Below are 72089 nucleotides of genomic sequence, written 5' to 3'. Positions count from 1 at the left end.
GCTGAGGTCACATGGTTTGTTCAGCCTGGAGAAGAGGAGACTGAGGGGACACCTCACTGTGGTCTTCAACATCCTCAGGAGGGCCAGGGGAGGTGCTGATCTCTTCACTCTCATGACCAGGATGAGACCCTGAGATCAGCTCAGCTGTCGAGAGCACAGTGCTAACAAAGCCAAGGTCATGCCTTCCATCCCCATACAGGCCATTCACCTGAGAGCTGGGCTTGATGAACCTCATGGGTTCCTTCCAGCTCAGAATACTCTGTGATTCTGGCTCAAGGAAACAGCATGAAGCTGATTCAGAGGAGGTTTAGGTTGGGTATCAGGAAAAGGTTTTTCACCCAGAGGGTGGTCGGGCACTGGAACTGGCTCCCCAGGGCAGTGGTCACAGCACCGAACCTGGCAGTGCTTAACAAGTGTTTGGACAAGGCTCTCAGGCACGTGGTGGGCTTATTGGGCTGTCCTGAGCAGGGCCAGGAGTTGGACTCAATGATCCTCATCAGTCTCTTCCAACTCAGCATACTCTGTGATTCTATTTTTGTTTACAATTTCGTACATGAAAAGCTTTGCCCCTGAATCATCTACTCCTGTGTTGAGCTGCATGAAGTGCTGCAAAACATTGGTTTAATAAAGAGCAAGTTGTGCAGGTTCAGAGCAGTAGGTTATCTTGAGATGTTTACCTTGTATCATATAACAATATTACCTTTCTAAACAAGGGGAAAAAAATCCTACTGAATTCTAGATTGACACTAAAGTTTGGCAGATTGCTTCTGCAGGGAGGTGCCTGCTCCAGGTCAGCCCTGATCTGACAAGCATGTGTTGCTATGGCAATGAACACTATTGCATGTGAACATGCTCCTTCAGCTGTGTGACAAACATGAAGCCTAAGATCTCTAATTCATATTTTTATTTTTGAAGCATGGGGCTGCTATACTTTTCCCATAAAAAATTGATAGCAATGAACCTTTTTCTTCTAATATTTTCAGTTACTGCAAGTTCACTTTGGCACTTCAAACTTGCCTACTGTGTATTTATAAATAAAACTACTGGATAAAAAAGGACAGTGTTTTACAGGTTGCAGATTTTTTGATGTCCCTGTTAAACACTGGAAGCTTATATACTATCTCATGAACAGTTTCAATACAATTCTTTGTAAAACTGATGTTAGAAGACAGAAAATTGGCTTTACAGTAATGATGTTTGGTGTTAAAGCAGAAAAAAATAATTCAAACATGTAGGCTGTGTTAACTGTCTATATGCAAGTCTATGTGCAATGGACTATTTCCACTTAGCTTTTTTATCTTTCATCTTTTGCATATCCTCAATAATTCTCTGTTAAAAGACAAAATATGACTTGAGTGTTTGTAGACAAAACATTAAAATTACCATAATGTAAACGAGATACATACTTTAGGTTTTTACACCCTGCCAGTATTACTGAACATGTCTGTAAAGGCAGGAAGTTTTGGACAATAATCCAAAACAGTATCTTTTCCCTTAAAATCGATGTGAACACTCTTTGAGCATTTGAGTGTGTCCTTTCTTAACCACTGCCCTTGAAGGTCTAAGGGACAAAAATGGATGGATTTTGGTGTCTGTATATCACTATCCCTTTTACATCCAACAGTCCACTGCAAATAAATTGGATTTCAGTGGACAGTTTTGCTTTGTAGCATTTCTGCAAGACCCATTTGCTTGATCCTGTGTGAAGCAGCTTTGCTCTTTGCAGTCCAAGAACTACATGCTGCATTGTTTGCTCTGATAATGAAATTAAATGATTGCTATTTTTTTCTTTTTCCTTGATATATCTTTCTTGTGATTTTGTGACTACCCATTTCCCACATGGTACAGAATTCTTCCCTTGCATGCACAGAAATCCCACCACACCCTCCCTTCCCAGGGGGGATCACTTTGCAAGGAAATTAAAATGGCCCATGTGTTCCCCAGGGGGAGGATGTGCCTCAAAGGGCCCAAGAGGGTCTGGGCAGATTTTCAGTTCTCACCAGAGCTGTATTTTATTAACCTCACTTTGTGGCATAAATCCTGACTGGCAGGTTAAAGATCAATTTTCCACAGGTGTTTTCAGGGAGTGCTTTGTAAACCATCAAGTGCAAAGGCCATAATTACATTGGTTCCCACGAGCTCCTTGTCAAAGCTGATATTGAACAACTGAGGTTGGAAACACCTTTTGTTGAACATCAGTGAAGTGGGGATCTGAGTGGCAGTTTCCACAGGTTTTACATTGCTGTAGTGTGAAGCAAATGGTGTACAACAACATCATTATCTAGGAAGAGAATTTTGATCTGGATTTACATCTAATATACACAGTGACTACACATCACCTTGCACACACACACACACCCTCCCACAAGCTGTTACACAATTACTATAGAAAATAATGATGTTCTAAATTTCCTTTAGAGCATATTTTTCACAGTTTTTTCTGCAAAAATAATGTATTCCTAAATGTTGAAGGGCTTTCCCACAGTACATGATTAAAAACGTTGTGATGTCTCTCAGTGACAATTATAAACTCACTTTTATACTAAGAGAACAGGATTTAAGTGCATAATTTTACAAAACTTACAATTTTCTCCTTTCAGTCTGTAAACTACTATTGATTTGGAAACTTTTCCTCCTTCTTATTTAAAATTTTCATAGAATTTTCTCAGATTTTTGCAGTGTTTTAGGCCAGTATTCCAAGAAGTTTTTGCTTAACAGACAGTTAAGATGCCCGGTGTGGAGAACTCACATCTTGCAGATCCAAAACTCTGCAGGAACCTACTTGAATTAACAACAAGTTAATTCCCTCACTTATGCTGTACTTGTATAGGAATGATATTATTTAGAAATACAAGTTTTCAGAGGGTGAGCCAAGTCCTAATCTGACTGAAATCTGTTTTATGTGATATTTTGCATTTGGGTCTGAGATCAGAGAGATCCAGGTGGGTTTGGTCAGATAAGTCTCAGATGCTTTACTAGTAATTTTTCTCTTTGGGGGCTTTGTTGGAGGGGGGAGCAGTTTTTAATCTTTTTTTCATAATTTTTCAAAGAATTTAAAGCTTATTTTTTATTCTAAAATGAAGGGGGAAATTTTATTAGCAGTCAGCCTTAGGAGTCTTATCTTAAATTCTAGACTAAAATAGAATGTTATTAAGAATTTTATAACTTTGCTTTCTATTCTGCAGTGAGAGCAGTAAACTTGTGTGCTTGATAAGCATGTTCAGTCCAACAGAAAAAATAGAACATTATAGCTTTCCTGTTCTAATTTCCAGCTGCAGAAGATAATAGCACTTAACTATGGAAAACAATTTTTAAAGCAAAGTAGCAACCATCAATCTGTGTAAATACATTATTGCCTGTATATTCAGCCTGGCCCCATCAATGCATTAGCTATACCAGATCATCCTTCAGCTGGCAGTTAAGTGAGGAAAATCAGTCAACTTGAAAAGGAATACCTTGGTTTCCATGGAGCTACTCGAGTCTTCATGGGCACCTTTGTAGGTTGGAATTGTACTGCAGGTGGAAAAAGCAGCACTGAAGTAAATGGGGAGCAGAAGGGCAATGTAAAAAGATTTTGAAGAAAAAAGTAAATTAAACATTAAAGAATATTTAATGTTAGGCACTTCACAGGTAAATGCTTCTACAAGAATCAAGTTATCAGTTCACCTTGACAGGTAGATAAATATTTCTCTCTTCTTAGCATTTCTCGATTTTAAAGAGTCAAAGGCATCGCATATTATTAGCAAGATAGAAATAAAATCTTAGGAATTCCTGTCATTCTTTTTGGGTCTGTAGTTTTTTGTTTAGTTGGTGCTATGCAGTGCCCCACTATTTCTGGGCTATGAGCTCATGGACTTATATACCTGGTTCTAACAATTATGAATTAAAAGAGTAAAAGAAAATTACCTAGTCCAGTTCTTGGGCTAAACACCTCAGTGAATGGTTTTCCTTGTAAAGACACCACCTTCCCCCTCACCAGAACCCCAACAAACGAGTACTGTAGAGCTCAGCAGGAACACAACTGAGAGAGAGCTTGATTAAAAAGTAAAAAAATCTCTAGTGAAGAATCACCATTTTTGTGGTGGAATAGACAAAGCCGGAGTGTTCTCCTTAGGACTGCAGACTGAAAGATGCCAGTCCTTGGTGCTCAGTGATCCTTGTCTGACTGGACGTTCCTCCCCCTGCTGCCTTGCCCAGCACATGCACCAGCCTGTACTTCAACTGATTGAGTCTCCCCTCTAAATCTAATTATAAATACAAACAAAATCATCAAGGTCTCATTAAAAGGGTAATTACTAGTTTTGGAAATGTCTATAATGAAACCCTGACATTCTAGAACTGCACTTTAAAGTCACAAGCTAATTTTAAAACTTCATTAATAAGTCTCTGGACTAAATGTAGTTCTTTCAAGCAGAAATTTTGTAGATTACCAGAAATAGAGAACTCAGTAAGAAATTATAAGACATTCTTTCTTCTATACTTGACCTAATATTTCAGAGCAATCCAACTCACTGAGCAGATTGATGGTAAAAGTAATGAGACCTTTAAAGGTAGTAAGCTCAGGTTTGAGTTTTGGGGAAAAGGAGAAAAACATAAACACGTATTTTTAAAATTAATTGCAGCTGCTTAAAAATGCAGTCTTTGGTCAAGAGTTTAACTACAGTCTGTCCAAGCAGTTGATCCTGGTGCTTTTGCTGCTCTGGGATAATGCAGACATGCAGATATTGTCCGTTTTCCAGCTGAGCAGCATTGGAATTCAAATACTGCTGTTCTTCTAAGAGAGCTTTTTAACCAGTATACATTTTGCTTGCCAACTCTTGGGCAGTTCTAAGACCTGTATGAACTAAAAAGAAGAGCTGCATTCCTTGATGCATCCAATGAAAGCTTATATTACATTATCTACCATATATGCAATGTATGTCATAGAATAATTTGGGATGAAAGATATCTTAAAAATCATCCTGTTCTAAACCCTCTGCCTTGAACAGGGACCCTTCCCATTAGACCAAGTTACTCAGAGCCCCATCCAGCCTGGCCTTAAACAGTTCCAGGAATAGAGGATTCACAACATCCCTGGGCAACCTGTTCCAGTGCCTCACCACCCTCACAGTAAACAATTTCTTCCTAGTATCTAAACTTACTATGTCTTGCTTTGAAGCCATTCTCCCCTATCTAGTCACTACACATCCTTGTAAAAAGTCCATCTCCATTTTCCTTGTAGGCCCCTTTAGGTACTGGAAGGCCACAATTGGGTCACCCCAAGCCTTCTCTGTGTATTACATCATAAATTAATATAAATAGCAACTAGTTGGAACACGTAGGCAAAAGTGGCTGTAATAAAGCTGCTCGTGTGATGCAATCTACTTCAGACAAAAGCGAAGTTGACAATTTGTTTCTGCTTTTCTGTGAGAAATGTATGGTTTTTGAAGCTCTGCACTGCACTCTTCCCACTATACTACAGATAAAAAGCCCTGATAAAAATCTAAGTCCTTGTCAAGACTCACTCTTACTGTAGTGCTTAACTCTTTTCATCAGAACTAGAGATTTTCCAACTCCAGTTGGTGCAGCTGGTTTTAACACAGAACAAGCCATGCCTGTTTTTTCCACCTTTAATTACATTTTCTGCATTTCCTTGCCACCTTCTTTTTGCTTGTCTTTCAAATATATAAGCCCTTCATGCTCCTGATTATCTTTCCTGTTTTATATGATCCACAGCACAACAGTACTGTTTGTCTACAAAATATGAATGTCCTTAAATTCAGCTGTGGCAGAATTGTGGTACATTTCTGATAATCCTGAATAATAATTGGAACTGCAAGCTTGGTTTGGAACTTGCATTCAGAGTTGGTTCATCATCTTTCAGTCAAATTTTACTTGAAATTTAAAATTTAAAGAGGAGGTGGGAGTAAAGACAGGTTTCCATCAAGAATGTAGCACTTCTTTCTGCCTTGAAATAACCCTGTGAAGTAACAGTGCTTAGGAGGTAAAAACTGGAACAAGTAACTGAATACATAAATAAAGAGTAAGGAGAATTTTTTCAAGTGATTCAGTACCTTCCTCTGTTCTGAAGTTTGCCCACCCACTCCTACGAACCACCTCCTGTGGTGCAGGACATTTTAATGTACTGTGGGAGGTTAGCACACAAATTCCTGCTGACTGCACTTGTGCACAGCTTCCCACACACCTTTTGAAATAGGGTCCCTTATTTAGAAAAGTTAATGAGCATTGTAGCTGTGTCCCAATTGACAAGTGCAGTGGGTTGAAAATTACCCATTACCTCCATTTTTAGTTAAATGGCATTTCATAATTTTTGACTTTGCTTCTGAGACAAGTTTGTGAACCAACTCTGAGCAGCCAGTAACAACACAGAACAGTGGTCTTGTTCTCTGGTCTTGTGCTGCGGGCTGGAGAGCTTGTGCTGCATCCTGAAACAAGGGTTAAACCACGATATCAGTGCAGTTGAGTTTGCTCTGGTGTTGACTCACTGCTTGCATTGATGACACACACAGAGCTCAGGAGAAAACTATGATTTCCCTGCAATTCATAACAGTAATATAGTAACAGCAAAGAAGTAATTAACGGCTTATCAGTAAAGGTTTGTGACAAGTCTCATCAGCTTCCAATGCCATTCATGCTTTAGGCTGCTTCCCTCAGTGCCTGTCTCACAGGAAGCCCCCACAATCTCCCCATTCACTGGAAGCAGCCAGAGCTCTCCAGTCTGTTTGGGTGCAACAAGTTCCTGGTTTGCAACTGGAACTCAGAGCTGTTAACAGCAAAACAGATGGAACTTAAGGTCAGGTCTAAACCTTACAGCTCTTATTATTTATCACAACTTGACTAATTTGAGCAGATAAAAATATGGCTTTCCTCTTTTCAACCTGCTGCTTCTCTGAAAAAAAAAAGTATTTTTATGGATCATGTCTTTGTACATTTCTGAAAAGTCCATCTGAGCCTGCCCAGACCTTCTACTCACTAATTAAACCAGAAAAATCAGTTTAATTACTCAATTTACTTGTTGGAGTAACCATCAGCAAACAGCAACAAATGAAATTGTTTACTCTATTGATCTGAAACATTCAAATAAAAAATACTGACTGAACACACACTTAGCATTTACTCTATTCCATTAATGCATCTCACTTCCTAAGGGCCCGTACTTATTCCCAAGAACAGCCTCACATTAAGTCTAAGAAAACTTTTTCAAGTAGATTTGATCCCAATTTCTGTTTCATTGTACAGAACCAGGGCTACACTAAACCTTAAAAAGTATTGCAAAAACTATATTTAGCTGAAAAAAAAATTTTTTTAACATGTTAATACTTAACAGGGGGTGGGAGTAAATTCTAGTAGTGGTATTTCTTCTTGTGCACCTCGAGTTTTGTGCTTCTGAAAAAACATTTGCTAATACTTAATCACACTTGGACATGAATGTGACAGGTCATAATTACCTTGAAAAAGTAGAATTATTTTATGGATTAACAAAATTTGGTCTTTTTTTTTAGAAATAGATTAGGTAAAACTATCTCTAACTTTTCCTATGGAAAAAAAACGTTTCCTCACCTAAATTCTATGAGACTCAATTACAAAAGGTATAAATCTTCCTTTACAAATTGAATCCTTCTAGACTGATAACAGAAATATGAAATAGAGGTAACAGAACTTGTCTCCTGTTCTGCTGTTAAGCACAGTAGAGACAATTTCTTCTTTAAATTATGTGATACTCCTGTTTTGGGGATATATATTACTGTTATGTGTGTTTATGTCCTTGTCTCAGTGGCAATAAATCAGTGATCCTTCTCAGGAAGTGAATAACAATAACGCTGAAAAACAAAAACATGATGACCTTGAATTTATTGCACAGATTGGTCTGAACTGGGAGATGAAGTGAACTGTGCTCCATGTTCTTAAAATGGAAGACATGAAAAAGTGGCAAGATACACTGAGGAGAGTCCCAACCCCTCAGCCAGGAACCTGAGACATCTTCAGTGCTGGAGTGTGGAGACTCAAGTAAGTTCATCACCGTGAATACTACAGGTCTAAACCAAGGAGTGCTAAATTATCCAGATTCTTTGCTGCTTCTCATGGGAAACATGTTCTTAAATACATGTATTCTGTACAAATATTTGATAGCTTCAGGATTCCCAGAGAGCTGCAGTCTTTTCTGTTCAGCCATCCAACATCAGTCTCTGCTGGCCAGTTGAGAACCCAGGGAGCTTTCAATTAGCACTTGCCAAGCAGATTTTGCTGTAGGAGATTTAAATGCCAGTAATTGCAGTCCAGCTGTGGTTTTTCTGCATCCCTCACAGAGTCAGAATTTTCCTTCTGCTTTAATGAAGTAGATTTTAAAAGCAAACAGAAATACATGATAACCTGAAATTACTAACAAGGAACATGTTATGCAGAAAATGCACTGACTCACACACTGCATTTTTCTCCAGTATTCTCTCTATCAAAGAGTAGCCTGATTTGCCCTTACTCTCTAGAAAATGATCTGTTCTGTATACTAAGGATGATTTAATGACAAGAGCACTAACTTTGGAGTTAAAGGTACATGATTAGACTCTGCCTAAAGGAATTTGAACAAACTAGGTCTGAGTCAAATAGGGACAACAGTACTTGCCTTTTTCTAGAAATATCACCAGAACTTAGGACTGAAGCAGTCACAACACAAGTGAGGATTTCTCACACAGAGATTATATCATTCTTTGCTTTATGATTTTAGTCCCACTAAAACCTCTTTAACAATTCAGTACACAATTTCACATTCCAAAGGTCCTTCCAGACACCTGAACTGTGTAAAACAGGGTTGGCCAATCCATGTTTTTGGACCTGCAGTTACATGTTTTGCTTTGGTCATTCAAAGTATGCCCCAGCCATGTGGATAGGCAGGGCCTTATCACTGCCCCTTGCCAGCCTAGTCTCCCAGAGCTGTTTACAGATTCCACTCTCATCTTCAGTATGCTCTGGTCATGACAGTATTTAGTCATGACAAGTATTTAGTGAGATTCCCATGCTCTATTTTGCCTTTTTTGTACAGGTACAAAGACTCTGCTAGCACAGTTGAAACAACAGCACTGTCCTGACTCATCTTAACCTGCTTAGACCTGTACCAGGATCTTTCTTAGATTACCTCAGACACAGCCAATTACAAAAGCCCTAACAGTGATGAAAATACAGAGTCTCCAATCACAGTATTTTCATGCAATCAAATTTACCATCTGTCTTGATGACTTTCCTCACATAAGGTGACATTTTAACTTATACATGGAATGCAGCTTGGTCAATAATTCTGCCTTTCTAAAAATGTTACTAGGCATGAGTCAGTGGCTACAAGCAAAGTGAAAACTTTGGGGTACAAAATTTGTCCATTGTTCAGCAGTGCAATAAGAAAACATCTGACAGCATTTGCAGCACTTTCTTTAAAATATGGTCTCTTATGTACATCATAGGACTGTACACCAATCCACTCCATGTAATTGTAGCATCCAATTCATGTTTAATCTGAGCATGTAGAGGGGATTGGATATATAATTCATGCCTCAGATTGTTTTACTCAAGAGTTTGAATCAAGCTGAAGTTTCTTGTTTTTTATATCAGAGAGAAAAAAGTTTCTCCAAAAGCAGAGTATGTACCTGTACAGTTGCTTCAGGACCAGGAATGTTTTGTGAATATCAAACTCAGGCCTTCCTTTCCCTGTAATTCTGTATTTCTCAGGTGAAATTCAGACAGATACCATTCAACATTGCAACAAACCCCCTCTGTAAGTTATATACTACTGCCCTCTACTGCATTGTTAATTTAGATCACAAAACTGTACAAGTCACAGTTCCTGCCGGGTTTATGGGGCTCATACATGTCATCAGTCAATCAGCCCACCTGTACAGCAAAGATATCAATAAAAAATATTCAGAGTTTGGGGAAGAAAATCACAGTGTGTCTGAACCAGGAGGACCAAAACAGTAAGTACTTGTACAGTTGTACTTGTTAAGTCACTCACCTTTCATCTCCCAACTTCATAAGACAAATACAGCATCAGTCATCCTAAAACTGCAAACACCCTCCAGTCAGTTCTATCTGTTCAAACACAAGTGAAAAAAACCTGTAACAGAAACCTACAGGATATGTGAAACACAGAACTAATATTAATAGTTCTGGATTATTGGAGGTTCACAATTCTCTAACACTGCTGACTGTGAAAGATGGTGCCAGTACAAAAGGCACAAATTGACACAAACATATTCCTTTCCCCAGGAACTTATTATTGAATGTGGCTCACATCCAAGATATGCCTTGGAATAAATAGCATCAGAACAAATTGTGTTGATCCTCTTAATTCACTTCCCCAGGAACTAATGTGTTGTTTCAGTATAGAAAAGAGATTTCTGCAGGACATGAGGCATATAATTTTTAACTTAGTTTCTCCACTATTGACAAAGTGTTCTGTGCACTCCTGCATCGCTTCTTTCCAATGGAGAAAGGGCAGACTGAAGAAGAAAGACTGTGCTGCATATTTTTCATTAAAATGCATTGAATTAAGCTCAGGTTAATAACTTATCCTGATGACATCATGCTCAGGAATGTTTTCCATTCCCCTTCCCTTTCACTGCCCTGACCAAGCTGTGCAGGACACACACCTGAGCATCTGCTGAGATCTCCACTAGTGGGTCCTTTAGTGGTTGTGCTGCGAAGCCAAAGCCAAATGTTGCATAAGTAGTTTCCATTCATCTTTTCAAAAACATGTTTACAAGCCCATGGCTGTTTCCCAAGAGGGAAGTAAGTACTGATTTGGATGGCAGAGAGAGCCTCTTGCACACAGCATTATATCCCAAGCAGCAGAATATCGCAGGAGGGAGCTATTATTTTAGCTATTGTGGCCAATGTTTGAATTCCAAACTTCCCAAATATTTCCACACCAATTAAATGCTGTCTTTTTTCCATGAGATACTGCTGAAGCAGTTACAGCCTCAAGATTGTGATGTTACTGAATCTTCTGTAATTCCTCTCCAGTAAAAATCTATTACCTTTCTAAGACCTCATGTTTAGACCAGAAGATTTTCAATGAACACACTCAAAAAACTCAAAAGCCATTGACAACAGAGAACATCCCCTTTTCTTCTGTTACAATTTCAGAATTTGTAAGCAAGCTTTACAATTAAATGAAGCTGGAGGAACAAAAGCAGAATAGTTTGATTTTCAATGTTTCAGTATATCAGCATTTTCCAAAGCCTTGTACAAACACTGACTAAATTGACTATAGCCCTGGAATTAACAGGAAGCAGCAAAAAGGAACATTGATGGCCAAGATCTGCTCAGAACAAAGCAGCAAATTACCAGTAAGACTGGATTACAAGTTCTATGTAAAGTGCTAGAAGCAACATCTTGAACTCTTTCCTCCTAAGCCTTGATTACAGACAAAAGTCAAGGAATACTTTGATTTGGCTTTAGTGTTCAAAATGGTTCTTTTTTATTTTGTCTTGGATAGCTGTCAGATCCGTACCCTTAGAAGGGACACTGACCTTTCATAGCTACCCCTTGAGAGGTGGATAAAACCTGTTTGATGTGAAAGTTTGTGTCTTTGGACAGCCACTGCTTTACTTACCTCCATGTTTCCATTAGACAGAGTAGCCTTTGTCAAGGCATTAGTCAAGGTAGGACAAGGAATGGAATTAGCTGAGCATAAAGAAAAGATCTCTTGGGCACAATCACAGAGGCTCCACCACCTCAGCTGCAATTGCAGGAAGGGACAGTTCAGTGGTGGTTGTAAAGCCTGGACCAGAAACGAGGATCGAGGGGGCACATTTTAGTTTTTTGTTTGGTTTTTTAATTCAGTTGTCAAAGACTAGCAAAATCATCAAGTGTTTTTCACCAGTAAGGCTCAGTGCTGTAAACACAGATGCAAGCTCACTCTGGCAGATGGCCCTGTTTTCCAAAAGTCTAGATTTCCAAGTTGTTCAAGTCACAGTAGTCAAACATATGACTTCCTCAGATTCATCAAGTCCATCAAAAGCAACAGTCATTGCACAAATGGGGCTGTTGAAAAATCATCAATCAGTAAGACTGAGTTGGTGGCTTTGTCAAAGCATCAAAATGTATTTTCTATTGACATTTTTAACCTACTAGAGTGATGCCATTTTCAATTTTCATTAGGGTGTTTGTTACTGCTGTTCACCTTATTTGAGCTTACTGTACTTTTCCACTTTTTCTCTATTTCATGCTAAACATTCTCTATGCAAAAGGAGATAGCTTACTTTTTTTGAATCACAAAATTTGCTTTCCTTGATAAAAGAAACAATTTTGTAACTAGGCCAAGTATTTATGTATCCAGGTAGCACAAGTATAAAGTTCATTAGTTCATAGCCACTCTGTAACAACTTACAAGGCTACAGAAATATTTACTTTGTAATTCAGATTTGCAGGACCCTAACAATTAAAATTACAGTTCCCCTTTCCAGATTTTCAACAGTAGCTCCTTAACAACACTGCTAACACACTGTGCAGTCTTTGGCTGAAGCCTGAATTTAGGGATTTGCTCCAATGCACAGAGATCATTCAAGAAATAACAACTCATTTTCTGTGATTGTTTGCCAAGGGTGACAATGACCCACATCAAGCACCTGTAAGAGCTAAGACAGTACAAGCAGGACAGTAAGAGGTATGATGTGCTCTCACTGGTAACAACTGAATAGAACTGGGAAAACCCCTACAAGTACCAGTGGGATACCCCACTGTTGCCTCCAAATCTGCTGAGGGGGAATAGCAAACTTCAACTTTCTGTGAACTAATCCCTAATGAAGAACTTTCTGAGAACTAATCCCTGCAATGAAGGTACCCTGCTAAACTATTTCACACAGAATTAGTGACCACCTGTTACACAAGAAGGAAGAGAGTTCAGGATTCAGATATTCTGCTCAGATACCACATGGCTGGCAAGTAACATCAATACAGGCAAACCATTAAGCCAAACTTAAAATCAATGTTTTTAACAAAATATTGCAATTGAATTTCTTGTATTTCCTGGGCTCATATTACAGTCTTTGCCTCAAGAATGCTGATTTAGGAGCTTACTATTCCACTTAACTCACTTGTTGATCTGAATGACCACAAAGTACATTAGTGTTAAAAGAAAGGAAACTATTAAGCTACAACTTCAGAAGAAAACTGCAGTTCAAGCAAGAGAAAGTCAACATAATTTCTCAAAGCTGTAAACCCATCATTAAAGTAAGCACTTAAGACAGCACAGCAAAATAGTATCACACAATATGCAACTGTAATTGTTATTTGAAAGTCTCATAAGCCGTGCCAGCACCATGGTTAGATCAATATTCCAGCTTTACACAAGAGACTCAACTTCACTGCCTTGGCATCGCTCCACCAGGCACTATTATCATTCTGTCCTCCTCTTTTCTGTGCTCTCAGCCTTCCCAGCTGCTCACAAGAACTGGCATGTTGCTTTAGTGCAGGACTTTCTCCATTTTAATAGGTAGCTGGAGGAAGGTCACTGTACTGGTGCCCAAATACCAGGCACCCAGGACACAGAGCAGAGCAGCAGTCACTAACACTCACCTTGTATTACAGCCTTTATCATGTAAAAAAGGCTCTACAAGGCAACTTTCAGCCTCATCATTTTTTTCTTCACTCTCAAGAGTTACAAGCAATCATTTGTACTGCAGGTTAGTGAAGCCTCCAGGCCAGCCACCTTACGCTTGCCCAACAGGATTTTAGACCACTTGGACAAGGGAGACAAATTCCATCCTTTTTTTTCCCCTGCAGAATCACTGTCTAGTGATAAAATTTCTTCAGAGTCACAATGCATTAGTTTTAATTGGAAAAAGATTGTTTGCTACAATACCACAAAACTGTATGGTCAGTGCACAGGTTTGTGGTTCAGTTTGGAAACCAGCAGTATAAAGGCATTTAAAACATTCCAAGACTGAGGAACTAATTTCAAAGTTATTACCTGAACTGAAGCATAAACATCCTGAGAACTTGTTTTTTTAATACAACCGAAGCAAGAAAGAAGCAAACAAAAGAAACTGAGCAATCTCAGTCCCACACCTCCATAAATTCAGGAGCAGTTATCAGAGAACTCCAAATGTATCACAAGACATTTGGAAGATGAACCAAGAATTACTTACTGTGAGAGACACCAAGAATCTGTGGGGAAGAAAAACAGCAACAAGTTGACATTCCAGCTGAGCACTGAGACAGCATGTTACTAACAACAGGAGACAAACTGTATTAGATCAACTTTATTATATTATCAAATTTGACAATAAAATCTTCAAAATCTATTGAACGCATTCATACACAAGGACATATAAAATGCTAGGTCTCAGAATATGTTCTGTACAAAATACTGATTAGTTTAGAGCAGCAAAGTCATTGCCAAACATTCCCTGAATTTAAGAGGGCCTTGAACACACTGTGCTCCAAGAACTACCTTAATGCCAAACATTCCTTCCTTTGGTCTGCAAGTCCTTTGCAATTATTGCTAGTTATTGAAATCTTCTGGTTTTATACAGAATCACATAGTGACTCTGAACCTCCTCAGAAGTAATACAATGACAGCTGAAAGCTTCTTCAGCATTTTTGATACGTCTTGTCAAAAATAAGAAACACATTTGGTCCTCAAGACTAGTTTTGGTTTCTGAAAACACCCTGGAAGAACAAAATGAAGTAAAAATTATGGAGAGACATAATTGATGTGCTATGTATAACAAAGGTATGTCAGTAAATTCAGACATGTCAACTGTGCAGCTTGGCAAAGGACCTGAGTTAATCCCCTTATGAAAGTGCCACATTCTCCTTGGACATTTCTTTCTTCAGACCTCCCCCCACAAGCATCTGGAATGCTCAGATGCACGTGGCTCTGGCAGGCCTGTCCCATAATGCTGAGTACCCTCACTGGAGAGGAACATGCTGTGTGAGTGAGTGAGCACTTCTCAACACGCCCCTGAAGTGGCTCACTTTCAGCAACTAGAATAATGCAGTCACTTTTCAATGAGAACTGCAGCCTAATACACAAGAAACTGCAAATGAAAGGCCTGATGATAATTTTGCAGGGGAAAAAAACCCAAATCACCACTTCTGGACATAAAGCTGTAGCCTGCAGGTCAACCCCATCCAATCCAGGTCCCATCAGAAATAGTGTGTGCTCTCACACAGTACTGGGAACTCAGGCACACATTTCCTTTACAACAAGGCTTTATAGTGACAAACAATATAACAAACACCTTGAAAAAGTTTCAGCTTCATTTTACCTCATTAACTAACACAAGTTTATTTATGGAGATGCTCTAGGGCTTGTCTACTAATGGAAAGCTGATTTATAACTATTTAGGTTAAAAGATACAGCCAGCTGATCTCAGAAACACAGTAAGAGGTTGCACAAATAAGAAAAGAATAAAAGTTGTGCTTTTTTTCCCCCTCCTTTTGGGTCATAAAAAGTAGTATTAAAAAAAGTACTGAAATAAAAAAAGAAAAAGGACAAACATCTTGTAGAAACATGTATTTTGGAACTTCAAATCAAAAAAAGCCTGAAGCTGAATTCTTGTTGTGAGACTGAAAATGCTACTGATTAATGGGTAAAGATCTACATGAAGCTTAGAAACATTCTCCAGATCAGGTTAAGAATTGTTTACTTATGTTTTCTCATTTTTTCAGCCCTTGATGGCCACGTTGGTATCCTGCAATGCAGCCTCCAGCTCCACTCATTCCAGTGCTTAGTAACAGACATTCTACTTCAAGAAGAAATACAGATTGCAATTAGCTGTTTTCTCTAATTTCTTTCAGTTGAAAACCAGTAGTATAGCAATTTCTTAAAAAATTGAGTCAGACCAAGGAGGAGCTTTATCATCTTTGAGCAATCTTGGAACATAAGCCTGGAGCTTATCCAGCTGACAGCCCTCCATAAAACAGACTACTTGACTAAGAGAAACTTCTTGTGGGTTTTCTTTTTTTATTTTCTTGTTGTTGGGGTTGTTTTGTGATGGGTTTTCTGTTTGTTTGGGGGGGTTGCTTGTTTTGTTTGCTTGGTTGTGTGGCACTTTTTTTGTTTTGATTGTGTTGTGTTTTTTCATTTCAACAGTTACCAATTACCAAAGTCTGTGGGCAATTCAGTACTTACTCTGGAAAAGTCTGGGCAATATTGCTGCTGAACTGTAGGTTCCTGGACAATTGAGGACAAGATTCATGCTCCATTTGAAGAGTCAGGAAAATGTGCACATTCCCACACTGTAAGTAATAGGGAAAAATGTGGGGAGGGAGGGGGGAAATAAAGCTACATAAGGAATTTTAAACCTAGGAAGACATTTAGCTTATTGATGACCCTCGTTGAAGTTCTGGATTTACAAGAGATGTCTGAATTAAAACCTAAAGCCTTAAGCCAAAATGTTTCCATTCTACAATAACCAGTGTTCAAGCCCATCCTTTCAACACATCTTGTTGATAAGTCCAATGGGCAGCAAACATTTTATGCATGCTACCAAAATAGTTAAAACTTTACCCTTTAGACAACTTCAGTTTCTTAAGTAATGAATCCTTAATAATTTGATGAGTTTCTGAAACTCTTAAAACATTTTTTTCTTGGAGAACCTAGCATTTTGAAAGCATTCAAACTTGCATTTTCAGAAAAGTAAGTGCAGTCTAACTGGGTGACTGGTTTTAAAGCAAGCAAGAGAGAACCTTTGAGTGACACTATTCCTGCAACAAGACTCCTGGAATCAAAGTTGTAAATATGATGGCCATATTTGGCCAGCACTTCTGTGGATGTCAGAATTGAAATTATTAGTTTTTAACATTGAGTAAAACCTTACAGTAGGAAATTAACAGAACTGCATGTTCAGCAATTTATAGAAACATTTAAGGTACAGCATATCCCAACTTCTTGAAATAGCAATAATGAAACTTGTAATCTATAGGAAATTAATTTAAGTCTTAAAGCAAAAAGTTTTTTTTCAGTGGAGTGCAATGTTGACCCAATCACTGCTTGGTCAGTAACTGGATCAGAGCTGAAGTATCTGACTGAGAACAAGGTTTATATTCCATATGGCATCATGCTGGCTTCCTTTCCCCACCCCATTTCAGGAAGTTCACTTTTCTTTTTGAAATACTGCCCACCATCCATTATCATTTCCACTACAGGCAATCATTTTTCACCCAAAAATGTAATTCTATACTGTATAGATTTTTTGGCAGTATTCAATGAGCTTTGATTTACGTGCTACTCCACACAGCTACAGTTATAACAGGCACCAACCAGTTTAGCTTCATTCCCTCATTGATAAATAAAGCACGAAGTGAGAATTCCTCAGACTCTGGACTGTATGCAATCAGGGTTCTAGAAGTTGATGAGCAAACAATTTCTTCTTTTTACAAAAACCCAGATGGGTAGCTAATAAAGAAGCTTCAAGTAATTCACACACCTATCTTCTTTCCCTAAAAGCTGTAATAAAAGAAAGGCTGGATTTGAACAACAGCAACCGCCTTCTTCCATATCTTCCCTAGTAGATATGCACATTTACAAACTAAGGTACTGGGAACTGTGGATTGGAATATGCAAGACCCTTTAAAGGGATTCTCAAACTGTTAATATCATTCCCTTGTCTTATGGGCTTCTGAAATTGCAATCCTTCCCAGCCCTCCCACTCCAAACCTGCAAAAACCACAAAAAGGAACTCTGGCATCTATGATTCCATGTAGTCTGTGTAGGGGCTGCACAGTCTCTGAATGAGAGTCTGTATGAACACTGGACACAACACCAGAGGCACCAAAATGCTTATTTGACCAAATTTGCCAACTGTGAAAATACCATGAAGCATCATAAACACAAATCAGAGACAAACAATCATTTAGGACATCAAACAACTTCTTGAACACAACCTTTAAAAAAAAGAAAAATAAATAATCCAAATATCTAAATATCAAGGGATTAAAAGGCATTTTCTCATATTTAAGGGAAGGCATCACAGGTGAGGAAAATAACTATCAACACAAGGTTATCACAGATCAAAAAGCAGCTTTTTCACATAGGAGATAGTAGTATCATTGGACAGCATCTCAATGTGCTCGTTTCCTGCAAGCTCAAGTATCACCACTTCCTGTTTTTGCCTGTCCACCCACTTCCGACACTGCAAGGCACTCTGCAAGTTCACTGTCCCGTCGCCGTCGCTGTAGAGGATCTTGGGCTCCTTGTCGGGAAAGCTCTCGTAGTGGAAGGAGTCGGGGGTGTCCACGCCCGTGCCGTACAGGCAGTGGATGCGCACGCCGGGCGCCGGCATGTGGAAGAGCAGCGGCTCCGTGTCCTGTCGCATCAGCCAGCCGTCCTCGAAGCGGATGTCCCGGTAGAAGCGCCCGTAGTCCCGCAGTGTGTAGTTGGCCGTGGGGGTGCTCACAAACACCTTGTCCGGAGGCCACGTGTAGTTGTAGGGGAGCATCCAGTTTGTGGAGACTGCTGATCTCTGCTGGTCTCTAATCTTGAGGGAGCTGATAACAGGAATTCTGTTGTTGTCACCTGAGAAAAAGGTGGAGTTTCATTATAAATAAAGCAAAACATAAACCTCAATCAGCAGCAATTACTAGCACTCACAGTGATAACATGAATAAAGTCTGTTCCCTTTGCTTACAGTGACAACCTGAAAAGTTTTTCCTCATTTGTGATGGGTTTCATAATTAATTTCTATAAACCAACCTCTAAAAACTTACAAATAAAAGTTGATGAAAGATTAAGCCAAGAACACTGCTGCTTTTCCAATATGCTCCTTCATAAAGGAGGAAATATTTCCTGCGTGTGCCAAGTAAGAATCAGATTTTATTAGGGATTATTTAGACCATTTGCAAGTTTTGTCTTAAATGTTTTTCTGCGAATGTGTTTTATGCTGATTCTGGTACCTAGATCATGTTTCTGCTTCGAGAACAGGTAAATACTACTGTCCACACATATCAGAACTTAAGAAACTTTATAGACCTAAAAATATGTTTAAAGTTTTCCACATTCAAAACAAGCAGAGTAGCAATATTTCATACAGAATAGCTATAAATTATTATTTACCATTTGGCATAGCATTTTACCAGTTTATGCACTCCTTTCAAAACAAAACCTACAGAACATGCCTACAATTGAAAGAAAATGACAGATTCTTAATAATGACCTAAAAAGATAAAAGGAAACAGAGCAACTATTACTGTCTCTTCTTATGCTATTGAGTAAAAACGCTGCGCTCAGTGACCTGTTCAGTCTTTCTGTGTAACACTTCAGGAAGAGTTAGAGCTTGTTAACTTCTGGTGGGAACCATGAAAAACTGTATCAGCATCTTCCCTTCCTGTCAGCATTTCAAGACTGCTAAAATACTTGCCCTTCTCAGAACACAGATTTTCTCTGATGCAGCACTCATTTTGTCGCAACTTTGGTAATATAAACTACATCTTTGCCAGAGGGGGACAGATAAAACCACAGTTCTTCAAAAAACAGTTGATATTACTAGACTTGATAAATGTTTTCAGCTGGCCAAGCTCTTCCTAGGCATTATATTTTTATATTATATTCAGCTAGAGAGCTAGAGCTTAGCTTATTATCCATAAAGGTATTAAATTACCTGATACCAAATAAACCACAAAAATTGCTACATTTTACCAAATTCAGATGTACTCTTATTACAGAGCTGTCTGATCAAAACACTCTAGAATTTTGTAGACAAGACCACTGTTTCCTTAGTAGTTTGTTCCAAAGATGGCTCAAACTAACAGGCTTAAGATAGAATTTATATACATTTTTCTTCATATTTTAACAGCTGTTCTTACATCTTCACAAAACTAAAAGCTGCTTAATAAATGGACAAACATATTGACTACTAGAAAATATTTATTTTTCTTTAAAAACTAAAACAAAACAAAAAAAACATCAAACCCCCCATTGAGACAGACCCGAGTTTGCTTCTCTTGTTTGGCTGGCACACCTCAATTCTTTTTATCAGCTGAACTTTGAAACAGATTTTCCATTATTAGGCCCAGGTGGTTACAGCATGTAATGGTCCAGGTCAACCACACTATAAAAACAAGTGCTGAAACCAAAACCACTACTCCTGAAAAATACACTCTGGTGCCATTTCTGTTCCATGAGGTGGCACTAGTGCTTCAGCAAGGGGACAAAGCACAACCTTTAATGCCATCTTTAGGAGGACCACTTAAAGACATTACTAAGTCTGAAACAGATTAAGAAAACGCAAAAGAGCATGGCAAGAATCACAAAGGTCCCAAAAAACCTGTTTCACATTACTGTGGTGTAAGTACTTAACTGTGTCCTGTCACCACTAAGCTACTGAACTCTGCTTGGCAGTTCTCAGCACAGAAAGCAGAGTTCTGAACTGAACAATGAAAGGAATGTGTACAAAATTCATTTCCAGGAGAATAATCAAACACAGAACCTGACTATTCCAGCCCTCTCTTACAGAACTCTTAACAAAGTGCCTACAAAATCCTTTACTTTTCTCTAAAGTGAGGAACTACTGTGTGGTTGAGACCGCCTTTAAGGCAGCAGGCACAGCCCTCACTAACATTGTAGTGAACAAACTATTAGGTCTAAGGGAGACACTGCTTGCATTGCAACCTGAGAAAAAATAGAAACAAACCACCACAGTGAACTTTGTGCTTTTGCCTGCTGTAGCAGGGAGAACATCCTCACTCTATTGGCACTGCAACTGTAACGATACAAGTATTAATTAATCCTGAAAAGCACATGAGTAAGTAGCTGAAAGTACCACAGAAAATCTACGAAAATAATTCCACATGTGTTCTGTTTACCACTTTGATAACACAACTGGATTTGACATGAAGTTCCTGGCTATTACCTCTTAATAAAGAGGAATGGGAGCAGAAAGAATGCATTCATAGCATGCCTTGTCTTTCATGCAGAAACACGGTATTTTTCTTCAAAGCAACAATTCTTCTGCATGTTAACTCTGATAATTTTAGAAACTCCTTAACAGACTAACGTAATCCAAGTGTTGATCCATTATGGTGCTGCTTTACTACAGATATTTGAGACAGAAGTAGGCTAAAACTCTGCACTCTGATATCATGTACTGCCCACTTAATTTTCCTGCATGATTCTTAAATTTCTGCTCAAAACCATGGACTTTAGTACAAGACATACAGATTGAAATATGACTACATTTCAGTAGAAATTTAACTGTTCTTTATGTACTTGTATAACTAGCCACTTTGAATAAAATACATTATAAAGGATAAACAATGTATGAAGCACAAAACTTTAATCCAACAGAAATCTGTGACTGTGGAATTTTATATGATCATGTATAATTTTATGAAGGTGATATTAATATTCCTCACTTCCTGCCATTTCTATAGCATGTAAACATGTCAGATGAAGCCTGTGGGAAAAGGGAAATCAATTTTCATAGTGCCATTGCAACACATTTAATAATGTATAAATTAGATGTTTGTACTGAGTTAAGTTTTCTAATTAGTAACGGAGTAGTGCCCAACTGTTCAGAATCAAATGCCTTTGCTAAGCAAAGTATTCTTTGCTCTGCTCATGCATGGCTGGCACTTGCTGTGTGTTTTGCATTTTGATGAAGTCCAATTTTTTATGTCAGCTTTGATTAGGAAGAAGATAATGATATCCAAAGCTAACAAGTCAGAAGCAAGCTACAAAAACAAGCCAGAATCATCAAGAACTAAATGCCAAAGCACATGATGTAATTATGGTATCACATGATGGGGTAAGTGAACATTTTCCATCAGTCATTTCCAGTTACTTAGTGAAACATATTCTTTTTTCAGTTTGATTTTGGGTCTCAGGCATATCCAGTGTGCTAAACCCAACCCCTCAACAAAGACTCTTTTTCCTCATCAGTAGTGTTATAACTTTCACCTGCCACATTGTAGCACCACCTCACCATGGCGTCTACAAGTTTCCCTTCACGTTAACCTCAAGCAGCCGTGTGATCTTCAATCAAAGGGAACTGCTGAATGCTCTGGAGCCCCTGTTAGTGTTGCAATACTGCACAGAGAATCAGGCTGGAGGCAGAAGCGACAGAAATAGAAGGCACCAGGCAAACATCAGATGACAACAATCTGTGGAAAAGAGGGCAGGGGAGGGCAAGAGGGGACAGAGCTCCTGGATACGGGATGCGAAAAAATTTGGTCCACTCCCACAAATACAAAGAATGACAGCCTGGTCTTGAGGCTTGAAACATCACCTATGAAAAAATATTTTTACCTTCACAGTACCCTAAACTCTCATCCTCCAACCATGCAGGTAAGAGTCTTCTTAGTATCACACACTATGCACAAAATACATTGTAAACCCTCAAATTACCCACCTGAAGCCAGCACACGGAGAGTTTTAGCCACTCCTCCCCATGGAGCACCTAATGACACATAATCCTTGATGTACTTGTCTTTCCAATCCTGAGTCTGCTGGCTGAGGAAGTAGAGGGTGTACATATTCCCCATACTGTGAGCAATTAAGACGACAGGACTCCCATACTGCTCATACATTAACTCTATCATCTTCCGAAGGGCCACAAAATAGTCTCCATTCTCATCTAAAACACACAGATTAGAGTTATAATTATTAATTGTGAATGCTAAACTTTAAAACCATAAGCTTTAAATGATTGTGTTGAACTGTCAGTGAAATTTATAGAGACATTAAAAATTCCAGTATTAAGTGAGAGGGGTGGGGGCTTTGTGGGCATGTGCTTTGGTGGTGTGGGGGTTTTCTGTTGTTTTGTTCTGCTAAGCAGCAAATAGTTTGGGGGGGGGGGGGGGGGGGGGGAAGAACCCCAAAAAACAGAAAGGAAACCATAACACTGAGCTCACATCTGGGTCCAAGAGTGCCCAGGCCTCCAGAACAAGACAAAATTAAGTTTTCAAGTATGATTGTACAGGATGGGAAAAGAGACTCAAAACATTATTTGCTGGCTAGGAGAGTAAAACTTTTGTTCAAGTAACAGTTGCTATTTACTTGGTGCCTTTCGCCAGTCATAAGGTGCTCCTCTTACATCCTCATCACGTTTGTAGCCCCAATCCACTAAACTCTGCACCAGCATATAAAAGTAACTTCCTGTAGACAACAGATAAGAGAGAAATGGAACAGTAACAAGGTTAGTGTTACAAACAGCCCTCAGACATATCATGAAACCAGTAAATCTGGAGGCCCTATCTCTGGTGCCACACATACAGACATTAAAACTGCAGTCTGTCTTTGACAGTCTAGAAAGCTGCATGCACATTAAACAAAATGAGCTATGCCTGCTAACCCCCAAAACTGAGAGAATGCCATTACTAAAGCTTCTTACTAGTTGGCTGAAAATCTAGTATACACAGAGGGGATAAATTATTACTCAGCAGAGTCAAGAAAACACTTCAGAAGTTACTACATGAGAGTTTTAACTTTTGCTGATTGGAAATTACCTTCAGGTAGGGCATAACACACATTCATAAAGGTTGGCCTGGACTTCACCAACATTTATTCTTGCAAACAAATGCAGCAGAATTCTAGAAATTACCTCAAAACTATTTTTCTATCAGGCAGAGAACTAAGACTGAAGTAACTGAACATAACACTAATAGCAATGAAAGGCAACAATTACAGAGTGCATATTGAAATATGTTACAAGCTTCAACACATAGGATTTAAGTATTACTACAACTAAATGCATCTAATAACACCTTACTGAACATCACAGTCATATCTAAGTTTTGAGCAGAACCTCACTCATTAGTCTGGAATATTTATCATATAGTCACTGAAGTGGAGAATTTTAAACATGACTCTGTTCTTGTCTTAAGAGTCATCTGGTACAGATCCTTCATTAAGCACATTGCTGCCCTTTTGGAGATTGCTCCCTAAAGAAAAAGAAATCCATGTTATGAAGCATGTGAGGCTCAGTGCATTACTGACTACTCAACTACTTCAGGCTTCAGCCACAGCTAATAACAACTCACAAGAGCTTATTAACATCAGTATTTTCTCAAACATGACTTCTACAAAACCACTAGACAAAAAACCCTGCAAACACAGTAATGCAGAAATCTTTTGCAGTACAAATGTAATTATTACAATTATTCGAACACTGACAAAAGACAAGGAACTACAGAGCATGGCACTTCATCTCCCAATCCCATTAACTCATTCCTAAGGCCAAAGAACAGCTTACTCAGAACCAAGCTGAAGTGGGTTTATTTTGATTTTACTTGTCAAGCTTCAGTCACAGAAATTTCTACTCAACTCATCTCATTTTCAAAAAGCGTCTGCCCTCAACACGTCTGCTCAAATTTCATCCAGCAGACAAATTTGGCACAACACTAAATAATATGGAAGCTTCTTGTCTCAATCCATCAGGTCAAGCAACAGACAAAACAATAACATGCAATGAAAACACTTAAAAACAAAGTGAGCCATGTGCTACCCTACTAAAAAGAAAATTAATCAGTTTTCTACTTCCAAACAGAATTGTCATTTGAAATCACATCTCAGTAGCTTGTTGTACAAAGACAAACAAGAAAAACCCTTCCAATGACAAAGCACTTTAGACACAGTTTGTACATACCAACACTCCTTTTACTTGGGTCAAGAAATTCCAAGGAAAATGTCTGCCCAAATCCTGGGACTCTGATATCCACTCCATCTGGTGGCTCTGTAATCTTACTTGTTCGATTATACACCAACCTGGGGCAGGGGGAAGGAAAAAAAAAGTTGTATTGACACATGAAAACTCTCAGCTACACGGGGCCTTACATTGTGAGTGCAGTACAAGAACTTCAAGTGCTGTTACTCAGGAGGAGGGGAAAAAAAGCCAACCCAGGCAGACACGATCAGTAATCCAATGGCTAAGAGGTTATACAATGCAAACAACTATTTTAATTAGTCAAATGCTTTAAATTCAGAATCTAAAGACTTTTCTTCTCTGTAAAACTGAGTATATAGAACTGTGGCTGAACTTCACTTTAGAATATGAGCTACTTTGTATAACTCTGTACCATTTGACTTTGCATCAAGCCCCGTAATGGAGAAAACTTGTCAAGAGCACAAGAATGTAGTAGTACAAAACAAAATACCTGTAAAATCAGACATGAAAAATATTTTCCCAGCTAAAAGTAATTTCTTTTTAACTAGTAACAGCCATACCAACATAAGGGAATACTTTATTTTTTGACTAATAACAATTAGTATCTCAGGAAATACATCAAGGTATTGAGTGTTTTGTAAATACTTTTCAAATCAACTTGAGATATGAAGAATCTGGAGCACTGGGTCAGGAGTTTACTTTTAATCACTAAGATTATTGTAGTTGGGGTTTTGTTTTTAATACCATATCACTACAACTGCCATTTCAGAATGCAAGTCCATACCCTTAAATGGAGTCTCGGAATCTAAACTGATACTCAAATCTCACAACAAAATTCTCTCTAACGTGTAAGGCATGGAGCAAGACAAAGCAGGTTGCTTTACAGCAGCTCAGTATATTCACATAAAAGAGCAATATGCCAATTCAATATCTTTGAATTGCACAAAGTAAATATTCCTTATTTTCATAGCAATATTTATATTATTTTAGAAGAACATCAGTGAAGCAGACTGAAAGATAAAACAGTCTGAAAGCTTAAAATTGGCAATTTTTTAAACCAAAACAATTCTGGAAAGAGACTTCTAGGCTGCCCTTGAAGGATTCCATGTGCTAACACCACTAAGGCTGTGAGTTCAGTCTCTGTATGGGCCCTTCACTTCAAAGTTAGACTTGAAGATCCTCGTGGGTCCCTTCCAACTCAGAATATTCTGTGAAACACAATCCAACCCAGTCATTCCATGTGTCTGGTGGTAGGAATGGTCTCAGCTGCCCATGACTGTGCTGCTAATGACACACTGCCAGCAGAAGTGCAAACTCGTGTTCCTCCTGCCTGTCTCCTCTGAGCTGCCCAAAGTACCTCCTTCCCCATTGGCTCATCAAAACCTCAGGAATTTACCACAGAATGGGCAGGACTGAAAGAGACCACAGTGGGTCACCTGGCCCAGCCTCCCTGCTCCAGCAGTGTCCCTAAAGCACATGGCACAGGATTGCCTCCAAATGGTTCTGGAATATCTGCAGTGAGGGAGACTCCACACCTTCTGGGCAAACTGTTCCAGTGTGTGGCCACTCACACAGTAAAGAAGTTCTTCCTCGTATTCAGCTGGAACTTCCTGGGGATCAGTTTGTGCCCATTGGCTCTTGTCCTGTTCAGCACCATCAAGAGCCTGGCTCCAAAAGCAGCAGAAAATATTCTCCTTTAGATAAGCCCAAAGAGGTGTCTGACAAGTGCTCAAACCTACCCTGGGTAACTGGTAGGAGAGAAAGTGGAAGAAACTAAAAGAACCTCTGCTTCTCCTCAGTGATAAACAGCTGCCTCAGATAGGGCCACATCCTCAGACCCTCCTGCCAGTCTGCCTGGCAGATTCCAAGCCATTTCTCTCACTAGTCTTGAAGCAGAAAAGGAAGTTTAAGGCAGCCATTCTGCACGTCAGCCAAGGAAAGGAGGTAACTGCAAAGCACAACATTTCTGGTCTTACCTGATATTATCAATCCAGCAGTCAATGATGACAGGGAGAAGCAATTCCAGATTCAGCCAGAGAGTAAAATAACTCTCTGTCTTCTTCGAGCAGAGATAGTGCACTACTGATGGCTTATCTAACTTTGCTTCCAACTGATTACCTAAGTCCCCTGGAACTGAAAAATATAAAAAGGAGAAAGATATAAAAAGGAGACTGTTAATTAAGTGTCTAACATTTTACATTGCAATAGACACACCTAAATACCGCAGCCCTTGGAGGAAAGGGGCTTGTATTTGCATTTCCTTCAGCCATACACTAAATGCCACTATTCCTTTGATTAAAGTTTATTTTCCTTTATTTTTTAAACACTTGATGGAAACAGGAATATTTTTCTTAATTAGAATTAAGCTTAACCAAACATGCCTACAATTTGCAGCTGCAAGTTTTCAGAGCAACTTCTTGCATTCTGTTGTTTTTGATCTTTTTTTTTTCCCTCCTCGAAAACCAGATAGGAAAAAAACATTTCAATGACTGAAAAGTTATTCTGTGTGAGAAAAATTTAGAAGTTAAGCCCTTCTTAAGGGTTTCCCCAATCCCTTTCAGTTCCACATAGCCACCTTTCTAGGGTGTGCATAACTGTACCCTATTTACTTGTCAAAGTTTAGCTTTGAAGGTTGTTTTTTTTTTAACCATTATACTTGTCCCTCAGTCCCCATTTAAACAAAATAGTGTAAGTTCTATAAACCTCTGATACTTGGCAATACTTTAAGGAATCAGGTAATATCTTTTAGTGGAATACTTAATTTAACAGGAAAGCCAAATGTGCTTTTAGAGAAATAGTTATTGCAGAACTGAAAGAGAACAAAATTTCAGACTACAGGACTGGACAACCACATTCTTAAAACCTCCAACCACTGTATGTTACGTCCCACCACAAGACATACCTCAGGATTTCTTTATTAACTGCCCTTACTTTCTCATTAGGTTTCTAGTGGTTTTATTTTTGTAGCCTGAGGTGAAATGTTATGAGCCCCAAGAGCTGACCCTGGTTTATTTTAGGTCGTATTTCAAGGACTCTGATGTAGTGGAAAGCACAGTAATGTAGATTACAGTATTGCATCACACCCTAGAAAGAGTTTACTGAAGTTCAGTCTTATAACCTGACAAAATGCTACTTAGTTACTGCTTAGAAAACTAAGGCAACAGCTTGTTCCATTCTCGTGCCTCTGCTGTATCAGTGCTTTTAATTAGAAGAGGAACAGAAGGTAACTCTATTTATATCAAGCAGTTGTGATGGGCAGTTTCAGCCGCAGACCTGCCAAGCACAGAACAGGTTGATTTTTGTCTTCAGTTTCAGTACAAAACAAAAAAGAGGGACATTTTGTTCTATCCTGGAATCTCATTTCCTTGGGTAAAAAATGAAGTTCTTCCAGCAAAGATACCTTTCAAAGACTTAGACAAACATCTGGAGCATTAGAGTTTGAAGAACTTGCTGAGGTTTTCAAACTGCACTCCCTCACAAGCGCTCCTGCTCAGAGCAGGGAAACACCACTGAAGAGGTTAAAGATGATTATCAAGATACATTTATCAACAAAAGTGCTGAAAGCAGGAAACTCTACAAAATCTCACTTGGACTTAATGGAGTGATCTTGGATTAACTGCAAATTTAGTTTAGTTAAGATATTTTTATCTTCAAGCTTCTTGAGGACAGGCTGTGCTCCTGTGTCCAGTTCAGGGCAGGAGATGAGAAACATGACATACTGATTTTCACTCAAGGGATGATAAGGAAGAAGATGAAAAATTTTTCCAATCCTAAAGAAAAGATAAGGGACAAGTTCCACCTGTGCCCAGATACATGCTGGAGTTAAAAAATGAATTCTCATGTATAGATATGATGTCTGTTTATTTATAAAGTGGGGATTAACAAAAATGTTTGTCATGTTTACATTTCCATATAACAGTGAAACTGTTGATCACCAGTTCACAACTTGGGGGTTTTTATATTCTAAAGTATAATTGCAAGCTGAATAGGGTTCATGATGAAGCTTTAGGAAATAAAACACAAGTTTTGATTTTTGAGATTATGGAAAGAAACATGCAAGATCTTCATTCCTCAACCCACCCAGTTTAACAGCGTTAATGATTTACATTTTCGCTGCAGAACTATAGTGGCTTTTTGATAAGTAACAGGTTAAAAAAATATCACATTGAAGATTAATTATGTAGGTTAAGGAAATACCTTTCCAAATTTTCTATGATGGAATTTAAAAGCAGTAGAAAAACATCTTCCTCTTTGCTTTCAGACCATACAAAGTATCTGTGGGCAGAGTTATCCTTAAGCAATTTTTCTCTTCATTTGCTCATCTACCAATATCTGTTGTTTCTAAGCCTTTTTGCTGGAAACATTACAGAAAGTTCTTACTTTTTAAAGCCTGCAGACTGACCCCAAAATAACCAGTAAGTGAAATTCTGCAAAAGATCTCAGCACTAGTTAAAACTGGATGTCCAAGAAAAGATCTTCAGCAGCACCCCTGCTTCCCTAACCTGCCGTTCTGTAATTCCTCTACTGATTTCTGAACTGCAACATTTGGAAATGGGGTTTCATTTCAGCAGAAAAAAAAAGCTCTTCCATCAGATTTCACGTTCTATCAGTTCTAGTACAGTCTCATGTTTTAAGAGACAATAATCACAACAGAACTCGTTCCAATATGTTGATGAGCCCAATTCACTTTCAATATTATCATATCCTTGGCTGATTTTTTCATCTTATCTGCCCTGACAAAACTAGTACATCTTCTGGGATGTGTTTTTGTACGATCAAACTTTGTGGAAAGCACATTTACAAGTTTCTTTAGAGTTTGAGAGAAGTCACAGGCTTCTCGTGGGCTGTGAATTACAGCAAGTACCTTTGGGATACACTCATACTCCTGCCTATCACTGTCTGTCTTAATGACAGATTCACAGTTCCCACCAAAAGACAATAAGCAAATTGCACCTTGAAAGTGACTTGCCTCGATACTGCTCAGATATCAAAGAGAAAAGATCACTCAACAAACACCCTGAATAGAAGAATCTTGAATTTTACTTGGGAAAAAAAAATTAAAAATAGTACCTACATAATAGCAGGACTGGGCAATGTTTTGTGTATAGGTGTGAGAGTGGGTGGGGGAGAAAAAAAAAAAAGAGGCCATCAGTTGGTACTTTTTTACTACTTTTATGTGAAATACAAATGCCTTTGTGTATTTATCAACTACTGTAACTTTTTAACTGGTATAATTTCCTCAAATAACTGTCATCGTTTTGGTTCTATAAATTAGTGTTCCTTCAAAAGGAGCCAATTTCCATCTTTCCTCGAAAATTAAACTCTGACCAGAGTTCCCTAAGGAGAATGTCTCAGAGCAGGGAGAGACTGCCACAGAAAATGCCTGTGTTTAAAATTAGGAACGAGAAAGCAAACAACACCTCACATGATACTTCCAGATACCTTGGGTCACATGAGGCATAAACATTTAAATCGCTCCTACCCGGCTGACCATACAAACACACACACCTCAACCAGCAGTCAGCAGGAATTCACAGGCAAACCTCTTTTGCATGTAAATCAATTATTAACAAACTTCTTTTAGGTGTCTTTCTAGAAAACTTTAGCCAAGTACCTAACAAATTGTTTGCAGAAGGTCAGAACATTGATATAGAAATTGTGTTGACTCAGCTCTAAAAGGTAGAGTTCAGTGAATCCAGTGTTGATCTCACAAGGATGGGTTATCAGCTCCAACAATTTCTAACACGTGAGATAGAATGCAGTGATAACCAATGGACTATATGAGAAAATGAAGGAGGAGGAACAGCCTCAAAATAAACTACTTCTCACAAGCATTAGAAGACAATCCTGTTGAAATCACCAAACTGATGAGAGAAGTGCAAAAAATTATAATTCATATAAACATGAAGTAGATATACAGAAGTAATTGCATAGTATATATATATTTAGTAGATATTGTCAGTAGAACAGATTATTCAGTGGGTTATTTGGGGTCTTAGAGGAGACTTTTCTGTATGAATATATTGTCCAAGCTGAAGAGAAAACTCTTAAAGGCACAAGAGCAAATCACTATTTTAATTACTTCCCTTTTCCCCAAAAACGCTTGGGAGAGGAATTCAAGATAATCACCTTGTATTTCACTGAGCAATGTGCCTGATATCAGGCTTTCAAGGACATCTCTGGATGAAAGGTTTTACCTGTTTCTTCTTCACTATTGTAATATGAATACCTTTCGATGCTTTGTTATTCAAATCCCAGAGAAAACTGAGCAATTGCACTGCAGTGTTCTGCTCAGTCACCACCCATGGCATTTCGGACCCTTGTTATGCACAACGTGAGCTCCAGGCACAGCAGCTCCTGCTACTGAGGCACCTTAACGATGCACAGGCCAGGTTAAAAACTAACCTAATCCAAACGATGTGGTGCCACTCTCCACATCCTTCGTGCCAGCTCCTCCATTAAAGTGATTCAATTACAAGATTAATCACTTCTTCCTCAACGTGCTAATTTTCTCATACTTTAGCAAACAAAGGACTCCACAAAGTGGCCAATATGGAGGCACAAGGAAAGCTGGGTAAGCACTAATGAGCTCTTAGACCGGCCCAGATGTTCCACACAATCACCCACCCTTCACCTGAGCAAGTCAGGGGGCTCTGCAAGTCTGAGACCTGCTGCCATCACAGCTACAGCCAAGAGTTCCAAGGCTGTATTCATGTAGCTCGTGTATTTTCAGATGTGAGGTTTCTGGAAGCAGTGTTTGTGTCAGTACCTGGGCAGCACAACAAAATCACCCACGAGCAATGCTCCGTATTTTGCAAGCTATTGCTCTACTTCCTCCTCCATCACTTGGGCAAGCACAGGTTGCAACTGCAAAGTGGGGTCATGACAAAAAGTTTGAGAGCAAATTGCACTGGGTCTTGTGACCATCGCTAGTCTAAAACACTTATGAAGTGATTATTATGCTGACAACATTCCTTTAAACATTTCTTCTTTCTTTAGTCCTTAAGATTAGGTGGCCAACTTGCCACGCACAGAGTAAGACCAGACTTGTTAACTCCCTCTTCTGCTGAAGTGCTTTAACTTCCAAAAAAATCAGGACTAAGTGCTTTAACCATGAGACCTTGTTTACTACAAGATGAAAATATTTAAAAAGAGAACATATACAAGAAATTAGGAGTCTAGATGCCAGCCTGATAAATCAGAATCAACTCTGTGTTCCCATCTTGTGTGGGCTCCAAAATCATCTCAGGCTTGTACAGGCCTGTATAACGCAGCCTCGCACACACCTCAATCTCCTTCTAGTTTGTGTTTCCAGGCAATGCGGGGTTTTCTTTCCTGTCTCAAACACCCCTGTTAAGCCAGCCCTTAGAATGCCTCCCTGCCTAAAGGATTCTGCTAAACCTTTCCACCATCCTCATAGCAGTAATTCCTAAAAAGCTTATCTTAACCTGTCACATATGCAAGAAGGGTGAAGAAAAGGTCAGGAAAAGTTAACTAGAATCAAGCTGAGAACATTTCATCCAGAACCAGCGAGTGACCAACAGTTACTCCTTCTTCTCCTTTGTTTGTTTGACCTTCACTGCCCATATCATGTCTAACCAAAGCTAAGCTCTTACTGCAGGTGTTTTTACAAGAAGAGGAATTGCTATAAAAAAAATCAACGTAGTATTTTACAATAGGAAGTTAGAGCAAATCACTCCCTATGAGCATCTCAAACACACAGGCAGCCCAGAAAAATTACTTTATGTTAGAACCCACTGAATCTTTACTTTCTGGACAGGTCAGGACTGGACAGCAGTAAACAGCAAACTTTAAAATGCAGACACTCACTAGAATAGTAAGAGATGCAAGTTCTGTAGCATTTGATGAAAATTCACTGTAATGCACTCATTGATGAATGTGTGCTCAGTCCGAGCATTTACTGGAATGTCTCTTAAGAAAATGTAGGTCAGCCATGGTTCTTAAAACCATCCTCAGGGAACATACATGCTTTACAGTAACTCCATGCTTCTACAACCAGCATTCACTTTCTCCCAATTGCTTTTAAATATTTGTTTCCTTCACAGCTAGAGTTCAATGTTGGATCAGCAACTAAAACACTATCACCTTTCTCATGAAGAAGCTTGTGCTGGGGCAAGCGCCAGTTACTAAAACGCAGCATTATGGAGCGCAGAGATGGGATAAAAGATTGTTTCTAGTCTCCTCAGACAAGAATTCAAAGAACTTTTGTTCATGTTTCAACTCCTGCCCCTTAGGACATCCTTTTACAGTTTCTACTTCCAAATCTAAATCCCAGCAGTCAGTTCAGCAGTCTATTAAGAACATACTGTTCCTGAGATAATAAGAACATTTTTAAAGATGCTGTGTTGGAGTTTATCCTTTTATGTCAGAAGTTTGTAACAGCAGTAGTAGAGTCAATATCAGAGCCTAAGTTATTGTCAAGAAATGGAGCTTAAACTGAACAGCATACCACTGAATATCCTTTTCCCAATATTTTCCCCGTGTTCTTTTTTTCCCCCTTTCCCATTTAAGGTTAGTCACCCAATAAGAACGTGCAGCATCCTGAATACATTCACAGGAGTGGCCACTGACACTACTGCCACCAAGTGCACTTACTGTCTTGGAATGCTTAAGAATTACAGTTTCAGTAGCCAAGGTATTAAAAGTCTAAATTTATTTACAATTCTTATCAGTGGATACAAAAGCATCTAACAAATATTGCTTACTATTATGTGAATACTGACTGCATATGCATTACAAACCATTTTGTGTTAACAGGTGAAACCACAGGCCAGTAGCGAATATTCACTTTTCGTGTTCCTGTCTATTATTTTTTAAATACGTCTAGCTCGACAGCTGGAACACCCCAACACTCCTCCTTCCACACCTGATTCCACCTGATTTTCACGAGAGGCTCGCACAGAGACACAACCTCAGAAGCCCGCGGGGGTCTGAGTAAGTTAAGGAGCTGGAGTGTCAGAGCGAGCCGCGTTCCTGCCGTGCCCCGCAGGCGCTGCCGTGCGCTGAGCGCTGCCGGTTCGAACCCCGCACCGCCGGGGCCGCCCCGGAGCCCCCGCCCCGCAGCCCCGCAGGGTTTGGGCCGAGCCGCAGCCCCTGCCAGGTGCGGGACGGCGGGTCCCGCGGCCGAGCCCAGCCCGGCCGTGCCCAGCGCCCGCCCCGCCGCGCCCCGGCTCTTACCCAGCACCACGGGCGGCCCCGCGGGCCGGCGCGGCGCGGCCCCGCCGCCGGGGCACAGCAGCAGCAGGAGCAGGAGGCTGAGGACGGGGCTCGCCGCGGAGAGCCTGGCGCCGGCCGGCGGGGACATCGCCCCAGCGCATAACCCCGGGGCCCGGAGCCGCCGCTGCGCCGGGGCTGCCGCGGCCCGGCCCGACTGCGGCCCCGCGGCCCGGCCCGCACTGAAAAGGGCCCGCCCGTCCCGTCGGGCCCGCCCCCGTGGCGTCACCGCCGAGCGTGGAGGGGCCGGGGCGGCCGCGGCTCAACCCCCGCACCCCGCGGGCCCGGAGCGGCCTGTGAGCCCGACCCGGCCCGGCCCCGGGGGGCGGTGCGCAGGGAGCCCGGGCGGGGCGGAGGGAACCCGGGCCGGTACCCCTGCACTTGGGAGGGAGACGCGTTTGTCCCGCAGTGCTACAGCCACACTCGTGGGGTCGTAGTGATTGCGGAAAGTAAAACGCGTTTGGTTTGCTGCAAACCATGTCTAAAAATAAATAGCGCATGAGGGGCGTGGTCAGAATGGATCGAGGGAAAGCAAAGTACTTGGAAGAGCTGGAAAATTCAGTGTTAAGCAGTCCGGGACTGGGCATCTGATACAGAAGCTCATGGGCACAGCTGCACTTCAGGCAACACCCGCCCAGCGTGACAGCTGATGGTACAGAGCATCCCTGAGATAAGGCATTTGGCAACACTGCAAAAAAATCATTAGACCTCTCTACACGTACCAAGTACAGGTAGACCTGTAATTACAGTAATTGAAAACCAGAAGGGTTATAAGCCTTTGCACTTCAGCAATACCAGTTAGTAGGTGCTACGTGCTCAGTTTGGCGCACAGGTTGTGTGGTGGGTGTCTGGCTGTGGAGGGGCAGGGGATCCACAGAAGCAGAAACTAAAGAGAGGAAAAACAAAATAGAACTTAGAACCAGTGTAATCACATTTCATGATCAGTCATGATTGTGCTGGACAAGGTTTTTTTGATTCACTCATGTATCTGCTCCTGCTGTGGAAACACTTTCTGAGCCAGGCGTTATCAATTTGTCCTCAGGGTAAAGCTATTTCTGATAAAGTTACTTTGCAACAAGGGCATTACTGTGTCTACTCCACAGCTCCCTACATCCCTCAATGTGTCTACTAATTTTCAGAAATATTCCTACCCTGAATGGTTAATACACTAGCATCAACAATGTCACAAATGAGGACATGGGAGTGGAAGCCAAGTAGAAAACTACTCATTGGCTTGGTAACTCCTACCAGCTAAACACATTCTCAGGTATAAAACTGAAACTCTTCTTGGCTCACTGATTTCAGTGTTCAATAACTTTTGTAATTCCTGAAGAGAGACATGTCAGGGATCTGTGCATGAAGATAGAATCTGGTAGAAGAGATACACAGTCTATTGACAGGAGTTTAGAAAAATTCTATTGGCTTGTCATTGACATGGAAAGAGAGGACATATCTTCCTCCTGAAATCAAACAGAGGAAGAAAATGCAACAAATCACTCAAGGAAGCTAATGCTAAGTCTAAATCTAAACTGGCCTTTTCCTAGGCAGCAGCCACACCTTGTATATTTACATCCAACCAACCAAAGAGAGGTGCTTCGTCACCATGCAAGTGTTGACATGAAATGAACTCCTACTAAAGCAAACTACAGGGTGTGCAAGTATGACTGACTAAAACAGATTGCAACAGTGAATGTGGTGTAGGAATTAAATGTTACAAAATGCAGCAAAAGACCTTATGGAAGGGTAAAGCAATATTTAAAAGAAAACTATCTTCAGTCACAGTCATTCTCTCATACTCAAAAGCTCCAAAATACACATGTCCAAAAGCCAGGATCACTTGTGCTATGGCACAGGATTCATGGAATGACAGGTGTCAAGTCTTCTACATGTCATGGGTTCCCTTGGGTGGCAGCAAGGCAGTTTCAGGACAGATTTTCTATGCCTTTTAGGAGGCAGTTGTTACGATTTTTTTTGTCTCAGCCTAATTTCACCCTCTGTCAATTCTGGGCAAGCTCACTGCCTGTTGTCTTCCTGCCAAGCTAACATAAATAGGAATGGTCCCTCTGATTTTCTGTAAACTTGTTGCCATCTCCCTGTTACCAAAAGGCAGGTCTTCTGCTGCAAAGGCAGTTCTGCTGTCGGCCTCTCAGAGCACAGGCCTTTTGGTGTGGATGGACACACTGCATTTGTCAGCAGTTACACATATAGTTGCTCCTATTTATGTCCTTGGTTATCACATATGTCTTGTTTCTGCAACCATTACTGCATTGATTCTGCTCAAGATGTCACACAGAGGCATTTCCATACTCAATTCAAACTGACTATTGACTTTACAAATTTCTGTGCTGTTCTGGCAGCTGGGAACGTCTTCACACCACTAAAAACCTTTCCATCTAATTCTTTTCCAGAAAAAGTCTGCTAAGTACATCATAGCTATTCCTCCTGCTCTGCAAGGCCAGGCTCCTTAGATAACAGTCCTGCAGCCAATTAATCACGTGGTGTATGTTAGTTATTTCTTTCGTTGTCTCCTTTTGGGAGATCAGAACCATTCACATTCAAAGTCACTGTTAATTAAGGTGTTTGCCTTTGTAAGGTTGTTTAAATATGCACAGCAAATTTTTGTTTCCACATTGAGTGCCTTGTCCTATTGTCACTCACACCAACAAACCAGAGCAACCTGGACACACGGCATTGCTTTCCAACTGATGATACCCTGCTATTAATTGAGTCAGTGTAACTATTTCCAAGTGCTGCTTTGTTAGAAGGGCAATCCAGCTCTTTCTCCATAGGGAATGACTTGACAGCAGGGCATTTGTAGATTAACAGCAGTTCAGGAACATGATCATGTGTAGCCACAAGACAAAAATCTACCAGTCATCATCCAAGGCAAATTGAAAAACAACAGAACCAGCTACACACCTGAATGGCCACTAACATGCCAGCCGGATTATTATTATACAAAGTACATGTTGTATACTGCTTCCTTCAAATGTTTTGTATCCAAAGCTGGCTAGAAATGAAAAAGGAAGATATTGCAGTTGAAACTACTGATAGAAGCAGTCCTGCATCTTTTTCACTTCTATATGAAGTGAAAAATAATCCTTATCCACACTTCAGTTTGTTACCATTGCAGAATTATTTTTTTAAATGTGCATAATCAATCTAATAAGAAAATATTTTTATTTCTTTAAAAAAGACCAACCAAACAAACACACCACCAGAAATACATTAACCACCAGAAACTACAGTATCTGTAGTATTATCTTTGTTTAAGTCTCCTTGAGGGCTTGCACTGGCAACTTGACAAAATCCTGTGAATTGGATATGAGTTTGCACACTGGTTATTTAAAAGAAACAATCCTTTCCAGAAATCTACTATTTGCTTAAATGTCTTTTATTTGGTTGAACAGAATTCTCTGTTTGCTTCTGATCCTTGCCATTTATGTAGTGTTTGTATTGGCTCACATACCCTCCAACATTGTTATGCTGAGCTAGACATATGAGTAGAAAACAGCCAGTTTCAAAGAAAGCTGTGAAGACAAAGTGTTGTCAGAGATCTGCTCTGTACTTGCACAGCAGCTCAGTCCCAGCACACAGTGTGACATACATTTGAACTGGGGCTGCAGAGACACTTCTTCCTTTCACTTCTCCCTGCTTCCTCAGCACTTCATATTCACTTCCATATTGTTCCCCATGATGCTGCTCACGAGCACCAGGATGATAAACAAGACTTCTGTTCCTCATTGTCTTTCAGGTTAAATTTGGTTGCAGTGTCAAACAGGGTCCAGAAAAAAAAAGGAAGAGGGCAATTTTAGCAGTGGGAATACAGAAATGAAGGCTTATGTGAACATCAACTAGAAACTCAGAGCCTGCCCACTGGCCCAGGTAGGATATCCACAATTAACAGCTGCAGTCACTGCCATCTCTCATATTTTCATACCTTTAGTCCATATAATAGAGATCATATTGCTTTGGCTCACATTTTGCTAAAGCAAATCAATTTGCCCTTGTAAATTGTCCATGTAATAGAGCTTCATAGTAAATTGTGAGGATTTAATGACTAAGAAGCTGAATTTCAGAATTCCTGTTCAGTCAAAGAGAATTTTGTTAGAATCTGGATGTGAGAAATTCTCAGCAAGAATGCTGGGACTTAAGGTAGTGGGAGTTTCACTCAAGATTTCCTCAAAGTTTGTGTTCTGGGTTGGAACACTGAAGAATTTTGAAATTCAAGCTAGGCAAAATACAGAATTTTTTAAAAATAAATAAATGGTGGTGTAGGAAGATGGAAAGAGGAGATACAATTTTGTGTAGGATGAATATATGAGGAAAAGTGTTGTTAATATAATGTCTGATGTGATGAAAACTGAGTAGGTTGAACCCTCAGGGACAGTTTACGTCTTGCACAAGTTCCCACAAATTACAACAACTCCCCAGCACATTGCGTGAGGGGTAGAACCTGACATTTTTTTGCTGTGCAGAGAAACTTGCACCCTCTGAGGTAGAAAGGTGATTGTAATCTGCAGGCAAGGTAGTTTTCAGGTGAAGAGGAGACCTGGAGAAAAGCAGAATTCACCATTCTGTTATTGTAAGGCTTAACATGTGTTACAGGATTACGGTGGGTTGGGGAGGGCACAGCGATGTGAGTCAAGCAGCAGCATTTCAGGATTCTCGCTCACATATAATGAAAAGGCAAGAGCCCACTGTTTAATAAGCAGTTCCAGCCAGTGTCACACCTGTTTGGTATCCCAGCTGGGCAGCGTGTCAGGGAAATTGCTGAGAAACACACGGCTTAGCACATCTGCTCAAAGCTACTTCTGAAGAGGCACAACACTTGATCTGACTGATTACTGACCAAAGTGAATCCATTTTTGGAAACACAAGTGTGTCCAGAAGAACTGAAATGGTTGTCAGTAATTTAGTTATGTTTTGAGGGGGATGTTGGTCTTTGTCTGGTCTCTTCAGGGTTTCACTCACTCATTTTCAGTGCTAAATTGTTCCAACACCCAAGGATGGAAAAACATCTGATTCTGATCATATTTAGTGAGAGGCTTCACCTCAGCCTGTAAGAAACAGTTGGAGAGTTCCTCTTTAGTGGGTGCAGTTAAAATGAGCTGATGAGAGTTTACCTGAATTTAAGGAATATGTGAAATTTTTTTTAGTCTTCATTTTATGATTATGGCTCTTTGGATCTGAGATGTGTGTGCAATCCCACTAAAAGATGCATCTATAAAGCAAATGGTCATCTTAGATGTGGAGATGTAATGTTCATAGATCACTCATTTTCTATCCTTTACATCCAGATTATCACGTTAAAAACTAGATATGAACAGGAAAACTGAGTACAGTTAAGAACCAAATAAGACAGACAAAGATTTTAGCAAAGTTAAAAAGTATTGCTTGATGATTCCTGTAAGGACGTGGTTCCCTTCTAGACTGAGGGACACAGGCAGTTGGGAATGGTTAATCATGGGAAAATGGCTTAATCAGCAGCATCACGAGTAGCATTGTGTCAGGCTGTGTCAAACATGTCAGTGCAAAGATACAGTTACAGGAAAATTAAGGTTGGAAGTGACTTTGGAAGGTCATTATTCTAATCCTTGTGTTCAGATCATAGCTAAGGACAAATTTGGATCAGAACAGTTATTCTGTTGGGCACATAAGTGGATACAAAATGAAAATTCTAGTAAAATTTCACCATTTCACGTAACACATTGTTGATATTAACAGTAAATAAAGTGCATTTTGAACATGGGGCAGTGGACTAACCTGTCATGTTCTAAACTGCATAATGATATTCTAGAGACATTTGTGCACATTAGAAAGGGGGAGTTAGCCAAAGGCTGTCTGGACACAGTCCTTTGAGAAGATGGACTTAGTGGAACAATCTTACTTTGTTTTAATTAGCATGCTAAGGACAGCTTGGGACGCTGTAAATATTTCTGCCATGCTACATTGACAATAGACTAACACCCTGAAGAGTTTCTTCATGGTATGGTGAAATTAATTTGCCTATCAGTGTTTGGGAGCTGGAAGTGAAACTGCTCAGATTACAAGCTGAATAAGTGATAGAAAATGGGTACTGCTACCATGTGACATCAAAACAGATTTTCTGCTGAAGGCAAGGAATACATGAGTTTTCATGTGGCAGATGAATCGGTCTCATGATTTCCTGTAAAATGTTATACCATTATGGGGCAATTTCAACTCTTCTCCTTGGATCTCATCCTAACATGACTTGTGAAAACAATTTTGCTGTGTTTGTGTGCTGCAAAGATGCCTTGATTAGCTGCAGAAAACAATTCTCTCAATGCTTCTCTCTTTATTGTATTGGATATTTCCTCATTTGGACAATCTGCTAGAAAGTACTGATTTTTTCTTGTGTTTACACAAGATGGTTGTTCTCAGATAACATAGAAAGTCTAATAGTGTTCAAAATGTAAGGGTTTTTTAAATGTCTGTTTAAATTCTGAGTTTATATACTTTAGGGTTGTCTTCTTGATGTCTGTATAAACTTTTATAGAAGTTAGTATTACATGATGACAATAACCTAGAAAATTCAGCCTAACTCTCTTCAATACCTCAATCAGAGCACTAGAAAGTGGATGAAGTTTGTGACTGGATCTGTGATTTGTCACGAAAGGGGGGATCTTTAGTGCTTTGATCCACAGATACTCATCAGGAGAATCTAATGAGTCCTAGCCATGTTTTCCATGCTGTGTTCTCTGTTTTTCACTCACTAATGACCTCAGAGTGTGCCAAACCCAGCTCCCTGTGCCAGGGTGTGTTGCACATGGCAAACATTTCGCTGTGCCACCAGAGGCACATCCAGCTAACACCGAGGGGAGCCAAGGCAGCAGAGCTACAGGGATAGTTTCAGGGATCCTGTGCTTGGATACCACACATCTTGGGTAGCACCTTGCAACTCAAAAGATAGGAAAAGAGCAATCATGTAAAAAAGGGTAGTCAAATATTTGCTATGTCAGAAAAGAACAGATATTAAAGGGATGCTATTCAACACAAGGAGGATTAAATGCTTGCCACACAGCAAGGCAGAACAAGACACAAAGCTAGCAAGAAAAGGGTAACATACACAATTAATCATACCATGCCAAATAACTGTATGATTTGGTATCAATTTTAAATATACTTGACTTAATGGCTTAAGCAGTGAATAGGACACCCAACAAATAGAGATACAAAGCTCTACCAGACAGAGGATAACCTATGGTTTAAGGATTACAAGGTAATTGCATCACGTGAGGATTTCTATGATTGTGGAGCATCTGGAGTAAGTGAAGGAAGAATGACACAGTGACCTTTGGAATGGTCTTCTAAATGCTGGAGCACAGATTGGCATTGAGAAAGAAAAAAGCTAATTATTATTTTTGTGGTTTGAATGTAAACTAAACTAATCCACAATTTTTTTAATAAAAGAACATTTTTGAGTGCAGTATGGCCAGCCAAGCTGTCCTCCTTGTCACACTGGAGCAGAGTCAAACAAACAGACTTGAGATAGGGGATCTTAAACTGTCATGTGGGTTGATTTCTGTCATTTTCCCTCATCAACACACTGTAGTTTAATTGAACTCTTGAACTTCAGAACTAGTCTGTTCCTCTGTCTGAAAGAGAACATAAAAGAACTGAATGAAGAGATGATGAAAAGAATGAAGGGACGATGAAAAAAATGGAATGATTTCTATATAGGGTATAGAAACGTATATGGGCATATTCATGAAAGAACTCTTCAGTCTGCAACTAATAAATGACTGACAGATGCAGGGTTTGATCATTTAATCCAGGAAGGACTATGGAAAGGATGAACAGGGGTCTGCTACTCATTGTTTTTCCAACATACGAGCTTGGGGAGCCAGATGAAGCTAACAGGAGACCAGCAAACAAACAAAAGAAGGAGCGTGAATCCTCACACAGCATAGATCAAAGCTGCAGTGCTAAAAGTTCACTTGAGTTCAAGGATAGACTTAGGAAGTCTACAGAGTAAATGTCCCAAAGCTTTATTAAACACACAAACCCCATCACTGATTCAGGAAACTCCTGAGCTATAACTGACTAAGTGCCAGAGAATATGTGGGGCAAGTAGTCATATATGCCTTGTTCCTATATTCTTCCCTAAGCACCTGATGCTACCAAGGACGAGATACTGGGCTCAAAGGACTTTTTGGTCTGACTCAACACTAGAACATAAGAAATCAGACAGCATAAACCCAGATCATGTTATTAGGCTCAAGATTCAAATGTAGGAATAATATGAGATCAGATTACTTTAGAGTCTATTAGCCCTACATACTATTGAAATCCATAAATAATTATATTTCTAACTAAAAAAATGGTGCTAGTACTTTCTGCCAGTGAAAACATGTAGTTCATTTTAATGGAGAAGTTGTCATCGTTCTCAGTCATTTCTAGTATTATATAAAAGTTCTGCAGAAGCAAGAGATCACAACACAGAATGATAAAAAATTACCTGTGCCTGAAGATTGCATGTATTACACGTGTTCCATACAATGTATTATGGGAGTGTTTAGTAAGTGTGTGTTAGTGTAGCTGTGTGACATCTCACCATAAGTCCTGACTCCTTTTTATTTCAGAGTAAGAATGCCTGGACCAGATCATTCTGAAGAGCAGTGTGGTACCAAGTGCTGGGTTGTGTTGCTGTGCAGAACACCATGTCAGGTATGGTAATTACTGAGTGGCTGAGGGCGTGGCCATCCCTCTCCCAGTTCCATCAGCTGACACACCTACAGTGGCTGCTGCAGAGTGGAGAAACTCTTTGTATTCCTCATAAAATCTGTACAGTCTTTCTAATTTCAGCACAATTGACCAGCCTCCTGATATAAGGCCACAAAGCCAAGACTTCATGCCACACGAAGACCCAAACTAGTGTTATCAATGGAATTAAATTAGTCTTGAAAGGTGCTCAAATCTGCTGAGCAGGGATGTTTAACAACACAAGACATCACAATTTGATCTGCTTTTCAAAAAGACTATAAGAAGACACTAATGGAAACTACACTGGAAGACCAATTGTTAACATAATTACCAAACTTTCCAGGCTTTGTTCCTTCAGAGGCATAGAAAATTAAATTTATTTAATTAAAATAATGGTTTTTTGTTGTAGAGAGAGATGCCTTAATATATCAGTTAGAGCAGAGTGGAAATGGATTTATATCAAAACAGAACTAAGAGAGCTGGAAATATGAGTATTTAGGCAATAATGTGATCTACAAGACAAAATTACATTGTGATTTTTCTCTATAAATTTATTAAAAATCGGAAACAATATTGAAATTGAAGTCACACTCATCCAACCTTCTAATACAAAAAGAGTCCGTTCTGTGGAGCCCCCTGGCCTCAAGCACCGGGCAGGGACAGGCTGCACCTCCGCCCAAACACAGGGGTGGTTTCCCAGTGCCGCCCTGTGTTGAGAACACGTAACTACATGGACAGATCCCTTTTACCTAAGGTCATGCTCCAGGAAACAGCGTGTGCTCGGTCAGGGAGCAAAACACCTGCAAAACAACCTCTGCTGGCGCTGCACACGCACTGCAAAGTGTGGGTTTGTGTTTTAATCACAGGTTCTTTTCCTAAGGGTTGCACTGCTAAGGACCTTCTGTCATCACTCTGCTGAATAACAAAAAGAGATACTGAATATACAGTAAAATAATGTTTACATGCAATGCCAGTAAACAAGGTAGAAATGGCAGTAGGTTTTGCTAAAGAATAAAAAAAATCAAGTGCTATTTGGCAGCAAATCATTCAAGCAGTATCTCTCATTAGTAATTTATTACTCAAAAGGAAGAATATGTAAATGGTGTATTTTATTTACTCAGTAGCAATTGTGGTGCCAGATTTGCTTGTATAGATAAGGATTTTGGCCAGCAACAGGTTGTGTACAACTTAGTGATAGCTGAGGCAGAACAGCTTCACCTTAAACTGAAACAAATCTGTACATTTATTGTTCAAAAGCTTGTACCATAACAGGAAACTAAAACTGCCTACATTCATAAATAATGTTGAGAATTATGCACAGTCCTGCATAATTCTTATTCATATTCCTGATTATAATCAGAATTATAAATACAATTCTCCTTTATCTTAATTAACACCTCTAATCTAATGCACCTCATATGTCTGTACAAAGAAAATATTTCACCATGGTTTTCACCATGGAAACATGTTCTGATTGCCTGTGATCAGTCTGTTAGGGCAAGAAAGGCACAAATATTGAACATGTATGGTGCACATACAACAAGGTCCTTGTAAGCATTTCCCCTGTCATGAGATCTAACACAGTTTTCCCTCAGCACAACAAACAGGGAATCTTTACTCTTCATATAAAACTATCATTATGTGCCACTCAGCTGGTTAAGGGATACAATTTTTAAAATATCTTTAGTATAATGATTAACAACAATGTACACAGCATAGAATATTTCAGACTCTATAGTACAAAGTGCACATCTTTTATTATGTTCTGGAACTGATCCCAGGTTAGCTCTTCCCTAAATTATTTTGTCTGTGATAAAACAGCACTGAGAGTGTTCTCACTTGCACTTGCTACCCCATGGGCTGCTGTCACAAAGTGTTTGCAAGACCCTAGAAATATCTGGGGTGTGTCTTTTCCTACACTGCACTTTCCTTTCCAGTAATTGCAGACCAGAGACAGTAACAGCTGCTTTGCACCCCCAGGAAATCCCATGTATTTAGGAGACCCCCCTGTAATCAAGAAAGCAACATTCAGGTCAGCTCTGAACTAGCCTGTAGTTCTCTAATCAAGTCAAAGTGTGTCACTTGCACACCATTCAGTCGAGTTTGTTATAAGAGATTTGTACAAATCCTGCAAATACTACCTTGATTCAATGGCTGAGGAACTAAGGGCTTCAGACAAGTCACTGCCTCCCATCAGCATTAGCAGGCAAACAAGGGTATAACACCTGTTCCAGCATCTCAGCAGATGCATTATGCTTGTGAATCATTATTCTACAACTGCTTGCTAGAAAACATCCAGGGGATTCTTCTGAAAATGTAAAATTTTAAAAGTCTTTTTGGTACAGCTCTTGTTGCAAATTACACCTTACGGATTTGCCAGGCAAATGAATCCTTACAAGGATGCTCTTCCTGCATGGAGGGTGGATACACTTTGTGCATTGGCTCTGACCCAAAGACTCTCAGCATCCCAAAGTGAGATTCTGCTTCTCAGAGAACGCTGGAAATATCAATTATAATTTCCATTTAGTGGTGCAAACACAGCTGTGTGAAAATGGTAGTGTAGATTACAGAATATCCACCAGAGGGAAGCTCGTGCATACATGCAAAGTGAAATAGATAATTTGAAGGGTGAATGAAACACACACCTGATATTTACACCAAAGCAAATTCTATTCAAAGTGTTTTGTAACAACAGCACAGACTTTTTGAGCTTGGAAAGTTTTCAGAAGTTATTTGCCAATCTAAAAGTAACAGACTTACAGAAAGTTTCCTGTGTTGATGGCTGAGTTGTTGCACTACATGTAATATGCACACACTCAAAAAACTTCAGATTTTTTTTTTAACCACACAGATGCAGACTGATGTCACTGCTGTTGGTGAATTAGACCAGAGCTGCTGTGGTCCAATGGCCAAATTCGTGGTCCCATCCATTAAAGTCCCACCCACATTCGGTCACAAAAGTAAGACACTGAGTTGTTTACCCACTATTGTGTTTAGCATGTAATTGAATATACTACATTGCTCCTCCTGTTAATGGAAATATTTGCTAAATTTTCCATAAAGTTTGTGTACTACTAATGTAAATTTGATAAATAACAGTCAGGCACTTTTAGAGAATACTGAAGACTGGTGACAGTCTGAAGTTTTCATAGTGATCCAAGAGTCACACAGAGCTCTTCAGAAACATGTTCCCTACCTAATGTTAACTCTAATGTCTGTGATATTGAGTCTAATAGCCTGTCTTCAGAGTCTGGCTCAAGGAATTCCTAGCATTTCAATACTTCTCTGAGGTCTTTTTAGAAACAGAAATCCCAGGCTATGGCTGCAATTCAGACATTCAATTATTTTCTTGTTTAAATGAAAGACACAGAGACAGAGCCATTAGGCAAGGAGACTTCAACTGAAGAAACATGTTTCTGAAAAATGTAGGGACAGATGCTTCAGAAGTTGAACCAGATCCACAACCTCACTGGATTAGAACTGTACTAATACCAATGGTTGTACAGACAACTGCTCTTTTCCAACAGAAGTAAAGTTTTAGGGAAAAAAATCTTACACAAGTGTCGTGTCACACTGATATGGAACCCACAGGTCCTTTCAGGGATCCTTGGTAGAATGAGGAGTCACCACAGGGTTGTAGCCACAATTAGAGCTTTATTATGACATACAAATTTAATTATCAGCCTAGCTTATTGTTATCTACAATTTCTAGCAGTTAGAGTAACTTACTGCTACACACAGTTTTTAACAATTATCACAGCTTTCAGTTAATCAGAATTTCCAGTAATCAGTGTAGCTCTTTACTATCTGGAGTCTTTGGTTACCCAGGCTTGGAGTCACCTGGGCCTTCTGCAGTTCAGGTCAAAGTCTTAATACTCAGCATGTGATATCATAATCTAGACTGACTTAAGAACCTGCCAGTCCTTGCAGCATTGGGTGACAAGAGGTACTGGGCATCTCCCTTTGTTAATTTTTTCCCCAATAAAAGTCTGCAACTTAGTTCAATCTAGATATGCCACTGCTAATAAATTAAGAAATAGTCCTTATGAAGCTACTTCTGGAGAAATAATGTGTATAAAGATGATTTCATTAGAAGAAGAGACATTGCCCAGCACTTCCTCCCATTAGTTAATTTTCACAAGTGGTTTTCAGAAATTCCCTTTAGAGTACAAACAACTATGTTCCCTTACCCAATCTTTATTAAATGTAGTTAAAAATGAAAGGAACTGGAATCATGTATCAGATTAAATCCAAATTACAATCTTTATTACACAAATAGTATTTTGAAGATATAATACTTGACTTCAATGGAGTTATTCTGGATTTGCTTTTGATCTCATTATACTCTTAGGGATCAAAACCAGCTAAGCTGATTTGGGGGTGATGATGTTGCAATCCTTTTTCCGTAGTGAAAAATACTTTTTAACTTAATATTATGCACTACATTTGCCAAGTTTGCAAAATTAGGGAGATAATCTGTATCACATTCTTAAATCTAAGAAAGGTATACTTAACTCCTTTGTTTCTGTAAATTTTTTTTTATGGTAAATACCCTTCCAGTTTCACTTCTGTGACTTGAACATTTCTGTTGGCACTGCTGTTTTAGTTCCTCCTTTAACATTTTAGAAATGAACTTCTAAAGAAGATGTTTTGAAAACAGAATAACAAAGTAGTTTCATATTCTTTGGCCAGACCCTGAAGAACTTAGGATTCATTCAGGATTTCAATTCTGCGCTGACTACCAAGTGTCTTGGGAGATAAAAGTCACAGCTCATTGCTGGCACAGCAGGAGGACAATGTAATCATGACATGGAGCATTTCCTGCTATAACCCTGTATCCAGACTAGATATTCTGTTGGTTATTGTTTGGCTAAAGAACTGTAATTTCCCAGAGAATTAAAGCTCCCACCCACTTTGTTGTACCAATACAGTCTCACTACAGGGAAAATACTGATTTGCTCTATGCCAGTGTATTTCTGAAGTATGGTTGACTGTTTTCTGCTGAATTGAAAGAGATGACATGAAGGCTTTTTAACATTTTATGCTTTGAAACAGAAATTCCTGCCAAATATATATTTGTAGTTTATCTGCCACACCTCTTTTTTTGTTTCTCTAAAATAAAATGTTGAGTTACTAATATGAGAAAGAGTAGAACAGCATAAAACATTTCTGCTCATAGTTGTTGATCAGATCAGTAACTTCAACAAAGTAGAAAGTTTCTTTAAATAGGGACACTTTAGAAAGACCAACAAGATGCTTAAAAATCTGCTAAAGCAGGATGGATGTAAAATTAAAAGCAGAGTCAGGTGCTGCACTGTATTTTTATTTTTGCTTTGTATGCAAAAACGCATGTCTTTCTAAGCAACAGGAACTGCCATATGTGGTCAGCTGTCTGTAAGAGTGAGCATTAGGATATGAGCTCATAGGCCACATTACCCTACAGAGTATCACTTACAGAGCTTGCTCTCAAGGGGTTCACTGACACCTTCAGAATAAAAGCAGAGCCCAGAGCAACCCAGAACTGAAGAATTTCCAGAATGAGTCAAGCTGAGGAAAGCAGTATCACCTCAACATGGAATATTGTGAGGTCAGTAGTCTGCATAATACTGAGCTTGTCATTTATTATTGGGACTCCTGGAAACTGCATCATCATCTGGACTGTTTGTATGAAGATGAAGCAAGTATCTCTTTCAGTCTTGCTGATCTTGAACCTGGCCATTGCTGATGTCCTTGTACTGATCACTTTACCAATTTGGATTTACTCCTTTGCTGACTCATGGGTTTTTGGGGTAGTCTTCTGCAAAATACTGGTTTTCATCATTTACTGCAGCATGTATGCTAGTATATTCCTAATTACAGCACTGAGCTTGGAGCGGTTAATGGCTGTGTTTTACCCTTTCACAATTCAGAGATACAAAAGAAAAGAGAAGATTTCTTTAATCATGTTCCTCATTTGGTTCCTGTCTATTACTTTTGGCATTTCTGTCATTCCATTTCAAGAGACAGAAGAAATGAACGGTCAAGTGATGTGCACGTGTCGCAGCTACTCTTCTAACAGACAGAAAGTGTCGTATCTTCTGTTGGAGACTCTCGCAGGTTTTGTAATCCCTTTTTTAATTATTTGCACTTGTTATTTGTGTGTTGCAAGAAGAATAAGCAGAATGACTTACCACTCTAAGCAGCGATCAGAACGTCTCATTGCCAGCGTCGTGGTGGCGTTCATTCTGTGCTGGTTCCCTCACCATGTCTTTAACATCCTAGATATTATTTCTATTGAAATAGAACTCTCTAATGAGGAAATGTCTTTGGCACTGGATGAAATTGTGGACAAAGGAGTGTACATCTCTGGAGCGCTTGTGTTCATCAGTAGCTGTATTAACCCTCTGCTTTATGCTTTTGCTGCACGGAGATTTCAGAATCACCTGAGATTTGCCAAGATGTCAAAGCTGTTTGAACAGATGAGTCAGACTGTAACAGAGGAAGACAAGAAAAGAAGTTTGGTTGTGAATAAACAAGAAGATCCTTTAGTAGGCACAGAAAATCTCTAACGAGGAACTCGGTGATTAATCTGTGTCATTCCCTCAATAGTCCTTTCTCCTCATACTCTCAGTTTCATTTGTAAGCAGTCAAGGGAAAGCTAAGGACAGATATAAGCTTTGGGGGTTTTATTCTTGTGTGCTTTATAAGAATTGACATTGACAATCTAGTTCAGTTCATAAGTATACACATAAGCTCAAATTGTAAGGAATACAGCATTTTTACTTTCCATGAAAATAATTTCTGATTTCTAGGAAGTCTGTGTGCAGAAAAGAGAAAAGAACTGCTTGTGGAAAGGAGAGACTTTGAAACTTTAAAAAAAAGCTTTTCTTCAGAAAAAAGTTGTTAGATGTTCAAAAATCCTTAGAAAAAAGTTGTTAGATGTTCAAAAATCCTTATATAATCTGAAGTTTTGAGAGTCCATAATTAAATTCTTGGTGTGGGTAAGAGTGGTTTGAAAGTACAATAGTGAAACAATACTCTTCTGGGTAGATGGAAAATCTGAAGATATTTTTATTCATTACTTAATTTAAGTTTGAAAGTAGGAGGGGTTGTTTTCACAGTCAAACTCATTTACTGTATTATCTTGTGGTAATAGGTTTGGAAAAGTCAAATGTGAAGTGTGACAGCCCTCCAGAACAACCAGGAACTATGAGAGCTCTGTGCTTATGGCAAACATCACTACAGACTGCAGGCTGTATTTGATGGCAAACACATTGTGTGCTTCAATGGCAATTCCACTATTGATGTATTAAAAATATACACTCTGAGTACCCTCAAAATTTTTATTCAGTTAAGCTTCCAAGATGTCTATTAAATTAAGGAGGAATTGAACCAGGCTCAGGTGGTAAGGAGGGAGAGATCCTTGATACTGTTTTTGATGTGTAAGAAAACATGATAGCAGTACAAAGTGTCTAGTATCAGAAGAACTTCACCTTGAAAATAGGAATTGTTTTTTGTTCTCTCGTAGAACAGAGTGGACTTTGCCATAAGAAACTGATAAATTTAGCACTTGCAAGGACTTTATTTTTGTGAATATGTGCAAACTCACTGTGAAAAACTGCACATTACCATTTGCTTTTGAAGTTTTATTTATTTGAATTGTGTCGAACACTTTTTATGCTTGTTTTTGTTAATTTTTAAGTCAATAATTTGTAATAAGATCAAGATAACTGCTGATTAAGAAACATATTGTAATTTCCTGTACCTTGTTTTGGACAGCAGCTAAATAGCTACGTTACTCATCTTTACAAAGAAATTACAAATACTAATTAGAACTTAATTTTCCATGTCTGATTATGTCACAACTAAGTATATGAGTTGTACTAATTTAGCTTGTAAACTGAAATAAACATGGGGAAGTAAAATCCTTCGTTGACATAATATTTCTCTAAACTTTGCATATGTATTTGTTATTCCTGCTTGTTATCAAAAATTCATTCTTTCTTCTCAATAGGAGAAAGGTCCCCAGCAGAGAGGGCTTTCCTTCCATAGGAATCCTTCACTGAAATTAAAGAAAACTTCGACAAGTCCTTGTTTGCAGCAAACAGTAAGCAACAGATGAAACCCTTTAGACTTTACCCTATCCACCTACCACTCTTTTTTCATTCCACTAGTGGCTCTTCAGTTGTTATTAGTAAATTCAATATAACAACGTGACATTATCTCACAAAGAAAGCAGTAACTTTAGTTATCTACTGCATGAAAAAGTGAAGTTGTATTTCTCAAAATGTTCTTGAGATGAGTCACTCTAGTCAACAACACCATAGTACAGATGAGGAGATTTACTGTCTCATGAGCACATGAGCACTGCAACTGCACTCAAGCTCCAGCATTTCACAACTCACAGGGTGGGAAAAGGTCCAGACAAACCTTAGTACAAGCCACCTGACCAGAATTTTCCTTTCTCCCAGCCTGTGCCCTTATACCCAGCATGAATATTCTGCCTCACTGTTCAGTTCTCACATTTTCTCCATTGCTTTTTACTCATAATTTTGCTACTCAGGTAAAACATGTGTTCCATCAGGGAGCTGGAACTGTCTCCTACTTTCTCATTAGTGGCCTTGGACAGCTTCAGAAACCTTAATTAATTTCACTTTTATATAGAGGAAGTAGAGTTAATTCTTGCAAATGTTGGTATGCACAGATAAAATCCCACTGATTTAATATTTTTGTTGACACATCATGTGACTGGGACCATAAGGGTCAACATAGAAGTGTAAGGTGATGACATGGTTGACTGCTGCTTCCTTTGTCAGGTAACATCAGGCCTAGCAATGCAGCCAGATCTGCCACTTCATCTATATTAATGTGCTCTATCACTAAACAACAGGGATTCCAATAGGCCCACTCAGTCAATGGACAGTGGACTGGATCTTCTCTCCTGGAGCACTGAATCCCAACCAAACCTAGCCAGCATAGATTTGGTCCAAAATGCTGCATCTTATGGTAATGATGCTTCATGCTTCTTGTTGATTGCTTTACATATCCATCTTACAGATTATACTGGAAGATTGATAGTAAACAAATATTTTCCCTGATTGTTCAAGATAGATTAAAATAATGACTTGGGGGTGAGATCAGTCTTGCCAGTAACTTGAGACACTCTTGTGGAAAAAAATGAGGATTCGTCTCATTGGAGTTCCTCTTATTTTTCATCCTTCCTAAGTCTTCCTGCCTTGTTTATGAAGTCTGTCTCTGTGGTTTCAGTGTCCAGTGATTTCTCATGACTCAGCAAGGAGGAGGGCTGAGCTAAGAGAGGGCCACTTCAGTCACCTGAGTCAAATCACCTCAGATTACACTGAAGTACAGGGAACATGTTGTGGAATCAGAGCAGCACTGCTTAGGACACTGAGTACCAGGAGGAGACCAGAGAGTTTGAATTTGTAAAAATTTATAACCTTCTAACATTTATCTCTTTACATTAAAGTCTTACCCAGCCTGAAACTTGCTGTGAACATTCCATGGGTTTTCATTAGGAATTTGTCATGTTTACTGCTGCTTAAAATGAATTCATGCTGTTATTAACAGGATTGAAGGAAAACCTAAGAACTTCTAGTTCATACATAGCAATATACAAGAAGGATAAAAAAGATCATAAAGAAAAAACATCAGCCTTACACATTTTGTTGACTGCTGACACCGAAACATTTCTGTAAGCATCATGGGAAAAGAGTTATAACAGATATCTGGATTAAAACAATGAAGCTTTGTGTATATTTAGAGGCAACTCGTAATTTAAGAAGTAGCACAAGGGATATCAGAGATCCTTATTTGCAGGCAGAAACAGGGCAACTGCATTATACTAAAGAATTTTTCTTTTCTTTAACAAAACCATCAGAACACTTTCTAGGAAGAAGTAGAGACATTTTAAAGACAGTTAAGGCTGCAGTTGTGGAACTCTCATGGTTACTATTAAAAGGGCTGAAAGAAAGATTTGCCTGCAGTACCTGTGTGAAAGGAATAAAAGAACCTGAAAGCTAACAGATGACACAGAGACAACACAGGAATGCAAATGCTTTCACATTCAAGCAAGAGTCTGGTACAGAATAATCATTTTAGAAGATGCGGAATTAGCAAGTATTAACAGCAGTGAAGATTTTCTGCATGTATTGGGAAAAAGGAATAGAAAGGAAATGTTGGCTTTTTTTCGAGTGGAAAAGCATAAGAAATCAGTCAGTTCAGATTGTTAAGAACTGTATGGACTTAGAACGAAACTGAGAAGTTCAGCTATGAAAGCTGAGCATACAGACAACAGACAGGGAAGTGAAAACTATTTTGTTGCAAAACTGGTTCCGATTTTTGTAAATTCTCTTGTCAGATCAGTTAGTCACTAGAACAGTTCTTTACTAGAAAACTTCTCAGTGTGATCTCCATTGGTGGCTAATAGGTTAAAGAAAAAAAAACAATTACACACAGTTTAGAGAGACATAATCCTGTCCTCTGAGAGGGTAAGGAGCTTATGCTGCTCATGTTGGCATTAAGTTGGGTGTGACCAGGGCTATGGCCACTGGGATTTCAGAAACTTTACAACACTGTTTACAGTCCTAAGAAAGTCCTTGCACTGATGGGTATGGAGATAAGAGAATTGTGTGCAATCTGACTCCTTCATGTCTTCTTTCCCCTTAAATCATTTATTTTAAAAGTCATTCAGGTGGTTCTTAGTAAGAATTCAACACTTTAAAGTAGATTTATTAAAGTCAAGGAAAGGGTCATATTAGAAGAAAATTATTTTTATGGAAAGTGTGAAGTCAGTGAGTTAAATGATGGAGTTAATGAAAAAGATGCTCTAAAAGTCTTCCAATACAAATTAAAGTCACAGATCTTAAGTCAGGAATTTTATACATCTGCTACAACTGCAAAACCCACTTATTCTTCATTTAATAGAAATCAGCTATCTGAACTACATCTTGATTGCAAAAATAAGTGGTTACACTTCAGTTTTGGCTGCAGTTGAGGAGGTACTAACAGTGAGTGCAACTGAACCTAGACATCTTGAAACATCAGTGTACTGTAATTAGGGATGGCCACAAAGTGAAGGGTATGCCCAGATGGCCTTGAATCAGAGGATTATTAGCTCAGGCTGCCCTTACTGGATTTTAAAGTGTAAAACCAGACTTCATTTTTGCATTGTGGCCCTGTTTATGATGTAGCACATCATGTAAAAAATTCAGGGGTAAATATTTCATTTTCAGAGAATCTGAAGCTCCATTTATGGCCTGTCATCACCCTGGTAGTGTCACCAGAGAAGTGACTACAGGAAAGTAGCGATGTGAAGATCATTCCAGTCACTGCATCGCTGATGCTGTGGGAAGATGTGGTAGTGTGGACAACCTGAAAACAAGGTAGATCTTAACTATACTACATAACTTCAAAAGTTGCTATAATTTAACAGTCACTGTATAATTCCCTATTGAACTTGGTCAGTACTATCAGAAACTTAGAAATCATGGACACCTTTTTAAACATTATAACTAATGAATTATGTCAGAGCCCATTAGATTTAAAAATACAGCCAAGAAGCTTCAGCTGTGCTGTAGAAGGGAAAACTAAGGAAAGCATTTAGCAGGGAGGGCTTTTTTCCACATGTCTAGTTCTCTCCTGCCACCGTGTGGCTTTTGCATTTAAAAGAAGTTAGTCTTAATTACAATACTCTTGAAGTCACTAAAACAAGTGGTGAGGCACTTGGTTCATTGTTTAAGTTGTGAACTGCATTTAAGGTTCAGGTCATTGTAGCAGAAAGTTTCACAAAAACCACAACAGTATATTAAGCATTCAAGTTCTGTTCAAGTTCTGTTCATTTCAGAGTGACCTAGTTGGTCTTTTTCTTCCTTTTCAGGAGCTCAAGCCCACATTGTTTCAAACATTGCATAAATTAGGCAAGCTGAGAGCGTTTGACAGAATATAATTACCTCATGCCAGTTTGTGAAAAGTCTGTGGTGAAACCAGCCTTTTGTTGTTTTTCTTCCCAACAAAATGATCAATAAGCATTTTGAGCTGGACCTTGATTCTTGAGCTTGAGTAGCCCATATCTCATTCCAGGTGAAAATACTGATTTATAGGCTCTTGGTAGATTTGAGGTGCTCTCAAAAAGTTTCCAAAGGTTTTGACTTCCTTGTGGTAAATTAGGAATGGTTCTTGCAGTGTTAAAGATGTCCATGATGTGAAGACCACAAAAATGTTGCCTTTCAGAAAAAAGGAGAAGTGTTAAGAGTAAAGCAGAACACAGAATCAGTGAGATTTGGCTGCAAATTCCCTTTTTCTCTATAGCAATGTTTAGTTTCTGCATGTAATGCTTTTAGTGTCTGTAAACAAGGCTTGGCTTAATCCTCTTTGTCACATTGAATAGCATTACACTAATTGATGAATCCTACCTTTAAAAAGATCAGAATCAGAAGGGACTGATCTTGCTTTTTAACATTTCAAGGTTGCTACTTTTTCACTCATACTTACGTTCCCTATAACTTTAATATTACATCTGAAGAGTTCTCATAGAAGGGCTTCAGAGTATTTTTCCTACACCTAACCTTTTTTCTTTCCTTAATTCTTCAAGTCTCTTCACAACTTTTCGTTTGTCACAGAAAGATACTTTGCTCCATGATACAGAAAATGACATCTTAACTTTTCACCGTTGGAAATACATGGAAATTCTATGAGCACAAGAGCTAGGAAAGCATACACTGTTCTGATCACAAAGATGTTATCACACACTGCACTGAGAATTTCACCTGCTTTGGGTCACTGAACTTTGGCTTGAGTTAACCAGACAATTAAATAGCCCAGTGGAACTGTTTGATTGGCCTTGAGATATGATCTTTCATTTCATTTAGATGAATGCAATTGGATGAATGAAGTTAATTATTTCGCATCCTGAGCACAAAAGTAAAAAGAGAAAAAATGCTTGGTATGTGTTTAAAAACATAATTATGCATTTCCCAACAGCAAATTCATATTTCACTGCCTATAGAGCGCTTGGTTCCTTGTTGCTGTATAATTTAACACACATAAGTAGTTTTAGGCACACAAAGGGGTACTGATGTTATTTTAATATTTCAAGTTACTGGTGTTATCCACAAATATTAAGGTATATCAAAGGGAATGAAACTGCTTAAGCACTCACAGAGCATTTTTGTGCCATGTTTCCCAGCAGGTGAGGTGAGCAAGGGGTGAGCAGGCCTTGACCTGACCTGATGACACAGTCTGTTTTACAGTTCTCACACCAATTCCACCTTACAATAGAGGAGATAACAACCCTTTCTGTGCTTCAGCTACTTTTATAGTTTCTTGGTTTCTCAGTGTTTGTGTCAGCCTGGAAACACCATTTCTGGAGGAGCTGGGCCCTGCCACCCCAGGCCAGGAGCTGCCCCTGTGGCTTCCCCCCGTGCCAGACCCTCCAGCCCTGCAGTGCTGAGCTGAGTTCAGGGGTGCTCATCTCCAGCTCTTCTCCAGCAGGTCAGAGTAGCACCAGGAGACAATGACAAATAGATACACCTCCAAATGTCCTTGCCATTGCATTTTGTGTGCCAAGGAAATCCCTTCTAATTTTCTATATTTATAGGCAAAATTAACCCCAGAGTATGGCATTGCTAAGCGTGGGAAGTTTCATTCAGGCTAAGTGTGAACAAACATTTCACCTTATCTGCTTCAGCCCAAACCACTTCCTTTTCTTTCTACTTCTTCCCCTTTCCATACATAAAGTAGCTCACCACCATTCCTGTTTACGGAGAAGTGTGATGGGATCTCTGATTCCTGGTATGGGTGTAATTGGGATGTAGAAACGTGCCTCAGGTCAGCATTTTTCTGCAAAGTGAACAAACAAACAAAATCAAAACCAAACCAAAACAAAAAAACTTCACAGGAAACCCAATTTGATATGTCTGAATCAGAAGATAAGGATAAGCCTCTTAAGCCAGCTCTCTAAACTTCCCATATTTTGATTAATATTATAGTGTATTCAATTCTTCAAAGAGTTGTATTAAAGGAACAGTAATTACTAAAAAATGCAATGGCAGGGAAAACTTAAGGATTTTTCTCTTTGTCTATATCATGAGCTGCTTTGAACAGTTAATTATCCTTAAAATATGTTGTTTAAATGCTAACTCTAGAGGTGTAATTAATGATTACATGTCAGCAAATAAATGATACAGCATAAAAATATTTTTTATTCAAGGAAGAAGGATTTGAACTTGTATATAAAGAGGCTCAGGAAATAAATTGGGAATGGAGAGGATTCCATTTAATCCATGAGAAATTAGGGGGATGCCGTAGTAAGAAAGGCAGTGAAAGTAAAGAAATATTTCTCTACTAAATCTAAAACTGGCCTACAGAAACCAGGGCTGCAGGTGTTCATGGAAATGAGGAGTGTTGCAGGAATTTCAAAACCGTATAATTTTATGACCAGTTATCCAAGCTAAGGCAATGGCACGAAGTAACCCAACCTACTGCCTGGGGACAGGAGCCAGGGGTCAGGAGGGCACTCCTTTTAGTGTCACAACAATACCTGTATCTCAAAAGAAGTTTGTTTGTGGTTTTTTCTCAGTAGAATTCACATTCCTAGAAACTTCAGATGGTTGATGATTCTGGACAAGGAGTTCCATTTTGTATTTAATATAAAACATTCCTGTAGAAATTCCATCATGTCTCAAAAGGAAAGCCAAAGGGCAGAGTGGATTGCAGGACTGCCCTGGTGAGCTGAGAGCCAGCAAAGTCCCTCTGAACAGCCAGGACACCCTGTGCTGTCTGGGATACCTGCCTGGGCTGTTACTCCTTCTGGTTCACAGCCAGGAAAGCAGAAGGTGAAGGGTTATACCCAAGGCTACCAATAAATGTCAGGGTAAGGGTTAGAGAACTGTAATGTTACCATAACTAAGTATAAGTTCAGCAAAATTATCATCACACAACACAGGGGGACAAAAATTTATTATTAAAATACTCATGCCTTTTAATAGAATTAGTATAAAGCCTATAAGAATTAATACCAGATAAGAAGGTGTGTAGGTAGACTTCTGAAGGAAGGTTGACTTCTTAAACTAGTATGTAACTAAACTGAGCAGGGTTTTCCAAGTGGTTCCGTGGACTGAGAATAAGGGAGAAATATTAACAGAGAAATTTACATCAAAATAATACATCAAAGTTTCAAAAATAATATTTTCTCAGCGTACAGTCAGAATGAACAATGTGTATATATATATATATATATAAAGTATATATAAAGCATGTAAATATTCGCCTGTAGAGACAAAGCTTTCCAAAACTTAATTACAGTAAATTTTTTAGGTTTGGATTGCAAAAGTGTCTAAAGATGTTTTAACCAAAAGCAAGGAATAGTCACAGAACAATCTGAAACAGCAATTTTAGTCTAAAAAAATAATTTTGCAGAAACTGAAAAACAGAGGTCAGACTGGAATGCCAAATTATTACCTCTTGCATTTACAGGGAAGGTCACACACAAATAGTTATTTTGCATCCATCACGTGTAATCCCTCCTTTAAGAAATGAGCCCAGGGGCTACTCTAAGGTATCTTAGAAGGCCACAGAACAAAAGGAGTGTTTTTATTCTAGTTTCACACTAGAACAAAAAATGTTTGTGGACTCAGACTTGCAGCAAGTTGGAAATGCACCCCAAAGCCAGGCAGTTTCATTGATAATACAAGCTTTGTTTTTTAAAAGTAGTATGTTTAAGATGCCAGTTGTATTTTTTTGGTATTCTGTGTTGTGATTTGGGGTTTTAACATCAGACCTCAAAAATTATGTTTCAAATTGGCTGCATGTTTTCCACTTAGATGTAATGAGCACAATAGCACAGGACAGATTTTTTGTAGATTAGTTTAATTCTGGGCAATTATACTTCAGAGAAGGCAAAGAAGGTGAAGGCTACATCTCTTCTAACTCCATCTAAAATGGATTTCCTTCTCAGTCTACAACATATTTATCTCAGATATTACCTCAGTTTCAGGTATTTATCATGCACATCTTTCTTCAGGAATTTAAACATTGTCTCCAAGTCTATCTGCCCATTATGACTCGTTGCCTTTAGGCAAAGCAATGCAGTGGGAGGGTGGGTTTGCTCCTGTCCCAGTCCTGGCTTTGCAGCTCCCCATTTCCCCCCTGTCCCGCAGCAGCTGAGCTGGGCAGATGCTGCAGGGGACACACAGCTCAGTCACTCAGCCTTCACTTTTATGTAACACACCTATCTCAGTGCCTCTGGCACTTACCTCTTTTATAACCTGCAATATTCACATATTCACTAGAATGCAGAGAAAATGATACCTGTTTCCAGAAGGTTCAGTGAGCTGATGACTCATCATTTCACCTTTTGCTCAACCAACAAAAGGAACCAGTGAGCACATGGTCTATGTCTGTGCACACATCTTTGCGTGACATACATGGTGGTTTAGGGACACTTTGGTGTACAGAGAGGGTTATGCTTTTCACAGGATAAACAGATTGTTTTACCAAAGTCAATCAAATAGATTCATTATAAAAGAAAAGGAAATCCCTAATTGTGCAAGGAGTTTGTTCCTGCATAACTGTTGCTTGCATTATTTCCTCTCATTGACACTAATATGACCACTCCCAAGATTAAAACTAAGTATGTGCTGAATGTTCAGATTTTCAAACGAACGAGAGTATAAAAATCTTGCCAAACAGAAAGCTGGTTTCAGGGATTTTTTTTTCTTTTGGAAGAGTTTCCTAAAATGCATTTTACTTTGCCTGATGATATTCCTGATGTCTACAACAGTTTATTCACAGGTATAGTCAATGCTATATGCATATTGAAATATGAGATGCATTTGCTATTGAAAGATATTGTAACTTCTAGAAGAAAATAATTTTGTATATAAAGAATGAAGGGCCCAGCATGGTCGCCTACCCTGAATACATATATATAGTACACAAGTTCCTGTTGGCTAACACAGTATCATAAAGTCCGGTTGTGTGCAGTAAGAGCACGTAACAATTTAGAGAAAAACAGATTGCAAAACATGTGATGTGCTGCATGGTCACACCCAGCACACCCTGTAGTAGCTTGTTTGTACATCTGTACCTACAGGCAGTAGAATCCTTGTTTCACCTTCAGCTTAAACTTCATTTAGTAGGGGCAAGCAGCCTGGATAATAAAAATAGGGGGAAAAGTAGTATTAAATTGGCTAAATTTAGTGTCAATACCATACAAAGCTTTCCTGACTAAGGTATATTGAAGTATATATTAAAGAAGCAAGGAATTTTTAATATATAACCAAAGTCTCTAGAAAGAAGAAAACAGTGAACACCACTGAGAAATGAAAATATGAAAATGCAGATTGTCATCTATTTGCATAGAGAAAGGTTTTGAGGCTAAAAATAAAGCCCAAGGAGATTACTTGCCCAATTTCCTTCTTAAGCTAACTTTATATGGTATAAACTTCCAATCTTCATTTTCTTCAATCTAAATCCACCTTCAGAGCAAGCTGGAAAATCTTCTATGGCTTTCAGAGGCTTTTTTCCATTGTTAGTTTTTTCTATTTGGCATCTCTCTCAGTATTCCTTTTGTTCAGATTTCCAGGCATGAGGCTTTTTTAAATTTAATTTTTAGTTTTAGTTTTTATTTAACTCATCCACTCAGTACTTAATCTGATGCTTTCTATCACTGAATGTTTATAATTCTTCCCACTTCATCATTTGTATTAACAGTATATCTTCTGTTCTCATTATTAGTCCTCTTCTAGCTATAGAGTTGTGTCTGCATTTTCTGTAGTTGCTTTGGTTACATCTGTTTGAGTTTTCCTCTGTGAATGTTGTTTGCTATTGGACAACATAGTTCTCTCCTGCTTTTCTGTATAACATTTTATTTGGGGTATTTTTCCAATTACGACTTTTTTTTTCTATTTCAGCAGAGTTCTTCCTGAAATCAAAACAAAACCACAGGTGGTTGTAACAGAGCAAGGAAAAAGCCTCAGGAAAAGTAAGAGACAACACTTTTTATCACATCAGACTTGTTCGTTCATTTGTGTAACCCCTGTCAAATAGACTGAGTCAGAGATCTGACCTTTTCCTAGTGTTATGGATCCAGCCAAATATCTGGTTCAGGAGATGCTTCTATGACCCAAGAGATTTTAATTTCTGCAGCTCTGTAGCATCTTAGATCTGTAGCTCCACAAACAGGAGACCCCTTCCCAGGAACAGGGCCACAGATCCCACAGATCCATAGATCCCGTGGCACAGGTGCCTCAGTGCAGGGGTTTGGGAACATGCTGAGCCTGGGGGATGGAGGGTGTCAGACTGGGACTGGGACTGACAGGTGTCTGTTTTCCAGTGAGATGAGGGAAGAAAAGAGAAGCTGCAGCACTGCCCAGCAAATGTATGGACAACGTGTCTTTGGAGCAATTGTGTAAATCTCATTTGTAGTGCATGAAACTTGATAGGTCTGAAAATTACTTACAGATTTTTATACACCTGAGTTACCTATCAGATAAGCATTCTCCCTGATTTTACAAACAGAAACCGTGGTGGATTAAGTAACCTCTGTACAATTTTTTTGGAACCACAGGAGGTAATTTGGAAATAGAACAGACTTTCTGATTCCATGGCAGCTTTTTCCACATTAGGTTGTCTTTCTCAGGCATTTTTTGACTACATGTTCTTTGCATTGTGTTCTTTTTACAAAGAAAGGTTTAGACATAAATAAATAAACAAGAAGCAAAAACTGGCATCTAGCTGGAAGTGTGGGGATGGCAGGTGCAAATGTGGAGGACTGACCTCACTGAGGCCTGTAAATGTAAGGATGAGATAGGGGCAGAAGGAAGATGTTACAAAAACCTCTGACTGATTTTAACAGCATTTTTTATAGATTTAATTTAAAACACATCTGACCAGTGTGTAAATGGGTCTTGCACACATTCTAATTAGTTTTGGTAGCATTCTGGTTACTGCCAAAGCAAGAACTGCTTGTGCACACTCAATCAGGAGTTTGGACTGTGGATGCACAGGGTTTTTTCTCAACGACAAAGGCAGTTTACAAGATGAGCTCACTTTGTCTCTCTCTCCAGGTACATCGTCCTGGTGGTGGAAGTGCAGCTGTTTGTGAGCCTACATGGTTACACAGATCAGGGAATTGTCTGTTTTAAAAGTAACCCTTTTTCTTGGTGTTAATTAAACCCTTGATATTCTAAGAAAAAGGGTTATTTTTAAAAGATCAGTTACTTGTTATGGTTCATCATGCAGCCCCACAGCAGTTGTAAGAACCATTGTATGGACCCCAGACTGGGGACAGGGAACTCCCTAAACAGACTTTGCTACAGAAAATACAGAATATCAAGACAATCCCTTCCTTGAAGCCTTTGAAAAGTAGATTTCTGTTTTTCACAGTTTCTCAGTGTAGAAATGTAAGTTATTGTTTCTGTGGAAGCCACTAGAGAGCAGCAGATACTTCAAGAGTGGTCAGTCATAAATGTAACTGATAACTGACATCAAGATGATCAACCAGGTAATTAGAAGAAAAGAAATTAGAAAAATAATTAGAAAAAAAGAAGCAGGACTGGGACACTTCTTGCATGATTTTCCTACAGATGCATTCTGTTTGTTTTCTTGGTATATTTGCAAGTAGATAGAACACATTTTCATGTGTAGTTCTACAAGTTATTTTTTTTCAGTGACCTCCAAAATTGTATCTATTCCATTCACAAGTTGAATTAAGTGTTTAATCATCATCTTCACAAATAACAGTTCACCAGTTTGAAGGGCAGGAAGCGTAAGAACAAATCATTGCTAGTGAAAAGTTTCTCTAATTGTATGTTAGTCACTTTTAAATACAGAGTAGATTACAATCTGGTGTGTCACTAAAAAATGTTTGTAGGTATTGCTCATCCTTCAGTGTTCTTACTGGAAAAACTGATTCCTCTGAACTGACCATCGATATTCAGCATCAGCAGAGGTGAAGCTGAAAGGATGTGGAAGTTAAGTCTATCCTGGACTATTACAGATTGTGTCACATTTCCTCTGTAGACAGATCCAGCCTTTAAGAATGTAAGTTTATACCTTTTAAAATTACTTTCTTATGTAGGTCTTCAGAGTAGGATCAAAAATATGTATGATAAAGCTAAATGAGTTGGTTTGATCGTGAAGGTTCCATGTATGCCCCAAGCCAGCTCTGCCATGGCTGGGGGACAGGAGTCCTCTGCCATTCTGAGAACAACACTCACACTTGCAGTCACAGCATTCCCTCACCCCACTGCTCACCCCTCATCTTCACTGGGGAGGAAAGGAAGAAGATTAGAGATGACTTGCAGTTTTACTGGGGATAAATGGCAAATAAGAAAAAAAAACTGAAAAGGGGAATTTTAACATTGCCTAGTAAAAAAAAAGACACAAGCTCATTTAATTTTTGTTCAGACCACAAAGTGTGGACTCTTCTGTTGCCCAAATTAGAAGGATGCAAAACCTGTATAACAATCTGTAGGGAAGACTATTGGACTGGGTTTTGTTCCACAATCCCATTTACATCATCCCACAACTTCTTGAGAGCCCAGATATTTAATAATTTTTTTCTCAAATCTTCCCACCTTGCGAGAATCTCCCTTACTACTAGCCTGGGATATCAAGAAACAAGAACAAAGCAGTGACTACAGCAGTATTCTATAACATAACACAAACAATACTTCTGAAATTATTTAATGATTCTGGATTTATGAGATATTATTTCAGAACATTATGAAGCTTGTGTCACCTGAAAGCAATTTTGCACTTTGCAAAAAAACCCTGATTGCAGAAAAACCTATGGGTTGCAGAAAAACCCCTGGTTGCAGGAGACCCCCTGGGTTTCAGAAGTGCAAAAAGAGATTATTTTCTTAGGTGTTCCAAGTATCTTTGGTAGAAGTGTAAACTCTTGCAAATTTGGTTTCCCAATTTCAGAGTATCCTTTTGGCCCATTGTTTTGATCTCTTGAAAATGCGCCCCCAAGTAACAGGAAACCTCCGTGTTTCAGTGAGTGGGCTCACAGGCTCTGCAGTGGCTGTGCCTGGGCATACCACACATACTTGCCTGCTCACAGGTGGGGCAGCTGCTCTGCCCTCGGGGCAGGGCTGGGGATCTGCGGCTGCGGTGGAAACGTGCCCGTTGCAGAGAGTAATTAATTACTGGGGGGAAGAACTTCCCCAGCGGCTTTAGCCAGGGGAGCGATTAAGGCTTTGTGTCAATTTAGGATGCAAATTAAGAGAATCAGCTGAAAAAACTTTTCTCAGAATCCTAATCAGACTGAACAAAATAGTTGGAACTCTTTGGAGTTTAAAGTTTTAGATTGCCAGAGGAATTTTTAATTAAATACTTTAAATATAGCTTTCCTCTTTGATCACTAATTTTCACATGTGAACTAGCACTTACGGTGCCGACTCTTCTTTTCTTGATATTTAGTAGAAAAAAACAGTGGAAAAAAGTTGACTCATAGTCGTTTATATCACTCTATCATCACAAAATGGTTAGACATCATTTGTTTTTCAGAACCCAAAATTTCTGTGTAAACCTGAAGTCCTTTACATTAAATTTTCACATTAATATAACAAAACATTAGAGCACCAAGTTTACATAATGAAGCATAAACAGTGGCAACAATTAGAAGGCCCATAAAATTAATTTTATAATCATAAACAGTAGAAGCAAATAGAAGCTATTTAAAAGCCCTTATAAATCATCTTATAATTAGGTTTTTACATTACTAATATATATTCAGTCTTTCATATGTTGAATATCATTTATGTGATATTAAGTGTACCGTATGGAGTGTATGACTCAGTTTTTTGTAGGACACTAATTGAGATCCCTGTCTTTCCCAGATGGTTATTTAACCTGGGTCAGGCTGGGGTCTCTCAGGGACCAGTTCCACAGCAATTTAGGATGCCCAGCATGAACTCTGTCAGTACAGTGGTGGCTCCATCCTTCCCATTCCATGTTCTTATCATTTTGACTGTAAATCTCCAAGTCAATTTTTGATGTAACAGCAAGTTTTTTAATATAACAGTAATTTTCCGGAGGAAAAAAGTCGTACTGACTGGTATTAAAGCAGTTTTCAGTCATGAAACAATCCACTAAGTGAAAAGGGAAACTTTCAGGAGCTGTCCAGATATTGTAAAAAGGGAGACTGGGGAACCAATCTGTAACTCTTTTCTTGTGATATATAATAAATATATAAATTTCTTCAACTTTAAGTGTTGAGTTCTGTTAAAGCCAATCAATTCTTAAAAGCTGCATATAAGACTCTTAGTGAAAATTAATTTTTACTACAACATTTTCATAAAAAACACTGTTATAACCCACTTTATTTAAGAGCTAAGTGAAAAATAATTCATAGAAGATTGTACAGTTTTAAACAATGGCTTTGATAGAATTACAGACTTACTTTTTCCAATTTGTATTTTAATGGAAAACAATGAACTGCTTTGGTTTTCTATTTGGATGTAAATTTTAGTATAAAAAGTCTTTCTGACAACATTGGATCAGTCTGATGAAAGTGGCAGCTTCTTGGAAAAAGAGACTTTTCCTGCCTGCAGTCATCAACAATCCCTGATTCCATATGGAGAAATGACATTCCAGGTGTGTCATCAGATTCCAGGGGGATGATTACATTTCCTACCCAAATTCTCCCCTTTAATTTCCATTAGGGAAGGTTTCCTGCACTCTCTGTGTCCCTCCCTTCAGGGAGCTCAGTGCCACCTCAGGGGTGCCCGCACTGCAGGAGGCAGAGGCAGGTCCTGCAATCAGGGGGTGCCTTGTAATGGCTTTACAAAACTTCCTCTCTGTCTGGACGGTGGATACCACAAGCAATGGAAAGGTGAGATCCTGTTATGACAGACAGAGCATGGGAGTAGAGGCTCAAAGGACATAATTTCACATGATAATATTCAGTATTCAGTAGTATGATAACAGTCAGTACTCCAAATGTGACACAGGTAACAAGTACTCTGAAAGGCCACAAAAGCCTAATAAAGAGCAGCTAATATATACAGACCCTTGATTTGCAGGAGTTTGACCATCAAAACTTAAGAGTAATTTCTGACAAGTTTTGATTGGTGAACTGTCTGGCTATAGCTGGGGAGGAGATAATAAATCAAATCTAGACAGCTCAGTCTCCTCTGTCCCTACCCAAGGGCTTCCTGCTGAAGGGAAACATCAGTTGTGTAACAAAACTGTTGATCCACGGTCCTTGGTTGGAACAAAGATCATGGAATATATTGGGTAAAATTAAAGGAGTTTTGCCACAGATTCCTATGGTCCACTCTGACTGATCAGTGTTTACTGTCACATCAGGGTCTAAGCAAAGTTCAGGCTTTTCCTGTAGATTTTTCTCGAGTTGCTCTCTCCTTGATCCAGCAAACTATGCAGCTTCTTCCCTGTGATATGTTGTTCATGAGGAAAGCTGCAGCCCTGGGTGAAGGAATAGAACATAATTAGTTCAGTACCTCTGAATTCTCACAGTGTGTGTCAAGCACAGCACAGCATTTTTGAGGTGTTTTATGTTCTTACCTCCTTGTTTTTGCTTCCTTCATGTTCTAAGTTTAAGACAAGAAAAAAAAAGGAATAAATATTCCTGTTAGAACCTGAGTTTGGACAACAGCATTTCTGAGGTGTGATGAACTATTTAGTTGAGAGATTAACCAGGAAGAAAGGCCAAATGTAGGATACTCTGAGGTATTAGTGCAGGGTTCCCAACTTCGTTGAAGCATAAGTTGAACATACAGACAGGGTAATGGGGAATTTTGGAAAGCAATCTATGTTACACTCAGTTATACTGGCTAATATTCTGAGAAGAGTTTCTTCTTTTTTACGTCACAGGAAGAATCTCAGAAGATCAGGACCAAATAAATAAATTCTAATTAGCATAACAGAAGGCCTATCCATGGTACATACACAGCTGCTCTGTCAGGGTTAAGGCTTTTGAAACCATCAACAGGGAGGCCGCCAGGGTAATTACAGTGTAATTCGGTTCTTACCCATAACAAAGGCCCAAACATCACACTTTATTGCACCAATCTTATTACATTCAAAAAGATTTATGGATGAGTACTGCAGATTGTGAATCTCTCTGTTCTTCTGTACTTACCAGTGTTGTCCAGAGAATCTGAAGGCACTCAGAAACTTTTTCCTATACAGCTCGATTAACCCTAGAGATCACCTGAGCTGGATGTAGGTCACCACTGCAGGGAGCAGCAGTGCCTTCCTATTGATACCCACAGGGCTCATCCCCCTGGAAACAGCTCTGTCCTTAGGCTGCTGAAGAAGGGATAGGAGGGTCTGGCTATCCCTTTTAAGAACAGAGGGCAGTAAGACATGACCAATTACAGATCTGAATCATCCCTGAACAGGTACCTGGATATATCAAGACTTCCTTGTTTCCTTTCCTAGTCAGATAAGCGGAATTTATACTAATCCCTTCTTTAATTTCACTGAGGTTTAAGGAAACTTCGGATGCAGATTCTCACGGAAAACATACCTCCCCATTCAGCCTGCTCAGAATTGCAGTGCAAATACAATACAGTAGCACGTTCATAATGACAGGGGTTTTATGGTAGCAAGAGGTTTAAGATGTCTCAGGGTTACTTTCTCTGACATAAAGAGTGTTGGTGGTTCATGACATGTTTGAGATACAGAAACAAAATGGGAATTTTGCTGGGCTCATTGTGAGAACTGTGGGTCTGAAGGAGCTGGTCTATTTATGTCCCACTCTTTACCTTCCCAGTACAAAAAAAAAGTATATTTTCTTTTGTTTGTAAATTCCAAACATGCAAACAAAAGCCAAGATTTATAAAAGGTTCCATAAAGTAGAAGAGTTACTGACTTTGTGACTCCAACGTTGGCCTCAGCTACAAGCAAGATCAGTGACTGCTTTTGATTTTCTGTATCTTGGTGCTTCAGTGACATCTTTAGAAAAAGAAGCCTAAAGTTTCAGAAACCAAAAGATACGTTACTTTCATTGAAAAATTGTCCATATGAAGCCTTCATGTTAACCTTTTTTATGGCTTGTTATTTATTTCAGTGTCCCAGTGCCTGTGACAGGTTCTTCAAGGTTGCCCCTGAAGATTCCCTGGCTCCTTTACAGGAAAGAGGACAGAAAAATAATCAGAGGTTTTTCACCACAAAATGGTGAAGTTGTCTCTAACTTTCCTCAAAACATTTTATTTTTGTATAACAGGACATCATTTGAGCCTGCTGGAAATAATCAGATTTATTGTTACCCTTGACCTCTGAGAGCTCCTAAAAATTATCCCAAGCAGTGTTACATACAAACTAAACCCAGAAATACTGGGTAAACCAGTTACACTGATACAAATGAGGAGGGTGATGAATCCTGGCAATCTCCTACCTCACAAGAGAACAGCACCAATTGTTCATAGGAAGACTGGGTTTTTCTACAAACTGTAAGTACAAGTTCCAGCTTCATTCCTAATCCAGAATATTATACTAATTAATTACAGTTCTGTTATATTTTGGAATAAAAAATATTTCAGAAAAACAGATATGCATATTAATTTCTCTTTGAATTAAGTGTTAGTTGACTGGCACTCTTCAGACATTATGGCATATAATAATTCTTACAGATTTTACTAATAAGAAAATTATAGAATAGTGTCGGCTGGGAGGGACCTCTGGAGGTCTGTGGTACAATCAAGTTACACAGGGCTTGTCCAGTAAAGGTATCAATATCTCCAACATTCAGGTTTTGCAATTTCTCTGGGTTCATGTTTGGACCTTTTAACACCTTATAGTGAAAAAATACATCTCCTAATATGTCCTCAGAATGTCCTTTTCTGCAGTCTGTGCCTCTGTCCTTTTACTCATCTTCCAAGAAGAGTCTGACTGTCTTCTCTGTATTTTTACCCTTTACAGTTTAATTTATTTACATAAATTCAATATCGTCATAGTTTGAAGTAAAGAATCTCAGACAAGTTTCATTCAAATTGACATTTCTGATGATCTGATTTTACCTGTAAGCCTTAAGATCAACGCACATTATAAATAATTTCTGATTTCAATGACAAGTAATGTCTCACATTAAGATGATAATTTCTTGCTTTCCAAAACTGAAGAGGTTGATTATTGTAATATTTACAGAAAAGCATTGCCCTCAGGCTGTAACAGCAAATCAGTTGCTATTTCTTTATTTTATTTTGAAATACAGTATTGAGCTGTGCAGAATGAAGATGAATTAAACATGGATCCTTTGTCCAGGGTGCTGCAGCACTGGATGCCACAGACAGCCCCTCAGTGCTCTGAGCAGCACCAGCACAGCCCTTTGCCAGCCATGCCGAGCCCTGTTCCAGGCCTGGGGAGCTGTTCCTGGGCTGAGCTCCCTGAGAAGGAGCAGCGAGAGCGGGGCTGGCTCCGTGTGTTGGGAGGACACAGAGGCCCTGGAGACACGGGCACTGTGGCACAGGCTGCTGCTCGGCCGGGAAGGGCTGACCCTGCAGTACCTGAGGTCCCAAATGGAGCACATTAACAAGGCAGGGGCTGCTCTGGGAGTCCCCGCGAGCAGCAGGAGGAGATGGGGCCAGAGATGACACTGGAGAGGGACAAGCTGCCCATGGCAAAGGTACATCTGCAGAAGAGCTGAGGAAAGGGCTCAGGGGTGAGAGCTCAGCTGAAATGAGCTCTTGGGACTGTGGGCAGGTTAATGTCTTCTAAAGATTTCAAAAGGTAGTCGAACTAGTCTCATGACTCTGGCGTCTGCAATACCTCACTCCACTGATTAAAATGAAAGAATAGCTGAAAATCCTTGCATAGTGCACTAGTTTTCCTGTGGACAATTCTATACTTGTTAAGGTCTTGTGGTAGATTCACAAATGGTAGATTTTTTTGAAGTTATGAATGGAACAGGAATTCCTAGAAGACTTCCATCTAGAAAATTGGAAACCTTGCGTCTATTTAGTATGGGAAATTTGTAGCATCTTTGAAGGATGAATACATAAGGTCAAAGATAAATATTACTGTCAATTTTTTTTCTTCCCCTCTTAGTGCACTTGGGGCAAATCAAGCGCCGTGTGGCTACTTCTTCTTTCTCTGCTTTGCTTTGATGCATCTCCTGTAAGCCATTACCAGAATGTCAATGTTGCAGGATGAAATCAGCTTTTATGGAACAGAGGTCAATGTTTGAGGTTTGTTGTCTTTCTGCTGTCTTTGTTCATCCTTGATCACAGGCCAGCACGTGGTGCGGAGCATCTCGGACGGCTCTGGCAAGGTACGGGCAGCGCACGCGGTTACAGCTCAGGGTGGCTCCTGCGGGAACCACTAGAGGCTGCTCGATAAACGCAGCCCCGTAGCTTTGTCCCTGGATGAGATCATGTGTAGACTCGAGAAAAACTAACACAGCAGTTACCTAAAACACAACATGTTCTTCCTGGATGAGATAGTTACGAGATACAAGATTAAAAGTTAAAAAAAAAAGGAGCTTTCCTTTTCTGATTTCTAGGTCATTTTATGTACTAGTTATAACTGTTACCAGTTGAAGACAAGATCTTGCTGACTGATGCTATTTCTGTTATACAAAGGCAATTCTGCTCGATGAAATTGAGGGGTGGAAAAAAAGAAAAATTATGCGCAGGAACACGCTGGAACTCCAGAAAAAATATCAAGGGATTTCATCCTTGTCCACCCTTCTGAATAACTGCTTGGGGGTGAAGGACGGACGGTGGGGGGGGGGGGGGGGGGAGGGCATGTGTATAAATACTTGCATAATTTACATATATCTGTGTATATATAAATACATAGGCATGTTGTTGAGGAAAGACTTTGTAACAAATCTGTCCTCTTGTTTCCATAATACACTGGAGTTTCTTGTTTTGTTCAGATGAGAAAGAGAAACTTTCTGTTCACTGGCACTGCTGTCTCTTCAATAGCTCGATCAACAGAATGCTTCCTTTTGATGTTTAATAAGATCATACAGGGTGTCACTGTAGATATTGTACTAAACCCTGAATCCCCGAAACTTCAAAACGTCATCTAAGACCTGTCCAGGTAGGAAGAACAAATACTATACAGATGTCATGAGTTCTGAAAATCAGAACGCGCTACATCATAGAAATGAGTTGCACGTACCAGAATCTAGAGGTAAGAAAGTATCATAGGCAAATGTGGGCTCTAGAATGACCCCGCAAAATGGAGCTCATCTGAATCCTGACACTTTCATCAGTAAATTTAGTATTAGTAGTCAGAAGGTTACCAGTAGCTCAGTGCTGATTCATCTGGGCTCTTAAATGTTGCATTAGTTAAGCAACAACAATTGAGAAAGAAGCTGTTTCCCAGAGATTAAGAGGTGATGAGGAAGACTCGATGGCCTGAGGCTGCTTTTGTTCTTAAAAGGTGGGGATGGGGAGGAAAAAACTGCATGGTATTTGTTCATGAGCAAAACTGGTTAACAAATAGGGACAGGATGTTTATAAAATGACTATTCGGGCCATCAGGAGTCCTTTCTTGGAAACCTGAACCATTTCCTAACATACTAAAACTATACTTAGAACAAGGCAGCAGCTCGAAGTGTATGTCTGTGCATACCGCTATAGATCCATGTTCAGAACTGGCCGAGGGGAACACTCAAAATACACGTGCTTGTGCATCTGATACGTTGATAAGGTCTGTCCTTCGTAGCATCAGGTTTTCGTGATATTATGGGAAAGAAACACTGATATTCTTGTTCAAGACCTGTTTCCACTTCAGGCACTGTTGTTGTAAAAAAATGTAAGGATAGTGCTGTACTATTCTTTTTTCCTCAGCTTTTCCTTCATCTGTGCTACTGCTCTCAAAAGATTTGAAAATGTAGAATTCCAAAAGTAATTTGAGGGACCCTTAGGCTGAAATAGTTGCTGTGAGTATTTCAAAATACTGGTAAGTAGTTATGAGTGCACGACCCATTAACTAATGAAGAATTTGGCTGCTTAGTGTTTATTCTCAGTTTATTGCTTTGTCTCCTGCATCTGAAGTAAATTACTGTCATGTCTCTAAATCAATATGGTCTATACTAATCTCATTAGGATGTATGCCATAACACTTCAGTTAAGGAATTTCCTAAAGGAAGTCTGTTCTTATGTTACTGTCATACTAAAGTGTTTGTTTGAAGGACCCTCTAAGGGCATGATATCGTGATCATTCCTCTTCACAGCAGTACTTGCGAAAGCAGCTTATCGTTAAAAGGGCATTTCTGGCCCCAACGAACCGTCAAAAAGAAAAAAATTGTGAAACTGCAACTTAATTCAGCTAAAGGAAAGCTGGGGAGTCAAGGCTTCTGAAAATTCCCTGAAAAATTTACTTGCCAAAACGGTTCTAAACTCTTGATTGCAAACACCAGATCAGCTTTTTGCGGTGTGTCAGTGATGAGGAGGAGGTTGTTGCATCATGGCTTTGGCCAATCTCATGATTTGTTGAAAGGAGGAGACTCTTTACCCTCACCCCTGCCCGTAGCCCCTTTATTTACAGAGGCTCTGGCAGGAGCAGACTCTGCAGAGCTAAATCAGCCTGGCTGGTGATTAAAACGTGTTTTAC

At 39.2% G+C, this 72089-nt stretch overlaps 2 protein-coding genes and 1 long non-coding RNA gene across 3 annotated transcripts; 2 read left to right on the top strand and 1 right to left on the bottom strand.

Annotated features, from left to right (window-relative positions):
* Positions 1-14234: 14234 nt before the first annotated feature.
* On the bottom strand, positions 14235-34013 carry PLA2G15 (phospholipase A2 group XV). Its single transcript, XM_071567246.1, has 6 exons — positions 33792-34013; positions 26570-26726; positions 24576-24694; positions 22988-23086; positions 22341-22565; positions 14235-18511 (listed from the first exon to the last, which is right to left on the bottom strand). The coding sequence occupies exons 1-6, from the start codon at positions 33916-33918 to the stop codon at positions 18000-18002; spliced, it is 1239 nt and encodes a 412-aa protein (XP_071423347.1). The 5' UTR covers positions 33919-34013; the 3' UTR covers positions 14235-17999.
* A 13965-nt stretch (positions 34014-47978) lies between these two features.
* Positions 47979-50486, top strand: LOC139677466 (leukotriene B4 receptor 1-like). The gene has a single exon (XM_071567444.1). It carries the CDS (start codon positions 48092-48094, stop codon positions 49100-49102), a length of 1011 nt encoding a protein of 336 aa, XP_071423545.1. The 5' UTR covers positions 47979-48091; the 3' UTR covers positions 49103-50486.
* Positions 50487-52234: 1748 nt separating this feature from the next.
* Positions 52235-60531, top strand: LOC139677503 (uncharacterized). Its single transcript, XR_011698877.1, has 3 exons — positions 52235-52245; positions 53786-53935; positions 60464-60531. It is a non-coding gene; the product is annotated as an uncharacterized lncRNA (long non-coding RNA).
* Positions 60532-72089: the final 11558 nt, after the last annotated feature.

Source organism: Pithys albifrons, chromosome 12 (assembly GCF_047495875.1).
Source record: "Pithys albifrons albifrons isolate INPA30051 chromosome 12, PitAlb_v1, whole genome shotgun sequence".
NCBI lineage: Eukaryota > Metazoa > Chordata > Aves > Passeriformes > Thamnophilidae > Pithys > Pithys albifrons.
This window is presented reverse-complemented; position numbering and strand designations above follow the sequence as displayed.

Excerpts from the sequence above, each read along its gene's own strand:
- PLA2G15 (XM_071567246.1), bottom strand. The coding sequence starts at position 33,918 with ATGTCCCCGCCGGCCGGCGCCAGGCTCTCCGCGGCGAGCCCCGTCCTC. Across the intron at positions 24,695-26,569 it reads TGCTGGATTGATAATATCAG|GTTGGTGTATAATCGAACAA; the intron begins GTAAGACCAGAA and ends CCCCTGCCCCAG. Across the intron at positions 22,566-22,987 it reads TGACTGGCGAAAGGCACCAA|ATGAGAATGGAGACTATTTT; the intron begins GTAAATAGCAAC and ends TGTGTGTTTTAG.
- LOC139677466 (XM_071567444.1), top strand. The coding sequence starts at position 48,092 with ATGAGTCAAGCTGAGGAAAGCAGTATCACCTCAACATGGAATATTGTG.